Here is a 66,941-nt window from a genome sequence, read left to right on the forward strand (position 1 = left end):
TGGTATTTTAAATTAATTAATTATTTATTTTCCTAAATTAAGGGTTTTTAGGGTGTTATGATTAAGTAATTAGGTAGCCGACTTGTAGTTGGGCTGGACTTAGGGTTAGGATTACTGGATTTGGGATTAGGGTTTCAGAGGAGTCTATATATATATAACAATATATGCTGCAAGGGTTTTGGGAGAAAACCCTATTCACGTAATGGTTTATGAGAGGAAAAACAGAGAGGTTCCTTGAGAAGGAAAAACAGAGGGAAATTGAGAGAATCAATTAGGATTGCAGCCATGGATTGAAGGTAGGATCAAGGAAGAAAGAGTCGATGGCTTGTGGAATAAAGCTGGAACAGTGGGAGAGTTGCAGGTAGTTTACAGTTCGTTGCAGAATTTAGCAACGGCGATGAAGGTTTCAAACCAGAATCTTAAGGCAAGTTTCATTCTCTCCTTCCTGTAAACTTGTGTTCTGTGCATTCTAAATAGACTCCAGGAATTTAATTAAAACTTTTAAAACAAATTTTATGCATATTAGTTTAGTCTGAAATTTGGTTAACCGTATACTAACTGAAGATGGCTTCCCTTGCATAAATTGTTAGATTATGTATTAAACCTCTGTAAATTAATTCATAATGCGATGTGGGGTGTTGTTAGGATGGTTAGGAAGTTAGTTAACCATTATAATGGAATTTTGACACTGGTGATCAGACTTTAGATTGTTCATACGTTCGGTTAACTGTGAATGACGTTTTTGGATACGGTTTTGTTTTGTTTTAGATTTTTGTCAATTAATGCATGCTGGATGGTGAGAAGTTTCTAGGGCTTTAAGAATTTAAATTGAACCCTAGGAATGTTAAAATACTTGGGACAGGAACGTCGGACTTCGCCGGAAACGCAGAAAAATCATCGGACGAAGTAGAGACGATGCAGAGGGGCTCTCAGGGGTGAGAGCCGGCTCCTAAATGGTGGGAGCCGGCTCCCATGAAGAGAGAGCCGGCTCTCCATCCTAGGCTTCTAGAGCCGGCTCCCCATGAGGGGGAGCCGGCTCTAGAAGCCTAGGAGCTGGCTCCAATAAAGGGGAGCCGGCTCCCATGGGAAAAAACCCCTACGGGGTGTTTTCTGTAATTTTTTCGGAGTTCTGGGGTTAAACGCAAATACTGAAAATTAAAGGGGGTTTCAAATATGTTAAAATTAACCTATTAAGACCTTTAAATAGTTGGTTATGCTAGGGTGCTAATCTTAAGGGGCATCAGGAAACAGAAACGTGGAATAGGCATGCTGTCAAGGAAGGATGAATGTTTAAGTTAATAAGTTTGTTTTAATAACTTAAACTGACTGGTATCGAATTACTTTTGGGATATTATATAAATTATTTATATACTTTAATGGAGGCCAGAAAGTTCGGTGTGGGTTATGGGCATAGACAGTATTAACTTAAATATTAAATAGTATGCTGTCAGGAATGGTAGGAATTTTAGTTGCTAGTTTTGGTTTAGCAAACTAAATGGACTAGTGTGGGAATACTGTTGGGGTTTCATATAATGAGCAGTTTGGAATTCAGAGTGTCATATTATATCAGGCACAGGTTTTGGAGTGGAGGATCAAAGGGACGTCATGTGGTGTAAATGCTAACTTTTATGCTGTTAAGGATTTATGGAGGGTTTCATTACTTGTCTTTGTTTTGGCAATTTAAATAATATGGTATGAGAGGATGGTTTGGGATATCTAGTATAATGTATTTAGTTCATATTTCTAACTGATCATTATAACAGGTTATGGATGTTAATTGATGAACTGTTTAACTTCTGTTTTATCAATTGTATGGATGTGGATAATATAAATTGTTTATCAATACTTTAACAATTTGTTTGGAGGATTAATGATTATAATCATATACTGGATGCATAGTAGGATCTTAATAATATCTGTTTTCTATTGTGCTGGTTTCTGGATTTATTTGATGTTCTAATGAATGTGCATCGTTTATGGATCATTTGCATTATATGTACCGGTATGGGACGGTGACATATCAGGGATGGATTAGATCAAATAGCTAAGTCCTACCCCTTCTTACATACGGAATGGATTAACTAAAATAGTTAACTCCTACATGGATACATGTCTTGTCAACTAAAACAGTTGAACGACATAATGGATGCTTGTTTTATCTTTCGGCATTAGGAAAATTTATATATATATTTATGGTACTGTGATACGAGCTTGAGTCTCCTGATCACGGTTAGGGTGCGTATATTGCAAAGGTTGAGTAGCTAGATATAGCTAATGTTCCCTGGTGGGTCTAGGTACTTGGCCGCTGAAAAGCGTGTTTTATATGTTACCTTCTACCCAGGCTGAACTATGTTATAGGCTAGTGAGCATCCTATAGTGTGTATATAAATATCTATGGACTATTGTAGATATTGTCGAGCTATCTAGGATGTATCTGCGTATCGGGTTTATGTACGGATTGTAGTAGGATGGAACTTGCATGTGGGCCTGACCCACCTTTATTTTTCAGGTGTTCGTGAGTACCAGGCTTAGGGTTTGATCGTGGTGATGCAGATACAGCCACTCACTCTTCCGACTACATAGGATTTTCTTTCTTATTTTGGTTTTGGATTTTAATTCTGTAAATGTTTTACCAGTTGGAAATATTAGGGGTCCACTAGATGGATTCCCGAGTTGTACGGATTGGAAAGTTTATTTATATTAAAACTTTTATTTTGGAGGTTTTACAATTAGAATTCTTTTCAGCGTATCATTATTTTATTATTAATTCAGTTTTATTCTTGCTTGTTTATATATTAATTGTCTGATATCCCTCGGATCTGTGCTCGGACTTGATCACCCGTGGCTCTAGAATCGAGGGGTATCACACCTTTAGGCTATTTTATTGAAAAATAGAAAAATACAATGCTTTAACTCCATTACATTTGCATGGATGGTGGGAAGTGGGTTTTAATACTTCCACAGGTTCTCTTCAATCATGTATGAAGTGTGGCCAAGGGCCAAACGGTTATTTGAAACCATTTTGTAATTTTAAGCTTCAAATTTTCTTTTAAAAGTCCATTTTTAGGCATTTTTTAGTTTTGATAGGTCGTATTTTGCTTTAACCATTTTTAGGAGTTGCGGATCATTTCACAGCGCGTTTTAATTTTTTTCTTTCGACATGATCGGGTAGAAAAGTTGATTTTGAGGGGGGTTCCTTCTTTGTGTTTTTGCAAAAAAAAATCATTTAAGCCTCCAAAACAACTCTTAGTTCTGGGATTTTCAGAAAAATTCACACAGCAGCTTTTTAAGCTGCTGTCATGCCTTGCGTGCGCTCATCTCTAGCGCGTCCTCCTTGCGCGCGCTCGCGCAGTCCATGCGCGTGCGCGCATGAGGGGCTGCTTGTTGCCCCTTTGCCTCTTCAACATCAAATTTTCAAACGATTGTTTCTTCTTCATTCGGACTCCGTTTTTGATGATTTTTTGGCCTAACTTGACTGTTTTTTTGTCGTCTATCCAACGGTGTACTCGGTTAGGCTTGGATCTTTCTGAAAAATTATCAGTTTGCCCCTAGGGCTTTATTTGTCCGTTTTTCGTCGTTAGGCCATATCTTCTTCGTCCGGATTCCGAATCAAGCAATTTTTTTAGTCTAATTTGATTAATTTTTTGTTGTCTATCCATTGATGTACTCAGTTGCACTTGGATCTTTCTAAAAAATTACTAATTTGCCCTTAGGGCTAAACTTGTCTGGTTTTCCTTTTTATATTGCTTCCGCTATGCTTTCTTTTGAGTTCCGTGACTTTATGAGAAGTCACGGATGTATTTTGGGAATGATGTACATTTCTTGGGATGTTGCTTTCATGTAAAAAGATTATTTACCCTTGGGGGCTTCTTTTGGTCTTTTTCTGATCTTTTTATTTCGCGTCGGCTCTCGTGAAATTCCGTGACTTCATAAAAGATCACTTTGGCATCATAGGGACGTTGTATATTCCTAAAAACCATGTTTATGTTTTCACTACTGCATTTCGAATCTGTTATCGAATCAAATTTCGATTCATTACAGAATGCACTGACTTGAAAAATTAGGACCGTCACATTTATTGTAATGTTTATTTATTAGAATCTTATTAAAATATGAAACGATTCAAGGAATATGAAAATTTCATAAAATCTGTGCAATGGATTATTCTTCAAAATTAGAATTTGGTGTCGAGTAAGTTGTAACCCGCCCGATCCCCACCACTATGTTCAGCGGGTGATTTGACGCTACCCATGGGCCCAAATTTGGTTACGAGAAAAATGACATACCATGTGGGTATGAATTCGTTGACATTTCCACAGTTTCATAAGATGTAAACATGTTTAAAAGTACAATAATATTTTCCTTCCACACGCTGCTGGTCTTTAGAGAAATTATTATATGGTATCCAAGAATCCAATACAGGCACAAGTAATTGTATCAAAAATGTACAAATTTAATAAATATATATACATACATATTTTTTGACGTATCTAACGTTGATTGGCCGGCCAAGGCCACTTGCACAAGAAAGACAAGACTGTTATCATGCATTAATAATTCATCCCACACCAACCTGCTGCCTACAATCCAAGTGTTAGTATGTAAAGTTTTAATGATTAGACTTTAGTGATCCACATCTACTGAAATCGGGCTTCGGATACCCTACCAAAACAGTAGTTCGTGCAATTGGTACAGTAAAAGCTTTGAATTTCATAGTTGGCAAACAAAAAGTCTCATTTCACAGGTGTTACTTTTCCATCAATTTCACTGTGAAAACCTGTCATGAGGTCATCTGTTAACGAAAGACTAAAGGGTTTCGGGATCAATGGTACAACCTCCCATCTTCAAAGAGGAGGGAAGTAGTTCGAGCATGTCGTGTGAGTATTTATTAATCTGAAAAATAAAAAATTTGGAACAAGATCCTCTCCGAACAATTTTCCTTCCAAACTTTCCTCAGATGAAATACAAAATACCATGGTAAGCACAAAGCAAAGTGGGACTGATCTGAAAAAAAATGTGTATATTAAAAAGAAATAACATGGCACCGCGTACCTCAACTCCCATTGCTCCGATGGAGAGTTGATACAATTCATCACTGAATTTTGGGAACATGATTTGCTTTCAAAGACTCCGGAGTTTTGCTCTTGCCAAATATCGTAGAAAGAAGGGTGCAGGAATGAAGAGGGTTTTAAAGCTCTTGCAACTGAGTACAAAAATGTGGTTTGACCACCAAAAACAGCCAGCAGATAAAGCTAGTGATTGTCTTCACGGAATGGGCACCTAATCGACGCGTGACTGTAAAGAAATAAAGAACTGTTGGCCATTGTTCTGCACTACAGATGACCTACGAGCTTTCATGACATCATCGTCAATACAGAAATGGCCGTACAGGAATGAAGAAAGGGAAAGCAAAACATTAACCAGCCTGTGAAGCAGCCATTTAAGAGACACGGAGAGATAGAGAGAGAGAGAGGTGGCACAGGATGCAAAAACAGAACATGCACAAACTTTGAAAAATGCAGCCACAATCGCAAGCAAATAATGAACTTCACAAAAGAAATATTCTATTCTTCATTTTGAAACAACCCACTGTTTCATTCTTTGGTGTTACTTTCAGTTCAATGTAGTCCTTGTAATTCTGACCCGCAGGTGAATGGGAACAATATAAGTTAAAGACATTGATTCTATAGAATCCAATCAACCCTTCAGTGAGTATTTATTCCCCGAAAAAGGCTGGAACTTTGGCTCTTCTTTCTGTTGGGGCTGCTCCAGTTTAGTCTCTTTTGCAGCTTCCTGCGGGATTAAAGATATAACCAGTGTTTAAGATTATATCAAAGGGCAACTCAACTGTTAGCAAATTAATTTTGGACACGGGAAGATGAATAAATTTACCTTTTGTGTTTCCTTAGCACGGTTTACATTTGAGCCCCCGAACACAAGCTTTCCCTGAGACCGACGAGAGGTACCTTGTGAACTAGACCCGGCACCACCATTGGTGACTTCAGGTCGTTTGTCTTTGGACCCAGAGGAAGCTCCGGAGCCTCTTGACCTGCATGAAGAAAAAGAGAGTTATTTGCTTAAATGATATCATGAAACAAGCAGAAATTGCAAACATAAATCTCGTACTGGATTATTGCATCTTTAAGTTTTTTAAGCAAACGAGGTCTCCAAACAACAGCAAATGCATAAACCAAATATTGGGTATTTTTTAAATGCTCACACTATTTGAACTGGTACGTACTTATCATCACCATTGTAGTACAAATGATGTATCATAATACCACATGAAGGAGAAACAATTTGCATCATACAATTGCATGCATGAAGTCATGAACAGGATTATGACAATCATCTAAGAGGTTCCAATCTGTGATAAGAAGTCACATAAGTAAACCTCAACAATTTATAAAGCACGGTGCTATTATCTCCAAACCCAGTAATTTCAGCTTTTAAATTTCAAATACAGCAACCATGTAAGTCTCATCGAATCCTAATCAAATCCCAAAACAAAATGAATGGTTGCAGTTCCAGATGATAAAAAGGGATCCAACCCTTACCTTCCCCTGGGCCAGAGATAATCATGAAGGGAATTAATTAGCAAGCACTAGTCTACATGAAAATTATTTTGAAAAGGTACAAGATAGAGAAATGCTCTTATAAAACCACCAACTAACATGGTTTACAAGCACAAATTGTACTCCACATCATGCACAAAAGCTAACAAAAACGAAGTTCCAACAAATCAACCTCAAGATCAGCGTGATATTTAGACTTGCCTTTTTTTATAGGAGTGGAAAGATTTGACAAGTTACCATTTACCAACCTGGTATCAGAAGGCGTTAATGAAAATGGGACACAGGAGAGAAGCATTTCACTAAGTTAAAACCCAGGATCCGACCATAGTAATTTTGTTAAAAAGGAGAAAGTTATGTTTATGCAATAAAGAGTACATGCTGGACTTGCATGGTTATATACCTCGCTAAATTTTGTGAGAAGTGAGCACCAACTAAGAACAACGAAATAACCATGACAAGAATGGAAACAAAGAGACTGAAACTGATATATGGCAAATTAACAAATATTGCACCTTCTGCCAGTGCCTGGCTTGCAGAAGCAGATGCAAGTGGTTTTTCCGGTTCCTTGTAGTCAAGTGGAGGTGAAAAATCCACCTCGTAGTCTGTTTCAATGATACTTACTGCATTAGAAGGATTTGTTTCTATAATGTCTATGTAATATTTTGTGTTGTTGTATGCCACCATAATACTATCCCCTGTGGTTAAGCAAGAAAAGTTCCTCAGCGTTGTCTCCAAACTGAATGAGAAAAGAACAAAAAAGTCAAATTAGGAGATCTACTCAAAGAATATGACAGAAACAAAAAGGGACCAACATGTTATTCTTATACCAGATATTTTATACAGATATTGAAGGCCAGACCATAAAATTAATGTGTGAAAATATTTTTCTAATCCCCAAAAAAGCTTCCATATAATGTCCAATGTGCAATTTAACAGTAAATATTAAAAATAAAAAATTGAAAAAACAAACTATGCAATCTTAAGTCACCGCTGTAAATGATCTTCTAATATATAAAAAAAATAAAAATAAAAATAAAACTATTAAAAAATGATTATAAAATATATATATATATATATATATATATATATATATATATATATCTCCAATTAAAAGAATATTTATGTTATTCTAATGACAGCTCAACACCTCATTTAGGGAAAGGAAAAAAAAAAAACATATTTATGAATTCTGTTTTGCTGAAGGTTCCATTTTACAATCTCACAACTAACACGTCACAAGAAGTTTTGTTCATTGCAGGGTTGGTCATAACAATGAAAACAATAGGTAAAATGCTTTCCCAAGATTTTTATTAAGTCATTTTGTATTTTCATAGTACTCAAACATTGCATGACAGAATACTCAGTAACCAGTGTTGTTTGAAAAAATTAACATGTTTGAAAGTGCTTAATTCAAGTACTCTGACAATACAACCAATACTCAGTAAACCAGACATCTTTCTTGTTGATAATTATAGCGATGCATTGTTTTCACAGCAGTTCAATGGTAATGAGAATATTTACCGAAGTTATTTAGAAAGGAAAGAAAAGGAAGAGAGAGAGAGAGAGAGTAATCATTTTGAACTGTTCAAAATCAAACAGCAATACAACATCAAAAATTGAAACATAAATCACACAATCTGATTTCTGGAAATTTCGATATAGAATATAATCAACAAACAAAGAAGAAACAAAAAAGAAAGTGAAAACCCCAAAACATGATGGAACACACACACGACCAAATTTCCACTGAATGTACCTTCAAGAAGCCTCCAAACTAAAGCAACAAAAATTAATGGGCAAATAAATAGCACAACCTTCTACCAACTGAAAAAATAAATATAAGAATAATGAACTCACATGGCTTTTGGGTTGGAAATATCCTAGAAGTCCTTCGTATGGGGTTTGCAGTTTAACACACATTCCCTTTGGAAGAGTCACATTTTTCTTTTTCTTTTTTCTAAATTGAGAGTCATTTTTTTTTTTGTTTTTTTTTGACAAGTTAAATAATTTAATTAAATAGTTATTTACGAATACTGACTGATGGAGTGGGGATTCGAACCTGGGCCTTTGGCCACAAGCAACACTTGCCCTACCACCGGGCTATCACACCACATCCAAATTAAGAGTCAAATTTTTCACTCGCACAATGTCTCCTTCTTGTAAAAGTAAATTCTCCATCTTCTAAAAGGAAGCAATTGAAAGTAATTCACGGAAAATAAATGCTTTGAAGATGCCCTAACAGTTACAACCTAATAAAAAAACACATGGACACCAAACATTGCATACGACAACATTATTGACCACCTACCCAATAAGGCAAGTATATCATACCTTCTTCTGCAATGAACTCCAAAACCCCAGAGTGAGAAACCCGCTCAGCAGCAGCATTGCAGAGATCAAACAACATTGGATAATCAATATGAAGAGATGCTGCAAGATTAAGTTCTATTTTAACATTTGAGATCAAAATTTCAAAAGAATAAAGAGAGAGAAACAGCTTTATTTAACTAAAGTAGAACATATGCCTTGACAGGGGTAAAAAATAAAAACAAGACAACTACCCAAGGCGGTCAAGTGCAGAGGGAGGCATTATAACTGAATCAACACAATTAAACAAGATTAATACATTCCCGGGGCAAAAATAATTAAATTGAAAGAAAACAAATTCGATGCAGTGCAAATGGGATAGGATTTTCTTCAAACAGTTGAAGATTCTAAGAAGACTAGACTGAGATCACATTAATAGGGGCAGCATTGTTTACTGAGTTTAAGTCATTTAGTTAAGTCATAAATCTATCTTATTTTTATGTTTAATGTTTTCCTTTCTTTCGGATTGAGTTGTGGGTGTTTAAGTTATTCGTTAGCCTAATCTTGCTCTCTGTTCTTCCTTTCTTCAAATTTATTTGTTCTCTTTCATAGCTGATTGCATTAGTTGGTATCAGAGCAAGTTCTGGTCCGGTGGTTTCGTGTAAGGTTATTGGATATCTCTCTTAGGTTTTGCAACATGCCACCAAGAAGAAGAAACCGGCCTCGCAGACCAGCCGTTCGTCCTCATCAGAACGCAGCATTTGATCAACAACAAGTGCTTGCTGTGATAGAAAATCTAAGAAGGCAGATTGAAGCTTTTGCCTGCGTGTTGCGCAAAACCCGGCCACTTCTCAAGATGGCGTCAAATCTGAGGGGGAAGACAATCTGGAATAGGATTTTGTTAATCCTTTTTGCAGAAACGCAGCACCTAAACCAGCACCTATTCTATTTGAAGAAAGGTGTTGGGTTGGTAACTTTAACGAGGAAATTCCTGACTTTGGATGACATCTTAGTGGAGAAGAAAAGCAACTTTTGCTTGAGGAAGATGATGCAATCATGGTAGTCGAGCCAAACTATGATTACCCGGAGGAAGAAGATGACAGTATCCTATATGGTGATATAGGTGAATTCTTGGTAATGCAAAAGTCACTGCTGATTCTGAAACACGAGGATGATAGAGTAGAGAAATTCAACAGGACAAAGGAAGAGGATGATGACAAGAAATTTTGCTAATGAAGGTGAGCAACATGGATTAGTTGATGATCAATAAAAGACACAGGGTAACATCGATACGTTTGCTCAAATGATGTTCCATGGTATCCATTGTGAGATATATATTTTGGGAAGATTGTAAAAAATATATATTCTGTAATTGGCAACTTTCGGTGTCAAAACAAGTCCTAGCCAAGTTGTAAATTCAAGCTATTATATCGGGATCTACAGCGACTGCGAAATTGGAAGATTGTTCAAAGTTACCATAACTGAGATCATTCGAGAAAGGTAAGAACAACACTTTAGGGAGTTTAGAAGGTTGAAGAAAACCGAAATATTCAATTCTGCCTAGTGGGAATCGGTAGCAAACTTTGGTTCATAAAAGATTTGTTCACTGCCAACCTTGAACCGGTACCACAATTGGGAACCGGTAGCCAAAGTGCATCGGAAAGGCTTCTAACCTTCTTGAACCGGTACCAATTTTTTTTAAGGGTAAATGTTAGGAGTTAGTTGGTGCCAAAACTCGAACCCATGCGCTCCAAGAGCCAACGGGAGGCATCTTACCAGCTAGGTTAGGAGACTTTGGCGAACCGGTACCAAATTTGGGAACCGGTACCAGAAGTCCTTCTTGAACTAGTACCAAATTTGGGAACCGGTACCAAGAGTCCTGACAAGAGTCCTGACAGCATTAGAACTTCAATTTTCTTATCTGTTTGATTCCTTTTTGGACCAAACTTCCTTCCAAGTCCTATACACGAAATTTTCTATATTTTCAGAGGGACTAAAACATTCTAAATTCTATATAAACCTTGTCATACACATAGGTTTATTCACGGCTTTTGCATACAAAATTTAGATCTATTAGAGAGCCATCTTTGAGAGATATTTTTATTCAGAAAATCACATTTTCTGATTTTATTTTTGAGAGCACACATAAACACAAAAGTAATTTAGTAATGTTGTTCTCTATCTCATCGGAATTGGAGCATAATCAAAGATTCAAAAATTCCGGAAAAGCAGAATTCATTCATTCTTCATCAAATTCAGATCTAGAAGAAAAAGGGTGAAGCAATCATACTTTGAAGGGGTCAAAGCATTCGTGGAGTGTTGTCTAATCTACCTGCAACTCTTCTACAGTGATTGAGAGTAAGCCTGAGGTCGAAAGCTGTTGGACGGGGGAGTCGCAAAGTCAGGAATTGTCAGCAATTGATTTTTGGTAAAACGATAAGGTGTGAGACTGAGTCAAAATTCGGTATACTTTGCTTCAAACATAGTGGATCGTTTATCTCAGGACTGCTTAGTCCAACGAAGTTTTTTCTGTTACAATTGATTTATTCTACCAATTGAGGTTCCCTCGACAAAATCCTGGTGTCATCTCTCAAACTCTGTTTACTTTACTTGCACTTTATTTTTGCTTTGTGGTTTGATTTTAGTTTTATTTTGGTGAAATTAAAATAAGTAAAAATTGGATAAATGAGTAAGTTGAATCTATTTGCCATCTCTCTGAGTTATCTATTCATATTATATTCCACAACCATTCCGCTGCGCACACTCAACATCCATATCCATCAAAAAACTAAGTTTCACCACAATAACGTTAATCATGATGACAATTATGATAAAAACAATAATTTAACTATAATGTCACCACAACGAAGCAAATCGTGAGTTTGATACTGATAAAACAGAAATTTAGTGAAAATAATAATAAAAAAATACATATAATATTTTTTATAACAATCAAACCAATACAAAGAATCTATATAGATGACATAGTAAGCACAACCAGCACTCGGTTCCTTAATGACCAAGTGATGTATTGACAAAATAACGAAGTAAAAGAAAGGTGCAAACTGCAAGATAAATGATTACCAGCTATGAAATTAATCAGACACTTCATTTAAGAAAGCAACATAATTCACTGTCGTAGATTGCATGACCTGTGTTCTACAGTTACTGGTTTCTAGCTTGCCGGTTACCAATGGTCCAAAGCTTATGTTAAGAATGTAGAACTATGTTTAGAATCTGTACCCCAATAGAAAACAATATAGAGACGGTCACTCAACCCATTAAATATAAACCAACCTCTTGAATCAATAAGGTTTTAAAAAACTAGAACCAAAGTAAATGGAATAATTTTAGGGAACAAAAAAACATAGTATAATGCAGGTAACTAAAATATGTCCATTATTTGTGCTACAAGAAATACTAAGAAGAACCAAAAAAAAAAAAAAAACTAATAAATTCAAACTTGTAGGTAAACAAGTGTCAAAATGGAAAATGTAAGTAAGGACAATGCAAATATATAACATCTAATATAGAGACTACAAAGCCATATGACCGTGTGCAAAAGGAGGAAAGTGTAACTCTTTTTCCTGTGGGGAGCTGAGAAATGTTCATCTACGGGGTAAAAGTTCACTGTAGCTTGCCATATTTGCTACTACAGTTGGTTCTTGTAATTAAGGAAAACCCCACAATCTGTCTTCATATAAAATAGGTTTTCATTCCTCAAACAATATCAAGATTGTGGTAAATTCATTAGCACCTCCATAATAGCACACACAAAACCACAAATTCATTGATAAACATATATTTTCAGGGTAATACCAGAATCTCGAGTCAATTTATATAATGAATTAATGATCATCTCTGAAGTTAACCATGTTTTTCCACCTTTAAGCGAAATATATGGGCATGTTAAATTTGTGTATTCTATGGTCTCATTTTTCACTTCGATTTGATTTTAACTCTAGAGCTACACAAAGACCTTCCAAACTTGCAAGAAAATAAAACGTCAGTTTAATAGTGTTCCAATCCAACACAACCATTATCATCAAATTATGAAATATTCAGAAAAAAATATTTTGTTACACAAAATTTACGGACGGATTCTAGAGTTGTTGCTGTTATTAGATTCGGCTAGCAGAGGAAATGATATGAAAACAAAGAAGCATTGATTTATTTTCATCAATACAAAAAAGAAAAAACTTGTATATCAAAAATACTAACCAAACCATTCCAAACAAAAACTAAATTAATCAAAGGAGTAACTTACTTAGGACTGAAAAACCTGTAACCAAGTTTTTCTCCGGCATTTTGTCGAACAACTTGCGTGCATATTCAACGTCCTTCCGTTCATTAAATCCAATCACACATGTTGAAGAGAAAGTTCGGATTCGAACGCTTCGGCATCAATCGCCAACCAATCTACAACTTCGAGCGACCACCTTGCTCTCGTTCTGGTGGTGCTGCTCACAACAATTACGAATACACCGACCTAGACAACATTGAATACGATGATCGAGACGCTACCAACATGGCCGCCGTCGCCAATAACGCCGCGAAAATGTTGATGATATTGATTTCGGTAATATATCCAGCGAAAGAGAAGGTGGAGATGTGTAGGGACGATGATGAGGATGTTTCGGTATAGATTTTTCTGAGAAAGATGTGGGTTTCATGTTGGCGTCGGATGCACTTCGTGTTGGGTATGATTCCGACGAGGAGGTTATGCTGTTGTCAAGGCCATTCATGAGGGAATGTGGAGCACGATTTCGATGATAATCCAATTGTTGTTGAAAAGAAGAAGATTGATACACCACGGAAACAATTCTCGGATCAATCTTGAAGCACTTATTAACTTAACTGGTTGGCCACCCACATATTTTTCAAGCAAGAACGTAGATTTGACTTTGAACCTGAAAAAGAAAATTTATACCTCGGAGGGCATTATAGTCTCTACGGGCATGTTAGAAGTTACTCCCTTTTTAATACTATTATTAGTTATTGGAAGGGCAAATAAGGCAGTTAATCAGATGATAAAAATATTAAAATGTCATTTTTGTAATCAAATAAAAAAATACAAAATAACAATTTAATTAATGTAAAATTATTATATTTTTTATATTTGAGATATATATATATATATATTTAACTATAACAGTCCAAAAGTCCTTCTTTACAATATTTTTTTAATTTTTGAGGGATTTATATACACAAAGTAAATAAGAGTGATATTATTTACTCAAAAAATAAACATTATGGGTGCTTTAGATACAATATACTTTTAAGTGCAACATCTTTATTTGCACAAATTTATAACTTGAGGGGTAATTTTTGTCACAGAAACATTACCACTGTACTTAACCCTAATGATATTATATAAATATATAATTCAGAATGTAATATACTTAACAATATAAAAGTGATTAGTGAACTACGACTAAATCTGAAAAAATAAATAAATAAATACTACAACTAAATGAGGTAATAATCAATATCGATAGTTTAGATATAGATATAAGAGAGAAATTAGAATTCCAAACAGAGCTCCATTAGTATAATTTTTCTAACGGCCAAATATTCTTGGTAATAATTTATAATTATTTAATACAGGTTATTGATTCTCATTACTTATGATTAATGGATATTACCCACGTGTCCTATTTATTTACAATTTTTTTTTTTTTCAAAGAACTTATTTACCGTAGGCTTAGTTTAGTATGGAGAAATAAATGAAATAAAATGAAATGATCATTTTTATTTTATTATTTTGTTGCAAATATAAAATGATAATCACCATTTCAAGTAATGGTAATAAAAGGCAATGGCGGTGGTGGTGGCTGCGATGGAAGGTGGTGGCGGAAGGGGGTGGCAGTGGCAATAATGGTGGCAAAAGGCGGTGGTTGTGGTAGTGGTAATGAAAGATAGTGGTGGTGGCCAAAGTTTTTATTCATTTGAATGAATTTTCATTTCATTTCATTGGTTTATACGTGAAATGTACTTTCATTCCTTGAAATGGATTTTCATTTCAAGTGAATGGTCATTCCCACTTTTATATTAAATGTTATGTCTGCTGCATTTAGTGTGCATGAATTGAATGAAATGCAAGTGAAAATGGAATAAGAATGGAAATAATATGGAATGACCATTTTCATTTTATTGTTTGATTGTAAATATGAAATCTGTAGAAATGAAATGATAATAACCATTTTACTGTTTGGTTTGACCAATTTTAAATTTAGAATGAAATAAAAAAAAATTGAATTCTCCAAAATATCCCTCTTAATAACAAATAAATTAAATTAACAAAATGATATTATTTAATAATTTTTTTAAAAAATAAATGGTGGCGGTGGCAGATCGTGGTGGAGGAGGAAAGCGGTAGTGGTGTAGGTGGTAGTGTTGAAAGGCAACGACGGTCGCAATGGTGGAAGGTGGGGGTGGAAGGTGGCAGTGGTGTTGGTGAAAGGTGGTGGCAGTAGTGTGGTGTTTGTTGTCGAAGGAGATAGTGGTGTAAGTGGTGGTGATAGAAACCAATAGAGGTTATTATGATGGTGGGGGGAGGTAGTGAAGGTGGTGGTGGTCGTGGTGGAAGGCAATGGTGGCGGTGGTGGAAAGTGGCGGCCGTGGTGGCGATGAAAGGTAGTGGAAGGTGATGGAGGTTGTGGTGCTAGAAAGCGACTATAGCGATAGTGGTGGTGGTGGAAGGTGGTGGAGGTTATGGTGGTTGAAGGAGATGATGGTGGAAGGCAATAGCAGTAGTGGCAACTGCGACAGTAATGGTGGTGGCAGTAGTGGCGATGGTTGTGGTGGTGGAAAGTGATGACAGTTGTGGTGGTGGAAGGAGATGGCGGTGGTGGCGGCAGCGGTGATAGAAGGCGACTGCGGCGGTTGTAGTGATGGTGGTGGAAGATGGTGGCGGAAGCAGTGAAAGGTGGTTGTGGAAGGTGTTGGTGAAAGATAGTAATGGTGATGAAAAGTGGCGGCGGCGGTGAAAGATGGTTGTGGAAGGTGGTGGTGAAAGACAGTGACGGTGATGAAAAATGGCAGTGGTGGTAGAAGGCGGTGGCTATGGTGCAAGGTGGTGGCGGTGGTGAAAGGCGATGGTAACGTTGGCGGTGGTGTTGAAAGGCAATAGCGGTGGTGATGGTTGTGGCAAGGGAAGGTGGTGTTGGTGGTGAAATTCGGTGGCGACAGCGGTGGTGGAAAATGGTGTGCGATGGTGAAGGTCGATGGCGGTAGTGGTTGTGAAAGGCAGTGGTGGTGGTGAAAGGCGGATGTGGTTGTGGCTGAAGGTAGTGGTGGTTTTGGACTTGGAACATGATGGTTTTTTGAAAAGTTGATTTTTAAAAAAAAATTACTTAGGAATGAAATAGTCATTTCATAGGTTTAGTTGTGGAATGGATTTTTATTCTAATGAAATGACCATTCCCACTTTAAATTGTATACCAAACAAATAAAATGTTAGAATCAACATTTCATTCATACACACCAAACGTAACATAAGGGAATGGTTGGAATGGAATAAGTCTATTCATGAAATTAAAAATAAAATAAATAAATAAAATCTTAATGTAAAATAAAATATGTTAAATCTAAATAACCATGACAACAATATTTAAGCAGAAGAAATAAAATATGAAATAAATGGGAGAAATAAAATATTGTAAACAGCAAAATCATCTGTGTGTGTGTGTGTATATATATATATAAATAAAACTCCTCATTTCCTCCTTTATTTGAAAGGAATGCGGTGGGCATAGAGAGATAAAAGCCACCCTTTCTCATTTTTCCTTTTTTACCACCAATCATGAAGGGCATGTTCTTGACTCTTTGCATCCATTGGCACCCCTCTTTACCAAATGCAATCAAACAAACGAAACCACTTTATTCTTTCAAATATTTGCTTCCCATCAAAGTTTCATCTCTTTACGAAATGCAATGATTAATTTTTTTTAGATGAAAAAAATAAATTAAATTTTTTTTTATTTAAATAAAGCTCTATTTGATAAATAGTTTTAATAGTTAATTCTTAATAAATTACTTTGTTATTTAATAATTCAATATTAAGACTAATTATGAACCCTCACAATTCACTTTGAGAGATAAATGAAATATTACTGAACTACAACCTTTAATAATTATAGATAATAATTTTATGCTTCATAAATATTAATAACACCCGAATTATTTCAGTAGTTATGTATGTCCACTATGGTCACGGAGCACGAATGGGAGATAGGTTCTCTCCAATAGTAAATATTCGTGTACACATTAACTATAAGGCTCAAACTCCTTATTTGGTAAGAAAAAATTATACCAATTGGACTTAATTTCAGTATTCTGTTAATACCTTTTATCATATTTATGTTTAGAAAAATCCTATTTAAATACTATTTAAAAAATCCTATTTCAGTATTCTGTTAGGTTCTATATATATATATTGGAGGTAACTTTTATATGCTATTGACAAATGAAAGAATTCCCATTTTTCTTAATACGAAAAAAAAGAGAACAATTTATCATATACTATGTTATGATACTCTCGAATATCCAACACGTGCTTTGTCAAGGATTTTGCATCTTAATATGTTTAAATTATATTGATCTCGCATGAGATTTGTGAGAATATATTAACATTCCATTTTATTTGTTGAATTATATTAATTTTTTCTGTCAGATTTGTTGGGTTTATATTTATTTTATTATGATAAACATGCACTTAAATGGTATAATTGAAATTTAAAAGCTATAAAATTGTTGACATTGACAATTTTTTGTCATTAACCTTGTTGATCTAAGTGAAATTTAACAATTAAGGGAGAGGTGAGTGTTTATAATTTAGCCTATGTTTTACTTGCATTTACTTTGAAATTTGTTTTAATGCGGTGCAAAAATTTATCCCTCGGTGAAATTTTTATTCTAACCGCGCCACTCTCACATAAAATACAAGTAAATCTGTAACAGGATGATAAAGCTAAAATACTCAAACCGTCAGATTCCTGTGATGATGAATCGACGGTTGCGAATGTAAGTTTGACTGGAATACCGAACGAGGTTGGAATGATTGGCTACGACAATGACTTTGACCGGAGAAATTTTGAAAAGTGGAACATTTGGAGGCTTTTAGAGAGAAAAATTATGAAGAGAGAGAAAGGGAAAGAAAGAGGGGAGCTGAAGGGGTTGATTGTGTCCTTTTCGCAAATTCCCCACTTCTCTCTTCCTCTCTGTTGAACGCAGAGGAGAGAGAAAGGAAAACCCTCCCTCTCTCTTTCTCTCTTCTTGAAGACAATTTTTCTTAGAAATAAAGAAAAAAGTTAGGGTTTCATTTTCGGAACCACACAATGAATGTAATGCGTCGCCTCAAGAGCATTGCTTCCGGCCGCTCCTCCGTTTCGGATCCCGTAGGTTTCACTTTCTCTCTCTATCTCTGCATGTTTATTCAAATATATATATATATATATACAATTATAATTATATATCACCATCATTTAGCTATACGAAAAAAAAAACCAGGGAAAATGAAAGAGTTAAACAAAAAAAAAAAAAAAAAAAAAGGAGGAAAATGAAAGAAAGCCGAAGAAATTTTGAATCTCATGTTTTATACACATGTTCTATACCAAGTTTTTGTTTCTGAAATTTGACAATTTCGCCTCAGCTGGGTCATATAATTGATTTAGTTTAATTTATTTTGTTATTTTCTTTCCTCCATTTTCTCAGCAGCCAAATGGGACTTTTTCTTGTATATGCATCAGATATATACATTTATATTATTTATTTTGTAGTATATATAGTTTCTTTTTTTTTCCATCTTATGTTATAAATTTGTAAGTCTCAAATACATACCGTGTTAGTTACAATAGGGATGTGCAGGAAAATATTCCTCATGAAACAAAAACTTGATGCATAGAGCAAGTGCCCAATAAGTTATAAAAGTTCACTGCATTGTTTTAGTTCTGTTAGTTGATATATTTTCGAGAAACTTATGTCATGTTATTATTGTTTATTTGTAAAAGGCATTTAACTTCGTTTGTCCTTCTTTTATGCATCAAGTTTCGCATTCTAACATTTTTTATATTCCGTTCATATTAGTTCAATTTTTTATATTCCGTTCATATTAGTTCTGAGCTTATTAAGAGGATGTTTTCCTAAACATTTAGAGGTTTAAGTAGAACTTACATTACAGGCCCACCCATCACACATATGTATACATAATTAAAATAAAAGAACTTATAAATATGTAGATGTATGAATTAACAAGTATATATACGGTATCTGTTTAGATTTGTGGATTTGTAATATGTGTTGCTTGACTATTTGGTTGTAAATAGGTTTAGAGATTCACTCAACATTGTGATTGCAAATGGGGAAGGACTTGCAGTGTGGGAAGCTGAAAGAGGGGTTCATTAGTGCTACCATTTTTTTTATTGTACACATAACATAATATAATCATGCTTGCTGTAGATGTTGAGCACAGGTTCATTTTAAATACCTAATAATGAGTGTAATACTCCTTTTTGTGTTGTATGGAATAGGCCACCTTGTATTTATGAATGTGTGACTTATTTGTTGAAGATGGTAACATAGCATGTTTAATTTTTAGTGTTTTGATTGTTATAGATCTATACATTGTGATATCTTATGTTGTATTTATTCTTTATTTTTTTTGTTTGTGTATCACATATATCTTGATGACTTAAGAATAGAGTCCAGCATGACCAGCTGTCATGACTTACTTGAAAATAGAGAGCAGCTGAAGTAAGGGAACATATATATAATTCAATATGCACCTAGAATAGCCTGATTGAGGTCATGGCAGGGAGGGCGGAATAGATTTTTTTTTTCATGTAGCCGCCACATTTAGTTGGGAAAAGGTTTATTTGCATCTAGAATATTCTGTCCCTAAGAAGACTGAATTGATCATTCTTGCTGGAGGTCCTTCAAGCTTTCAAAATGGTATAGAGGATAATCCAATTTGTGAAGATAGTTGCTTGGTTTTTCCAGATAGAAGCAGTTATAAATGCATGTTGACTTGAAAGTTATATAGAGTAAGTGATGGACTAGTTGTCCTTGAGGCATGTGTCTTTCTACCTGAAATTTTTTCCGCATTGAGTACTTATGTAAATTTCGATGTGATAAAGGAAATCAATTATGTGATGAGCTGTGCAGTAATTTTGGTGAGCATGAGAAGATATGCAGGACTAAATGTGCCCATCATTTAACATAAGTTTGATTCTTTTCCCCCCTTTTTAGTTGTTATTAAAAAAATTCAATTTATCTTCTTTTAGGGTGGCGATTCTAGCTTAAAGAGGGTGAAGGTTGACCAAGGAGCAGATCAGATGGTCAATGATGAATCACAATCTGTGGAGAAATGTTCTACAGGCCCAGAGCAGAGTATGGCTTCTGCATCTGTGGAAACTGCTGCAAGCTCATCCCATGTATCTTCATTTGCTAGAACTGAAAAATGTGGTTATGATGAACTTCCCAAAGAAATTCATGAAATGAAAATTAGAGATGATAAACCTGATAAGCATGATGATAAGGTATGCATTCATTGTTGACTCTCTTTTTTTTTCTTCCAATATTTTTACTCTTTGGGCAGTAAGCTTACTGTTTTTGAGGTTGAAAACTTCCCTTAATAGTTACTTTGTCACTGACAATTAATTTGTGTCATGGAGGAAATGGAAGCTGCTGTTGTTAGTGGCAATGGAACAGAAACAGGTCAGATAATTGCGACTACAGTAGGTGGCCGCAATGGACAACCTAAACAGGTGATATGATTTTCCTGTTGTTTGTTGTGGATTCCTAGTCTCCTTGTTGCACACCACCCCCCCGTGGGGTCCTTTTCTTTTTCACAAGCATATCTATTAGGATTTTATTTATCTTAAAGTTGCCTGTGTTTATAAATGGCTTGTGTTTATAAATAGAAACACGGTGCATATGATTCTTACCGTTCTGTTGAGGGCTGATGTGAGCAGACATTGTCTTTTCCTTGTTTTTAGAAGTTGGCTTGGAGGGAGTTTGTCTTTATGTATTGCTGCAGTCAAAATTGAATTGAGCGTAATGTTAAAGAGAATAGCAAATTTTCTCTGCCTATTTACTGCTTGATTCATTTCCCTTTTGCCTTACAATTGATACATCTATAGCTAATATTTCTCATTAAGAAGTTACAATTTTACTAAAAAATAATCTAATTGAAGTCTTTTTCTTTTTCCCTTTCTTCTAATGTGATACCAGACAATTTCATACATGGCGGAGCGTGTGGTTGGCACTGGTTCATTTGGTGTTGTCTTTCAGGTACCAGTAATCATTTGGTGTGCGTACAGAAATTAGAGGCTCTTTTCAGTTTCCCAAGTATTGATGCTGGTGTATTTTCTTCTAAATTATATTTTGTATGCGTTTTAGGCCAAATGCCTGGAAACAGGTGAAGCTGTTGCAATAAAGAAGGTGCTGCAGGATAGGAGATACAAGAATAGAGAACTGCAGATTATCCGCTTACTTGACCATTCTAATGTCGTTCAATTGAAGCACTGTTTCTTTTCAACTACTGAAAAGGATGAGGTGTACCTTAATCTCGTCTTAGAATATGTACCTGAAACCATCTCCCGAGTCTTACGGCACTATAGCAAGATGAACCAGTATATGCCCATTATTTATGTCCAATTGTATACATACCAGGTGAAACTTGAAACTGAGTTTTATTTATATATTAGATTTGATTTGCAAGACTCTTTGGCTGTATGCACCATTTCCCCACCCCCCACCCCCCCCCCCCCCCCCCCCCCCCCCCCCCAAGCCATGTTTCTATATTGGCCCTATCTTTACTTTGTTTAAGTTATAAATTACAACTTAAGTTATCTGATTTCTCTTTTGTAGATTTGCCGAGCTCTCAATTACATTCACAGTGTTATTGGTGTATGTCACCGTGATATTAAACCACAGAATCTGTTGGTAAGATTTCTTGTCTCTGTGCTATTAGTTTATTGTAAATATGAATGGATATTTCAATACCAGTCATTCTATTTCCTTTATTGATTAAGTCCGTAGATTTGATACTCTGAAATTAGAGGGGATTGTACATGTTAGGGCAGAACAAACCTTATTTACCACTCTTCCTTTTGTAAGTGTCGTATTGTTTGCACTTTGTCCTGGAAAAGCACACATCGAGCATTTTGCGGAACATAAACTACACCTGTGTCCTACTCATAAAAAACAAAAAGAACCCTACACTTGCCTTCCAACTCTCCTGTACATGTGTATGTTTGCCAGGTGCATGTCCTGTTTGTATTATAACATATTATATTAGATAAAGCTAGTTTTATAGATCTGCATATACAATTTAAATATATTTATTGGAATTATTTTTATTAGATGCAGTTTTTATCTTCAAACATCTTTGGTATTTTTAATCTATGTGACTACTGCCAAGCTTCTGATATTAGTAAATGAAGTTTGGACCACTTGGCTTGAAGGAATTAATATTTCACCGTCTTTTATGCAAAGTCAGAAATTGATTATATTTGAGGTCTTTCATAGTTTCGACTTTCAACACAAAGCCATGGTTGCATGGAAATCAGGTGCAACCTTTGCCAGGGGTTAGTGTGACAATATTATTTTAAGAGGAATGCTAAGGACTGTTCTTATTGGTGAGTAGAATTGCAATTAATGCCTTCATTAATTAAATGTTTTCTACCTTTTTTAAGATAATAAAATATATATTTTTATCGAAAAAACTACCCTTATCCCTTTCATTTGCCTTTCTTCCCACTCCTCCCTCCATTCACATATGGGTTTGTTTATATATATATATATATATATATATATAAATAGCTAACAATATGTGAGTGAATTCTTTCTTCTCATTTATTTTTAATTGTCGTTTAACCTTTGTGTATATATATATATATATATATATATATATATATATATTATCTATATGAATTCATGGTTGAGAGGATTGCATATATATATATATATAAACTGGCATACGGATCTGACAAGGAAAAAAAGAAAAAGAAAAGAAAAGGAAAGTAACGCATACAGATCTAACAAGGGGAAAAAAAGGAAAAAAAAGAAGAGAAGTAACACTTTATATATATATATATATATATGTATACGTATATATACATATACTGGCATACGGATCGAACAATGAGAGGAAAAAAAGAGAGGAAAGTAATACTTTTTTTTTTCCTTAGTTGGTACTCACACACACATTCCTCCACTTAGGCTCAAAGTAATGCTTTATATATATATATATATATGCATATATACACTATATATGTAAACGCCATCAAGTGAGAACTGAGGAGACGGATGAAAGGCTTAAAAGGGCTGTTTTGTCCAAAAAAATAGTTTTAATATTCCATAAAAAGGTAAGAAACTTGTAATTAATGAAGGCATTAATTACAATTCTACTCACCAATGAGAACAACTACTGTGAATGGGTAGTTGCCTTAGCGACTGTCCTTAGCATTCCTCTTATTTTAATTTTTATAACATACTTGGTGCCAGTACTATTATTGAATCGGTGGGTATGTTGTGCATTAAACTTTCATGCGACTTCATATTTCTTTGCGAGGACAAAGTATCTCTTGGAAAGATTGTTAATGGAGAATGAAAAGACAAGAAATCCCCTTTTCTGTGACTGTAAATGTTTTGGGTGTTTACCAAAGACCTCGTGTTCTTGAAATTTAATTTTGAAAAGCATATAAAATGTTATTTTGAAAAGAGAAAAAATTTATAGAAAAAAAAGACGAACACACGTACATCCATATGTCTATTTTGGGTGTTGATTGTTTTAAACGCTTCATGTTTTGCATAACACTTGATGGTCATTTCCTTTCATGATCAAACAATTGAAGTGATTTGATATCTTTACAATAACTGCATTCAATCCCTTTGAGCATGGTTACGATTGTGATAAAATGGTACTAGTTTGATGCTCACATGACCTTGATCAGGGGCCAAGCCAGGAATTTTAATATATATTTTTTTGGGGGAGGGGGGAATTTGTATTCTGTACTATGTAATTAAAAATTGAAAGTATAACCAAGGAATTGTTTGCACCCAAGAGGATTCGAAACTTAGACCCGATGCTTCCTGAAACACCATTTTACAAAAATGTTTGACAAAATGGATTGATACACTTTTTATTAAACATAAGGGAACAATAGTGCTTTTTAATCCTTTTTTCTCTTGAATTTGTTGACATCTACTATAAAAGTATAAGCTGTTAGAGAGGGTGTAACTTATATATATAAATTCTTTAACTTGTCCCCTCACGTGTAACCTTTTATTGTGAGGTTTGAACTCGAGACCTTTGGCTCTGATACCATGTTAACAACCATGTACTCTAAAAGCTTAAGTTGTTATAGAGAGGGTGTAACTTAAATATATAAATCCTTCAATATAATTAATATAATACTATGTTTGGGAGCACCGAATCGGCTCCTTGGATTTGGAATTGGAGGAAATTCAGTTTAAACTTTGAACTGAATTTCCTCGGACTCCATATCTAAGGTGCTGATTCGGCGCTCCCAAATGTATGTTAGTAGATATTGTACATGTGTATATATAAATGAAATAACGATGTGTTGCGGTAAGTATAATAATAATGAACTTAAATTTTTGTTTCTCAATATTTGAGCTTTCAAAAGTATAACTAGAAGGATCGGAATTGAAAATTTCTATAAGTTTTCTATGAATTTTTTTTTTTTTTAAATTTGGGAGGGCCATGGCCCCCACCCGTAGCTGAGCCCCTGATCATGGTTTAGACTGCTGCTCTTTTTGCAGAAACCTAGTGATGATGTTACGACATGTACTGCATCAAGTCATTAACATGATACGTTATGTGCCCCCCAACACCCTCCCCTTTAAAAGAGAACTGTTTATATTTCCTTTAGGTGTTTTTATACTGAGATTTGATACTTGCTGCAGGTTAATACCCAGACTCATCAGCTCAAGCTATGCGATTTTGGGAGTGCAAAGATGTTGGTATGTCTGTTTTTAATGCGCAATTCAAGGTGCTTTAATAAAATAGCAAATCTTGAGATTATTTCCCCTATTGTAGGTGCCTGGTGAACCAAACATAGCATATATTTGCTCAAGGTATTACAGGGCTCCCGAGCTGATCTTTGGGGCTACAGAATACACAACTGCAATTGATATGTGGTCTGTTGGTTGTGTTTTGGCTGAGCTACTTATGGGGCAGGTGGGTGTATATTTGAGTTGCTTTTAGCAGTAATGTAATTGAATTTCCAACGTCAATAAAAATTGTAAGCATTTAGTTTATGGGAGGTATTCTATCTTACTTCTCAGGAAAAGGTTTGAACATGTGTTTTACAGTATTCATAATTGATGATGTTGCTTATTAATAATAACACGTCTTTTGTAACTGATTACTGATTTTTATACTCTTAGTTTTGGTATGTTAAATGTGTAGATGGAGTCTTCTGTTGGCATACCATATTTTCTTCTCTCATGTACTGTTTAGGATATTATCTTATGCATAAACTTGAAACTGCTTCCAAAATGTTGCCCTTATGCTTAGAACCAAAAAGGGTGGAGTAAACTGTAAAAGTATACTTTGATTACTATCTTTCAAAAGTGATTTCAGGGCATTTTTGGAATGGTGCATTCTTGTCAATTATAATTACTTCAACTCATTTGAAAGGATGCAATTGATCTTAACTTTTTTTCGAAAAAAAACAGTTCTACTTTTTGCTCTTTAAGTTTGAGATGGAGATTTGCTTGTAAAGGCAAGATTTGCTGGCCAATAGACCACGATCCTTGATCTTTCCTGAATGTTCTATTCTATTATGTTTGTCTATGTATTTTGTTTTCACCTTTCTCTCTACATTTAAAGTTTATTTTTTCCTAGTTGATACATTTAAAGCTTCTTTATATTTATACATGTAAAGAAGAGGTCATTCCTTTTTCATACACCTCTTTTTCTAGACACACCCTTAACTTTAAATTATTTTTTGGTAAAACTATTAAAATTATTGTTCAAAGTAAAATAAACATCTTTTTATATATTTGTGGATTTAAAATAAAATCCTGTTGAACTATTTATGCATGTTCTTATATAGTTATATGTATAGGTGATTTAAAAATAAACACCCCGTTTTCATGCATATATATATTTGTGTATATGAAGTTCATGTATGAGTAATTTTTTTTATTTTTTTGATAAGTCATATATGAGTAATTACAAGGGCAGATAGATGTGTACTATAGGTTCGTATAATAATGTGTAAATATTGTGCATAGGTACATATAAAATTGTGTAAATATTGTGCATAGGTATGTATAAATTGTGTAAAGAGCAAATATACACATGCAGCATATGTCGGTTTATATTGTCATGTTAGCATTATTGATGCATATATTGTGAAATTTGTAGGTGCATATGTATGCATGCTTGTGTATGTGTCCTTGTATAAACATATGTACAAATGCAGACTCATAGGCAATGTATGTCTAATGTGCTTGAATGGATATGATTTTGACAATAGAGATACTAAGGTGCTGATTGATAAAACTGAAAACTAAGCATTGAAATTTTAAGCGCTGAATTTTAAGTGCTGAATTTATTAATCTAAAACCTGTTTGATACTGTTAACTCAGCGATTAATTCAGACAGTATCAAATGGGGGTAATTAAAATTTTCAGTTTATCTAATACCACTAAGCTTAAACAAATAAGCCAAAGAAAGTTTTTTTAGAACATATTTTTAACCCTGATTATTCAAAAGTACTTTCTGGTGCAATTCTGGGTTGGGGTTAGAGTGGTTTCCTTCTTATATGATTTGATCAGCTTTTTTTATATTTAGCATTTTTGGCATGGAGGAATTAAATATTATATTTAGCTTTTCTTGATGGAATTAGCACATTTATCATTCGTATTCTTTTTAATCTTCATTTTCATTTGTACTTATTCTGATGTTTACTGGGTGGTGCATGATCTGCAGCTTATGTTTCCTGGTGAAAGTGGGGTTGATCAGCTGGTGGAAATCATTAAGGTTCAAGTGTTTTAGTTTATCTTCTTCTTCTTTTTATTATTATTATTTTTAATTTTTTATCCTAGCCTTTGTTTGGGGCATTCTCTTATTATTGTTTTTTTCTTTTTTGTTGTCATATATTAGATTCTGGGGACACCAACCAGAGAGGAAATTAAGTGCATGAATCCAAATTACACCGAATTCAAGTTTCCTCAGATCAAAGCTCACCCATGGCACAAGGTTTGTTGACAATTTTAGTAGAAGGGTCCATCTTTAGCTCATCTTGATTGATGTTAGGTACATTATTTCTATGACAGCCAAAATCTTAATGAAATAATGTTTTCTAGGTATTTCACAAACGAATGCCAGCTGAAGCAGTGGATCTTGTTTCAAGACTGCTCCAGTATTCACCAAAACTACGTTGCACTGCTGTAAGTTTTCCTTATTACATAGAACATTTAAGACTAATCATATAGATGAAATTATTCCATGGCAATTTGCTTAATGCCCGATCTATTGGCGAATGCTTGATTTGACTGAAGTAAAAAGCTTCTCAATTTTCTGATCATTCATCCTCTAGCTTTTGCTTTGTTCAAAAAATGCTGAGATGTAATATTCCTAGCATTCTTTTTCTTTTACTGCTTAAGCTACTAGTTATTACCATAGAATGAGTCAAATATTTGTTCATGCTACAATCAGAGACTTCAATGGAAACAAGTTGTAGTTCAAATTCATCATTAGTTAGAGCTTATAGATTTTGATTTTTACTGAATTTAAGGAAATTTTAGCTTGGGTTGAAAATTTCGTGTGGAGACATTTTGTCTAAAGATTAGTTTTCTTTCTTTTACTTCCAGCTCTACCAAGTGTTTTGTGTGCTCACACTCGGCATACCACTGGCTATTAGCTCAGTGGTAGAGCATGCCCTTGATAAATGTGTCATTATTCCTGGGCTGTGTGGGCTCTCAGCCACATGGATAGTTAGTAATTTTATTTATTTTTTAATTATCATAGAAAGTTATAAGTATAATATATACAAGCTGTTAAGACATCATAATTAAAAGAGCTTATTATTTTTTATTTATTTATAAATTTGTCTATTTTTATTCCCTGTGTATTAGTATGCATACTCTTGCATATCATGTTTTTCTGATTGTTTAAAAATTATGAAGTGCTGTTTGGAAAGATGTCTAACCTTACCTCCTTACTTTCAGTTGGAGGCATGCGCACACCCTTTCTTTGATGATTTGAGGGACCCAAATGTGAAATTGCCAAGTGGTCGGCCCCTCCCTCCTCTTTTCAATTTTACAGCTCAAGGTGAATACTATTTTCTTTCCTTGTGTTCTCTTTTTTGGTTGAAAATTCTTCTCTCGTCAGTCATGCCAAACCTCTTACAGAGCTGGCTGGTGCATATACCGAACTGCGTCAACGTCTCATTCCCGAGCATGTGAAGGAATGACTAAATCTCAGAACACGCAAAGGTAGGATCTGTATGCAATGTAAATGGGTTTTTGTATGCTTAGTTGCCAACACGAGGCAAGCTACAATGCACAAGCAAATGCAAGAGACGAGCTTACACAAAGAATAGTGCAATGTTTGGCTTATAAGAGGTTAGGAGGGGTGTTGAGGTTCCTGGTAAGGCAGTGTTCACAAAGGATAAGCCAGCAGAATTAGCAAGTGCATAGACTGGGAGCTGTTTGGCGAGGAGGTTATATCATTCTACATGTTTACAATGCGGTTATTGTGATATGACGACACATTTTTTAATTTTTAATGATGTAGTATATATCCAGTTCATTTTTTCTGTGAATGCAATGGATCTAAAAAGATGGTTGATGTTTAGACGATTAGAACACCCCCCAGTGTATACCATTTTGCCCTTTTTTTTTTTTTGGTTAAAAGAATACGAGTCTCCATTAAATCTGTGCCCAGTTCTCCTTTCTCATGGCGATCTCTTTGAAATTTTATGGATAAAAGAAAGTCAAAACCACAGTTTCAGTTTTCTATAGCCAGACCTAATGTGTTTCTTTATGGTTTTTAGATGGTGGGGTATTCTCTCTCTCTCACTTTACCCATATATATATCTTTAAGAACTCAATACTAAGGATCCGTTTGGTTTGATGGAAAAAATGAAGTGAATGAAAAAAACAAAAAAATTTATATAATTTTTTTGCAAAAAACTTGTGAGAATAATACTGTATATCATGTCATAGTTTGGGCAGCTTGAAAGTTAATAGAAAGTATTTTGATTTACATAAGTTGTCCATTTTTTTTTTTTTTTTTTTTTTTGTATTAAATACGACCATAGGTCTAAATAAATTTATATTTAATAAATAGTTTTATTTTATTTTTAAAAAAAGGTAATATAAGAATCTAAATGATAAAATTTTGTAAGATAAGTAAAGAGAGAGAGCTATTATAATATTCTTACAAAAAAAATCATGCATAAATACAATTTGTTTTAAAAAGGGGAAAGGGAGTATAATTGAAATTTCATATAGTTTTCTCAATAAAACAAAATTTTTCTTTGTTTTTTTTGTAGGAAAATTTTGTGAGAAAGTTGGGTGGTAATGGAAAGTTACATTCCCACAAAATTTTCTAATTTTGATCCACCATAAGTTTTGTATCTAAAAAAATATACGACAAAATTTTATAATCAAAAGTCATGCAATCCAATCATTTATAATTCACACCGTGTAACAAAACTTATATTTACACAATACAAATTGAACGAATAAATATTACACATTTATAAGCCTACTTCATAAGCCCATCAATTTGTCACGCCCCAAAAAAGCGAAGCCAAGTTCATAAGCCTATCAATTTGTCACGCCCCAAAAAAGCGAATACAGATACATCTCATATTAAAACTCAAACATGGATGTGATCCAACAAACCGTCTTTCTTCCAAATCTTTGGATTATAACCTTATATGGGCATACTATTCCTCGGTAAACAACTAAAATCCAATCAAATGTAAGGTGAAAATAACTTCTCTAGAATCTTACTACAAACTATCCAAGATACATATATAACCATATGTTAATCTATGAGAATCTATAACCTTTTAGATATCTAAAGTTTCTTTATATTCAAGTGACAATATAGAACATCACGCCCTACACACCTTACACTCCGACATCATTTACCCACTTCCACTGCGCACTCTGATCATATTAACATTCCACAACTAGTTTCAATAATCTCACAAAGGCAACGAATTTGTCACATTCTCCACCCCTTTAAGAAATTTCATCCTCAAAATTTATAATTCTCCCGTTTCCATATAAACACCGTTACTCCCAAGCGGTGTGGGATAGTGTGACATGTTTCCAAGTATGGTACCTCACCAGTGCTAGTTACTCGCCCACACACCTGAAAGCCGTTGTGGTAGTCTGCCAATGCGTATCACCCGCCCACGCACACCCGTCTACATGTAGTAGCTCGTCAGTGCACCTCACCCGCCCACTTACGCTATAACACGTTATAGTAGTTCGCCGGTAAATCTCATCCGCCAACTCACCCGTTTACATGTGGAAGCTTGCCGATACCTGTCACTCGCCCACACACACACTATCTACATCGTTACTATCACCACGCTTCCGGCTGGGTACTATCTTTGATACCAATCTGTAAGCAAGGGGGGTGGATTGTGATGACCCTGTGGGCGGGTGTGTTGTGGGAGGGTGCGAGACACTTACAGGCTATCACACTGGGCGAGTTACGAGTGTACAATCCCATATTACCTGAGTAAGGAAAATGTGAAGTGCTTATATGTGGTGATGTTATCTCCAATTGGTATGGGACCTTTTAGGGTAAAACCCAAGAGCAAAACCATGCGGGTTCAATCTCAAAGCAGACAACATTATACCATGTGATGGAGTGGGTCATTACAAAATATATAAAAAAATCAATAAATATATTAATAATTAAAAATTTAATCTATAAGCAAAAGTATAGTTATCAATTAATATACTTTATATAATAATCAGTTATCAATATATATTTATATATACTCTTGTTAATATACATATTATTTTTGTTACAAAGTAATTAATATACTTTAATAAGCGTGCTTAGTATTTAATAAATGAACTTATTTAAAATATTAATTAAATCAATGCTTAGGTTTAAGTTTACATTTTAGTATTCGTTTTTTTTTTTTAATTAATAAATAATTATTCTTTTTAAAATTAATTTGTTAAATAAATTTTATATTTAAGTTCTATTATGTAGTCATTCACGTTGTTTGTCTATTTGATGTAACTTTGGAATATATTTTATAATAAAATAAATATTTCATCTAACATTTAAACAAGGGCAAAAATGGTATAGTATTATCTTTATTCCAAATCCTATTTCAAATCCAACTTTAAATCCAATTTGTTCCAAACATAGAAATGGAATTTCATTTTAATTCCAATTCCTATTCCTATTCCTATTCCAATTCCAAATCCCAAAATAATTGGTTCCAAACAAAGCCTAAGGCTCCGTTTGGTTAGATGGAAATAGTAAGAAAAGAAAGGAAATGAAAAATGAAAAATGAAAAGAAAATTTAACTGAATGAAAAGAAAATTGATTTTCTAGTATGTATTTGGTTAAAATGAAAATTTATTTAAGAAAATTGTAGGAAAATATCATGTTATAGTTTAGATACCTAAATTGTCTTTATTTTATAAAAATGGTAAAAAAAAAAAAAGAAAAAAAAAAAAGAAAAGAAAAGAAAGTAGTATGTATATAAAAAAAATAATGAAGTTTTCAATTAATTTAGACCTTGTAAACTACTATTTATTTCTTTGAATCCCAGTAAAAAAAATACCATAAAGTTGTTGTGTAAAATAACTTTCCATAACCTTTTCTTTTCTATCTAACCAAACTCCTAAAAAACTTTAAAATTTTCTATTTCCTTTCTTTTCTCGTTGATTCTATCTAACCAAATGAAGCCATGAAATTTAAAAAATTTCCATTTCTTTTCCTTTCTTGCTATTTCCATCCAACCAAACTAAGCCTAAAGGAATCTGCTGAAAAATGTATGTTCCAAAAATGAAATGATATGACAGTAGGACCTATATGAACTCTAATATTGCAAATATGAGGAGCAAGCACTTGAGGCCCACGAGAAGTTTGCAGTTACTCGTACACATCTTTTGTTTTCAACAGTGAAGCTTTTCTGTTATCCAAGTTTAAGTATTATACAAAATTTTAGGAAGGAAATCAATTTCCTTCAAAGCTTATACTGAAATTACAACAAGTCATGATGAACAAATACAGACATGTTAACAGTGCGTGTCTGAGACCTGCAAAGCAAGCACCAGAAATAGAACAGTGCTGTGTATTTCAATTGATGTAGCTGGGTTGTGTGCTGTGTGTGGGCGTCTGTATTTATGTATGTGCCTATAAATGATAAGCGCACCTGACAGATCTTTTATCCCCAAATCATCATCATTGGAGTATTTTGGAAGATCAAATTTAACAATTTTCGTTGCAGCATCTCTATGAAAGCAAACTGAAAAGGAAGATGTGAGTACATGAAACTAGCATTTACAAAGAAGAAATTGAAAAACAAAAGTTCAGTCCATCTAAAACTGAAAAATAGAGTTCAAAATGATCACAAAATTTGACTCCCATATTGTTGGATCCTTGTGTCTTCTCCTTACAAGCCAAATAAACAGAAAGTATGGTGTTTCATCTGTTTAAAATGATTATATTCAAGTTTATTTTTCAATATTAGATGTAATAAATTTACTACTTTTACCTGGTTTACATTGTTCATTCAGCTCCATAAGATTAAGGCTTATTAGCTTTGCTGAATTCCAGCACCTTCAGATTTTGATCTGCATCAAACATCTAACCCTCAAGTTGTCTTCTCCAACAAACACCATATTTTCATATAAATTACAACAATACAGGGAAAAGCAAAAGGAGTGAGGTTGTTTAAACCTTTTTAAGTGGTATGGCTGCTGCAGAACCAATTCGACAGATTCCTCAAAGGAATTCAGAGAGTAAACAAATCAGAAGATAAAACATTCTACCAATAATCACTGCAGGAACAATTTCCATCTCTAAAATGATGGAAACAATTTGAATCCCTCAAAATGATATGCCGATGAAAAACTCTTGATATAAATTTCATGGCAGAATGACAATCCCCACAGACCCGGAGGTTCTTATAAATCCGAATTGGTGCTCCCAGTGGCAGAAAGAGAAGCCCAAATGCAACAGCCAACTTCTCGCTGTGATAAGTGAGACCGAGTTCCCTAATTTCTTCATCTACATCATGGAGTGCGAACTTCATATCTGCCACATACCCAGCTTCCTTAATCAATACCATAATCTCATCAATCTTCATATAGATCAAGTCAATCCTTGGATGGCTTCTATCTTCAGACATAAAGGTGTGCACTTTGCCATTCATCTCAATCCAACTACAACCGGGTTCCTTACTTATCCCCCTCAATTTCATCAATCTTCTTATTCTTGCAGCATCTTCCCATTTTCGAGCTGCAGAATAGATATTTGATAACATAACATAAGGCATGGCATTACGAGGTTCCAATTCAAAGAGGGTCATTGCTGCCCTCTCTGCCAGCTCTAAATTACCATGTACTCGACATGCAGACAGCAGTGCTTTCCACACAGTTGCATCAGGTTCCACAACCATTTGATTTATTAATTCCTTGGCTTCCTCCATTTTCCCCGAGCGCCCTAGAAGGTCGATCATACAGGCATAGTGATCGGGTCCCGGCTTTATTCCATATATTTTATCCATTGATTCAAAGTACCGGCGCCCATGTTCCACAAGACCAGCATGGCTGCAAGCAAATAGTACTCCAATAAAAGTAATAAAGTCAGGTTTTGTGCCACTTGCAATCATCTCCTCGTAAAATTTAATTGAGTCCTCCCCTTTACCATTTTGAGCATAACCAACTATAAGAGCAGTCCATGTAATCACGTCCCGAACTCTCATTGAGTTAAAAACTTTGTTAGCATCTTCTATGCACCCACATTTGGCATACATTGTTACAAGGGAATTATTGACTGACGAGGATGACTGAAGGCCAGATTTAATAAAATTTGCATGAACTTGTTGTCCAAATTCCAGAATTGTCAGTTCTGCACAGGCACTTAAAACGCTGGCAGTGACAATTTGGTCAGGATCGATCCCTTCAATTCTCATTTCACAAAACAACTTTAGAGCTTCTATATAGGACTCATTGTGTGCATAACCAGTGACCAGAGAGGTCCATGAAATCACATCCCTGTCTAGCATACTATTGAACACCTGAAAAGCAGAACCCAAGTCTCCCAACTTTGCATACATGTCCACAAGGGCATTACTAACAAGTTTGTAATCCTCAAATCCAGTTTTGACAATTAAAGAATGGACAGATTTCGCATTTTTCATGTCCTTTAGGAAAGCAAAACAATTTAGAACAGAAGGGTATGTGAAATCATCAATCATCATACCTCTCACATGCATTTTTCTGAATAACAGTAATGCTTCCTCTTCGAAATCCTGCCTCACATACCCAACTATCATGGAATTCCAAGAGATTGCATCTTCAACATCCATAGTCTCTAATGCCCTCTTAGCACTCTTCAAGTCTCCGCATTTTGCATACATATCAACTAAAGCACTTTCAACAAACACATTAGCCGCAAAACCAGTCCGAATTATGCAACAATGCACCTGCGCCCCAAAACCACTTGCTGAAATTGCAGCACAAGCTGTCAACACACTTGGAAAAGTAAACTGATTCAACTCAACCCCTTCAGCTCGCATAGCACGAAAACACTTAATCGCTCTGGCACCATCGCGATTTTGAGAGTACCCAGTAACCATGGCACTCCACATAACATGATTTTTCTTATCTGGCGTCATTTCAAAGAGATACTCAGCTTCTGAAATGCACTTACACTTTGCATACATGTCAACAAGAGCAGTATTAACAAAAACATCTGAATCCAAACGGGTCTTTATCGCATGAGCATGAATTTGCTCCCCTCTCAAGAGCAACCCATTAGCCGAGCACATTCTAAGAACACTGCTCAATGTGTACTGACTTGGCTTTTGCCCCTCGAACTGCATTTGGTAAAACAAACTCAATGCTTCGACTTCACACCCACGTCGACAATACCCAGAAACGAGTGATGACCAAGTGATAGAATCCCTCTTCGGGGTCTCATCAAAAAGCTTTCTAGCTTCAGGTAATCTTCCTGAATTTGCATAAGCAGCAATCATTGTATTCCACGTAAACTCATCCCTGTTGAGCATTTTGTCAAACAGTTGGCGGGCTTCATCAGTTCGGGCCGATTTCGATAAGGCGTTCAGATGCTGATTCAATACAAAGTTCGGAAGTGCAATATCAATAGAATTCGCAGTGCTATGAACATTATGAATCAATTCTATGTGCTTGTATCGATTAAAGGTTTTATGCACAAAATCCAACTGTTGTAAGTTAAATTTGAACATAACCACCCTTTTTGCCGACTTTGTTTCTTTAAAGATATAATTAAGTTACGAAAAACATTTTATATAGAACTCTAGAGAGAAAGTGAAGGCAAAGAAATGTAACAGACACTGGTGGGAAAAAATAAAATAAAATAAAATAAAGGTACTTCTTTAATAAAAAAGAAAAGAGAAGAAATTTTAATGGTACAATATACTATCATATATAATATAAGGGAAAAAATCACATAAACACCATATATTATTATTTTCATTCAAAAAAATTTCACTAAAACTAAACAGCCCCTGAATTATATATATTTATATAACTATATACTTCTATATGGTAGCAACGACTCGCTACCGTATGTATAAAGTTCAGTGTGTGCAATTAATTAAAGAAATTATTACATATAAATAGTGTTAATGACTTATATTTATCATTTAATAAAATCAAAGTCTCGTAGTTTAGAAAATATAAAAACATTAGAAAATACTATTTATCCTTAATGAGGTACCACTTTTTGTCATCAGGTACCACTTTTTATATTGCACAAAAAGTAGTACCTCTATATCTAAAATAAAAGTGATATCTGATGCACAAAAAATGATAGATATGTGTTTAAAAGTGGTACTTCAACGAGAGTAAACAGTGTTTTTTATGTTCACGTTAACATTTTGGTCAACTACATTCTTTTAAAATGATAAGATATTGACTCTATTAAATCTATACTATTATTAAATGTGCAAAGTGTTTCAGTATTTCAATATTTATTTATTAATTGATATAAATTATATAAAACTTAAAATTACCTAATAAAATTAAAATTAATTCAAATTAACAAAATATAAAAAGAGTTTAATTCAAATTACAAAGTCCTACATTGATTTTAAGTAAAAAAGATTACATGAAAACCTCTGAGGAGGCCCAGGACGACATGGGCCGGATATGACTTGCAAACACGACATCCGGTCCGTATAGCTGGGTCGGCCCATAAAAAGACACTGCCATATGGGCCGAACGCGAATAAGCCCATCAAAGGTGACCAGGACTTATGGAGGAACAGGCCCAGATCCAGCAATCTGTCAACATTTGTAAATATCTATAAATAGGAGAAGGAATGAAAAGAAAAGGGGAGGAGATTTTTTGTTGAAATGTAAGAATTCTAGAGAGAGAAAGAGAGTATGAATTTCTTGCATCTTCAATTGGCGCCGTCTGTGGGAAGCGTTAAAGATTGATTGATCAACTGATCAATATTGTGTGAATTCAGACCAATTCGTGGAAACGAAACTCAATCTTTGGGAGTTGGATCCAGATCTGAGCGATTGTGACCTACTCTGGAAGAATCTTAGTTCCTGCTGCTTTGGCGGAAGTGGCTTCGGAACAACGCAACAACGAGTTGCTCGATTGTGGCAGGATCTGACAGATTTAGTATTCGGACAATTCAGATCTCGTCAACCGTAAGCATAATTCGGAGAATTCGAAACCAGATCTGAAAAATTCGCACTCACGAAGCTCAGATCTACTCACGAATCTGAGATTAATGCCTTTACTCCGTTCAGGAATAATGATAGGTGAAAGCTCCAATCCGATGGAGGCTATCCAGCAAACGAAGCTTGAGGAGTTGATGAACTTGATCAAAGCTCTCAAAAAAGAGAATGCAGAATTGAAAGCTGGAATGCAACATCAGCAAATACCTGCGGTTTCGCATCCACTTCCGGTCGGTGAAGGAGGTGTTCAATCTAATATCGCGCATCAGGGCGAGCAGGACGAGAACAATCAGTCAGCTCACCACCGTGATGAAAGGATGATGGACAATTTGCCGCCAAATGTTCGTTGAGTTGAAGATCACGAAGGATCGACTTACGTTGATCCGCGACATGAGCAGATCAGACAGAATGAAGCCATGACCTTAGATCCACATCGGGAAAAGTTCAACCGAGAGGAGGTGATAGAGGTTGATCGCCGCCGAGTTGCGTCGCCGTGGCAAAGAGAGCTCATAGAGGAACGGTCATTCGATCTGTCCTACCGGCCTTCCATGGCTACAATCACTCATCGCGGTTCGGAGAGCAGAACCGTAGCCCACAGAGCTACCACTGGGCGCCAAAGAGAGAATGAAGCGCTCCGATCCGCAGCTCAAACGGTTGATTCACCATTCACTGACGAGATCCTGAATGCCCCTCATCCAAGGAAGTTTGCTATGCCAGTGTTTATTCTGTTTGACGGAACAACCGATCCGATCGATCATGTGTACCATATCCAGTTGAAGATGGCCCTGAATACGGAAAACGATGCTTTAATGTGCAAATGTTTCCCTACAAGCCTAGCTGGACCGGCGCTCAGCTGGTTCAAGAACTTGCCTAAGAGCTCCATTGGTAGCTTCCGAGATCTGTGCGATCGGTTCATAAGTCAGTACTATGGGAACAAGCGCCCGCCAAAGGACATCTCAAGCCTATTCACAATGAGACAGCACAAAGATGAACGTCTCCAGGCTTTTCTCACCAGGTTTAATCTCACTAAGAGTATGGTGATCGAATGCCACCCTTCTACAGCGGTTCAAGCCTTCAAGTTGGCCATGACACTTGGCACTCCGTTCCATACCAGTCTGGTAGTGAACACGCCGACGACTATGGATGAACTTAATGAAAGAGCCGACGGCTTTGTGCGCCTAGAAGAAGAGGAGGCAGCCAATGCTCGGACAGCGTCGCTCGTGTCGACCGAGGAGAAGTCCAAGGCAAAGATCAGGCAGAAGCAAACTCAGCCGCAGCGTCAGACCTCCTGGAAGGCAGAAAAGAGGTCCAGGGAGGAAGAGATGATTACTCCACTGAAGGTCACTCTGGCGAGGCTATATCAGGAGAACAAAGATAAGTTTCATCCACCACTGCCAATTAGGCAACCCCTCGAACAGAGGGATCAGACTAAACATTGTGCTTTCCATTCCAATTTCGGTCATCAGACTAACGAATGCAGGAATTTGAGAAGGCAAGTGGAGATGTTGATAGCTAGAGGGGAGTTCGCGAGTTATGTTCAAGGCTCGGCGATAGAGCAGAATCGACCGGCGGAACAAATAAAAAGGGGTCATAAATAAAGCTCCCACAATTCACAACCAGTTCGTATAATCAATGCTATCCACGGTCGACCCGAGCCTAGCGAAGAGTCAGATGAGCTACTCCGAGCGCGCCTACGGTAGGCGCAGATGAAGAAAAGGGTCAGCAGTGTGAATACTCTACACCAGCAGATCACGTCGATGCAGATAAAGTTCGACAGGACAGACCTGCAGCGTGTTCAAGTCCCCCATGAAGACCCGCTGGTAGTCAGTTTAACAGTGGCAGACTGCTTGGTGCGCAGAGTTCTGATCGATCCCGGGAGCAGTGCGAATGTCATGCCGAGGGACACATTTAATCGGCTCGAGATTAAACCAGAGAGGCTCAAGCCCACTGGAAATCCCCTGTTAGGGTTCGATGGAAAGAGGGTGGAGCCCGTCGGGATGGTGGAAGTAGAAGTTCAAGCTGCAGAACGAGCTCTTATGGAAACTTTTGTGGTTGTAGAAATTCACCCCTCGTATAATCTCCTGATGGGAAGAGGATGGATTCACAGAGTCCAAGGTGTACCCTCAACTCTGCATCAGGTCATGAGGTGCCTCGGACCCAATAGAGATAAAGTGATAGACATTCGGGGGGATCAGGTTGCAGCCAAAGAGTGTTATTCCGTCACACTAAAGTATGCTGGGAAAAGGAAGGCGTCCGTCCGATCGGCAAGCCCCAGATAGCAATTACAGGAACCTCCGCCCGAGCAGAACAGGGTGGAGGAGTCAGTTGACTTGACCGAAGAGCCCCTTCTGGATGTGCAGATCGATCAGTCCAGGCCAGAACGAACTACCAGAGTAGGTATAAGACTGACCAGAGAAGAGCAGCAAGAGCTAGTGGACTTCTTGTCCCACAATGCCGACGTATTTGCATGGAGTCACCTAGACATGCCTGGAATTAATCCCTCCGTATCCTGTCATTCCCTGAATGTCAATCCCAATTTCAAACCAGTGAAACAGAAGCAACGAAGATTTGCTCCAGAACGCAATCAAATCATAGCGGAAGAAGTTGATAGGTTGCTTAATGCGGGATTTATCAGAGAAGTGCACTACCCCGATTGGTTGTCCAACGTCGTTGTCGTGCAGAAGAAGAATGGGAGATGGCGAGTATGCATTGATTTCACCAATTTGAACAAAGCCTGTCCAAAGGACAGCTTCCCGCTGCCTAAGATTGATCAAATGGTGGATGCCACCACCGGGTATGAGCGTTTAACCTTTCTGGACGCTTATTCAGGTTATAATCAGATCCCTATGGACCCCGCAGATGAAGAAAAAACTTCTTTTGTAACCGAGCGAGGAACATACTGCTACAAAGTTATGCCTTTCGGACTAAAGAATGCGGGAGCAACTTATCAAAGACTTGTTAGCAAAATTTTCAAGAATCAAATGGGAAAGATTGTGGAAGCCTATATTGATGATATGGTGGTAAAGAGTAGGAAGAAGGATGATCATCTGAAGCATCTGCAAGATGTATTTGATGTACTGAAGCGATATGGGATGAGGCTCAATCCAACCAAGTGCTCGTTCGGTGTGAGTTCCGGTCAGTTTTTGGGACACGTGGTCAACCGTAGAGGCATCGAAGTTAGCCCCGCTCAAGCAGAGGCTTTGATTAAGAATGCCGAGCCAAAGACGATCAGAGAGGTGCAAGCCCTCACAGGACGAATGGCTGCATTAAGTCGATTCATTTCAAAATTGTCAGATCACTGTAAGCCGTTCTTTGACACGATTCGGAGCCATGGAAGGCAGGTCTGGGGGGATGAGCAACGACAAGCATTGACTCATTTGAAGGAATATATGCAGAATCCACCAGTCCTGTCAGCCCCGGATCCAGAAGAAAAGTTATTTCTATATCTTGGAGTATCTGGTGTCGCGACAAGTGCCGTTCTGATTCGTTGCAAGGAAGGGGTGCAATACCCGGTATTTTATGTAAGCAAAACAATGACAGAGGCAGAACAAAGGTACTCAAAGGCCGAACGGGTGATACTTGCACTTGTAAATGCAAAAAGAAAGTTGAGGCATTATTTCGAATCCCACCCTATAGCTGTTCTAACAACTTTTCCAATCAGAACGCTTATGCACAAGCCAGAGCTCTCGGGCAGAATGACAAAGTGGGCCATAGAGTTGAGTTCATTTGACATAACGTATGAGCCGAGAACAGCTGTCAAAGGGCAAGCGGTAGCCGATTTCCTGCTAGAATGTGATTCCGAGGATACGGAAGAAGACCTTAGATGCGGCTCTTGGAAACTTTTTGTGGATGGCTCCTCTAACCAGATGGGGGCTGGAATTGGGGTCAAACTGCAAACCCCAGAGGGTACTTCTTTGAGTCAAGCACTCAGACTTGAGTTCCGAGCCACCAATAATGAAGCGGAATACGAGGCGTTGCTAAATGGGTTAAAGTTGGCCAGAGAGCTACAGGTCAAAAGTTTGACTGTGTATAGTGACTCGCAGTTGATTGTTCGGCAGGTAAATGGTGAGTACGCGACCAAGGATGACACGATGGGGGCATATCGTTCTGCCGTTCTGTATAAAGCCAAGGACTTTGCAAAGATTGAATTCATACAGCTACCGAGGGAACAGAATGCAGATGCGGACCGGTTAGCATGTAGTGCTTCGAGTTCCGGTGAAACATTGGCGAGGGTGATTCCAGTAGGAATATTGACCCAGCCATCTATTTTCGAAGAACCCTTGGACTCTGACCCTTGGCAAGTCAACGTCATACCATATGAACCGAGTTGGATTGACCCCATCATTACTTATATTCGAGATGGCGTTTTGCCTATGCAAAGGGATGAAGCTAGGAAACTCAAAAAGAATGCTGCAAAGTACGCCATCGTGCGTAACCAGCTGTACAAAAGATCCTACTCTGGCCCATACTTGAAGTGTGTCACCCCCGCGGAGTCGCAGCAGGTATTGCGAGCTATTCATGAGGGTGTGTGTGGCAATCATTCTGGGGGAAGATCGTTAGCGCATAAAGCAATGACACAAGGGTATTTCTGGCCAAACATGTCAAGAGATGCGGAAGGAGTTCTCTCGAAGGTGCGATAAATGCCAACGATATGGACCATTGATCCACCAACCACCTGAGGAATTGCACGTAATGGCCTCGCCATGGCCTTTCGCGCAATGGGGGATGGATGTGGTCGGTCCTCTGCCAACTGCAAGAGCTCAGAACAAGTATGTGTTACTGGCCACGGATTATTTCACTAAGTGGGTGGAAGCAGAACCATATCCTAGCGTGACTCAGACTCATGTGAGACGATTTATTTGGAACAATATTATCTGCCATTTCGGCGTTCCAAGATCAATAGTCATGGATAATGGCACGAACCTCGACAGCAGGCAAGTAAGAGAGCTGCTGGAGGAGTATGGAATCAACCAGAAGTTGGCTGCAGTAAGTCATCCTCAGGCCAACGGACAAGCAGAAATCACAAACAGAACCATTTTCGCCTGCATTGAGAAGAAGCTGGAAGACCATAAAGGGAAGTGGTTGGATGAGCTCCCGAACGTTCTATGGGCTTACAGAACCACCCCAAGGCGGCCGACTGGGGAGAGCCCGTTTGCAATGGCATATGGTACCGAGGCAGTTATACCGGTTGAGCACTTGGTCCCCACTATCAGAAGCTTAGCATGGAGTCGAGATCAGAACGACAAGATGTTAAGATTGAACCTCGATATGATAGACGAAAGGAGGGACGCTGCAGCTATAAGGTTAGCATCATATCAGCAAGTATTGGCGAATAGTCACAACAAAAGAGTGAAACACAGGGATTTTGCCCCTGGCGATCTGGTTCTGAAAAGAAAGGTGGGGATAGTCAAAAAAATGATGCCACCCTGGGAAGGCCCATACAGATCGCAGAAGTCATAGGCAAGGGAGCATATACGTTGGAAACCATGGCGGGAAGGTTGGTCAGCAAGCCCTGGAACGCCACGTCTCTGAAGAGGTACTACCAATAAAAGCTAAGTTTCGGCTTTAGTTGGATGTTGTTTGTTGTCAATCAAGTACGTATGAATGTGCAAATTACTGAAGTTTACAAAAAAAACTTTCCACTTCAATGGGTTGCTAAAAAATAAAAAATAAAATATAAAAAATAAAAATTAAAGCCAAGTGGCAAGTGGCATTCTAGCCGAGCGCCAGACACTTGCTAAAAATTTAAAGCCAAGTGGCAAGTGGCATTCTAGCCGAGCGCCAGGCACTTAAGCAAGACAAGTGGCAGCTGACACCATAAGCCGAACGCCAGACACTTACTAAAAATTTAAAGCCAAGTGGTAAGTGGCATTCTAGCCGAGCGCCAGGCACTTAAGCAAGATAAGTGGCAGCTGGCACCATAAGCCGAACGCCAGACACTTGCTAAAAATTTAAAGCCAAGTGGCAAGTGGCATTCTAGCCGAGCGCCAGGCACTTAAGCAAGATAAGTGGCAGCTGGCACCATAAGCCGAACGCCAGACACTTGCTAAAAATTTAAAGCCAAGTGGCAAGTGGCATTCTAGCCGAGCGCCAGGCACTTAAGCAAGACAAGTGGCAGCAGGCACCATAAGCCGAACGCCAGACACTTGCCATAAACAAGCACACGACAGAGTTAATATAAAAGAAAAGAAAGAAAAGGTATATATGTATTGAAAATAGGTTGAACAGAGCACAACACAAAGGGAAAAAGAGTTCTGTCATTTCATTCATAATAAGCATTGAGTTTACAAAAAATGAGATATTCAAGTCACATTGTTACAAAAAAAAAAAGTATGGAATCGAAGAGTCCGGAGGAGTCCTAGCTAGCTGCCTCCGTACCGACAGCATCCTGGTTGTGCCGAACCGCCTCCTCGGTCCCACCAGCCGTCTCAGCCTCACGAGGTGGGGAATCAAGATGAATGACAGAATCATTCTGCTGGGGGTCAACGTCAGCAGTGGCTATGGGAGGTACCACAGTTGACGATTGAGGAGCGGTTAGAGACAGAGCGGTAGAAGGAGCTGTAATGATCCTTGAGGAAGCAATGTCCTGGCACTTATCAAATATGCGCTCCGCTTCGGTGGGTTCTGGGTCAACATAGACCCCCAGAGGGTCGATCCCTAAATCCTTGTCGACCTCATCTGGAGTGGAGCTGGTCTGACCCTCATCCGGAACTCGGTCGGAGAAACCTTCTCGGAATCCTTGAGCATATCTAAGAGCGCCGACCCTTGAGAACCGAGCATGAAGAGCCAGCATCCCACCGTTCACTCTGCTGATTGTATCAATCAGAGCGGTACGCTCGTCCAGAGCTCTCTTCTCAAAAGCCATCCGAGCAGACTGTTCATCAGCCAGAAGGCGCTGGAGCTCTGCTTTTTCGTCTCTGATTGAATCACGCTCAGTCTGCCAGACGCTCTTTTCCAGCTGGAGGGCATCCTTCTCATCCTGAAGAGAGTCGTTCTCCTTCTTCAGGACATCTCTTTCTTGTTCGGTTTTTTCAAGCCGAGCCAGTACCTCGGTATTCTTGCTGGCGAGAAGGTCGTTTTCTTTATTGGCCACCTCCAGGCTATCAGAAAACTTACGAGCCCTAGCGTTCCCCATCTCTACCTGCTTCTGCATAGCCATCATTCCGAACAAAGTCTGCATAGATGTACATTAATAACGGTTAAGCCAATAGTCGGGTCGGGCGAAGGCAAGACCAAATAATATGAGAGAATTCATGAGTTGGAAAATAAAAGTCACCTCCATGGCAGATTGGGGAAAGCGGCTGAACACATCCTTCTGGGATAGGCCTTTCGCCGCCTCAAGGTCTTTCGGAGTCCACATGCTCCTATAGTACGCCATGGCGGTCTGGCCATCCTTCAGCATGGTCTCGTTCGGTTTCACGAACGTCCAATCCGTTCGGGTGTACCGAGGGGCCCATGGTGGTAAAGTGGGCAGAGAAGGGGAGCCTGAAGCAGAAGCAGAGGCACCAGCTGCAATAGGCCCGAAGGGGGCAGGAGCTCTGACCGGGCGATGCAAGAGAGCACCTGGCCCGGAGACCCGGGTCCTTCTTATGAGAGGTTCCTCCTCAGGATCGACTCCACTGTCAGGATGAGGCCTTTTGCCTCGTTCTTTGTCCCGAGCGCCCCCCGCGGCAGCAGGGGCTGTGGTAATTTGGGGAGACGCGCTCGAGTTGGCAGCAGGGGTGCTGACAACAGAGTCAGTAGCCACCGTGCTCGGGATAGTGTCAGAGATGGTGGCTGAGGAAGAGGCTGATGCAGGAGAGGAGGTTGCCCCAGCAGCAGGAGTGGCTGGGGGAGTATTTTTCTTCCTGCCAAAAGAAGGAATCTGAAGCCTGCTCATGTTGTAGCCGAGGGATGAGAGCGCTAGGAGGTTGTCTGAAGTGAGGAGGTCTGAGCAGGAAGGAATATCATTCAGAACGTATTTCTTCAAGTAATTACTCCTATCCCTGCAAACACTGTAGCTCAAGTCATCACAAGGTATTCCTAAGGAGCGGCATAAGAAAATACAAAAGCGGGGAACGCATGTTTCGCAGGGGCAATCATGTTTGTGAGATTTGAATTTCTTATATGAGGAAACAGAACAGACGCCAAAGGCGCTCGGGATTAGGTAACCCTCTGCAGCCGGCGAAGACCAAGCCCCACTAATGCCCACGATGTTATCCCTCCAACCCTTTTCAGATTTTATTGTGTCCGTACATATGGACATCTTCTCGAACGGGTAGAGGTGGTAGAAGGGCTCGTTAGTTTGGATCTTACTGACCTTATAACACAGAAGAAGATCTATGAGGTCAAGGTCCAGACTTCTGTCACGAATCAACAGAAGCATAGCAGATATGATTCTAAAGATATTGGGGTTTACCTGCAGGGGTGATATCCCCAGTCTATTGAAGACATAACTAAAGAAGGGGTGCAGAGGGAACCTAACGACATTCAGTTAAAGGTTGTAAATAAAACTTCGCCGGGCAGGAGGCCGGCACCGGTCATAATATTAACATCCTTAGGGCAAACCCTAACTTCGATGTTGTCAGGAAGTCTAAGTCTCATACGAAGAACATCTAGATCTACAACCATGGTGGAAGTGTTTGAAGGATCTAAAAGGGGTAAAAAGAAGCCTGCCGAAAGTAAAAAGGAACAAAACTAACCTCTGAGGTAGAAAGCAACAAAGAGCACTGTAAGATCGCTGGAAGAATGACTCTTGAAGGATTTCACCAGAAAAAGCTTAGCACTGTTCTAAAAAGAGAGAGATTTGACTGATGATGGAGACGGTAAAAAGGCATGAAGTGGTATTCTAGAGCCTTATAAAGGCGAGGGGGACCCGAGGGCCGAAGCGTCAGGAAGGCGAGAAATTCATTGAGCCCAGGAACATTGATTCTGGATCTGACCGTCCGTTCCCCCACGTGGGTTTCTCGAGCCGTCAACGTCATGATGAGACGCCATCAATAATTACCCCCTTATTAAATAAGGGGCAATTATGGGGGCAGTTGAGGAGGCCCAGGACGACATGGGCCGGATATGACTTGCAAACACGACATCCGGTCCGTATAGCTGGGTCGGCCCATAAAAAGACACTGCCATATGGGCCGAACGCGAATAAGCCCATCAAAGGTGACCAGGACTTATGGAGGAACAGGCCCAGATCCAGCAATCCGTCAACATTTGTAAATATCTATAAATAGGAGAATGAATGAAAAGAAAAGGGGAGGAGATTTTTTGTTGAAATGTAAGAATTATAGAGAAAGAAAGAGAGTATGAATTTCTTGCATCTTCAACCTCTTATAAAATTATAAAACTAAAGAAATAATAATCATGCCTTCTAGACCTCTTATAGAAAATTAATTATTAATTAATATAAAAAAAATATTTTCAAAGAGGTTTTATAAAACTCTAACATAAATTACCAATTTATCTATTTATTATGAGTTTTTTTAATAAAAGAAATCTAATTAGACTAGAATTATTAGAATAAAAAATATTTATTAATTGATATAAAATGAGTTTTTAAAAGAGTTTATATTAAACTCTAACACAAATTACCTATTTATTTATTTATTATAAAATATTTATTAATTGATATAAAGAAAGAAATTCAGAGAGGCATAGACCCAGAATTAAAGAAGCTTCGCTAAAGAGTTTCAGTATTTATTTATTTATATATAAAATACAGAATATAAAAACTCTGCCAAATAATTTCAATATTTATTTATATAAACAAATTTTATTAAACATGCAAGGAGTTTCAGTATTTCAGTACTTATTTATTTATATAAAAAATATTAATTAAATGATATGAAAAGAGTTTTTATAAATAAATAAATAAATAAATAAATTTGTAAAACTCTAAAATCTACCTAATAAAATTAAAATTAACCTATTTATCTATTTATTATTATGAACTTTTTAATAAAAGAAAATCTAAAGTTTCAGTATTTATTTATTTATATAAAAAATATTTATTAAATGTGCAAAGAGTTTCAATATTTATTTATTTATATAAAAAAATATTTATTAAATGATATGAAAAGAGTTTTCATAAAAAAAAAAACTCTAGAAAACTCTAAAATCTATCTAATAAAATTTAAATTAACCTATTTATCTATTTATTATTATGATTTTTTTAATAAAAGAAAATCTAATTTTCAGAAAAAAATACAAAAGCTCTGTCAAAGTATTTATTATTAAAAAATTCATAATAATAAAAGATAATCTAAAGTGTTTCAATATTTATTTATTTATATAAAAAAATATTTATTAATTGATATAAAAAGAGTTTTTATTAATACTATTATTAAATGTGCAAAGAGTTTCAGTATTTAAGTATCTATTTATATAAAAAAAATATTTATTAATTGATATGAAAAGAGTTTTTTTAAAATAAAAAAAAAACTCTATCAAACTCTAAAATCTATCTAATGAAATTTAAATTAACCTATTTATCTATTTATTATTATGAATTTTTTAATAATAGAAAATCTAATTAGACCATAATTATTAATATTATAAATATTTATTAATTGATATATAAAATAAAATAATTTTTCTAAAACTCTATCACAAATTAACTTTTATTATGAGTTTCTTAATAAAATAAAATCTAATTAGACAATGATATATTTAAAGAAAGTAAAATAGTTTCTATAAAACTCTATCACAAATTACATATTTTATTTTCAATAAAACTTTATCACACTAGACAAAAATATAATATTTAAAGAGTTTCTATAAAATTCTAACACATATTACCTATTTATATATTTATTAAGAGTTTTTAATAAAAGGAAATCTAATTAGACAAGTATTATTAATATAAAAAATTATTTATTAATTGATCTAAAAAGAGGTTTTAAAAGAGTTTATATAAAACTCTAGCACAGATTACCTATTTATCTATTTATTATGAGTTTTTTAATAAAAAGAAATTTAATTAGACAAGAATTATTAATATAAAAATATTTATTAATTGATATAAAAACATTTTTTTTAAAAAGTTTCTATTAAACTTTAAAAAAATTACCTATTTATTTATTTATTATAAGTTTTTAATAAAAGAAAATCTAATTAGACTAGAAAAACTCTACTACAAATTACATATTTATCTATTTATTTTGAGTATTTTAATAAAAAAAATCTTATTAGGCAACTATTGTTAATTTTAAAAATTATTTATTAATTGATATAAAAAGATATTTTAAAAGAGTTTATATAAAACTGTAACACAAATTAGTTATTTATTTATTTATTGAAATCCAATTAGGTAAGAATTATTAATGTAAAAAAATATTTATTAATTGACATAAAAAGAGTTTTTAGAAGAATTTATAGAAAATTATAACACATATTACCTATTTATTTATTTATTATGAGTTTTTTTAATAAAAGAAAATATAATAAAAAAAATAAAATAATTTTTATAAAACCTATCACAAATTGACTGTTTTATTTTCTATAAAATTTTATTACTTTACTTACAAAAATATTCAACACATGCATCGCATATGCTTTTTCCTAGTAATAAATATAAGTAATTAGCATTATTTATATATAATAATTCATATATATATAATATATTCGTATACTATTATTCAGTACTAATATATATTTATATAATAACGAGTATATATCATGCTTTGGCGGGAAATAAATACCGCCAATTAGTTCGTAACTTTTTTTTGGAATTTAAAAAAAAAAAAAAAAATTGGAATTTAATTAGTTCGTAACTTCGTCGTATACGTGTTTGGTTGCTTTTTGTGTAGATCACTGGAGTCCCGCCATCATCATCAATTCTTGTAACTAAGGGGCTACGTGGGCCCTCTTTTGCTTTCAAAACCCGTTTTGGCCTTTTCCTTTCCTTACATCACACCTGTCCAACTGACTCCAACGCTTTCGATCTTTATCTGTATACCCGCGAGTGCAACCAAAGTTCTGTACTCGCTCGCATGGTCTTTTGTTGTTTTCTCTTTTTTCTTTCAACTTCGTCTATTTTTAATTATAAGATAATTTAAAGTCGAGTTATTTACTTGTTACTAATGATTTAAATCTCTTGATACTTAAATGTCCATAAAGATCCTGTAGGTATAGAAAACCTCCTTTTCTTTTTTGAATGGACAATACTAATATTTAGAGCATATCTAACAATATGTTAATATATATATATATATATATATATATATATATATATATATATATATTTTAAAATATACATGATTATTTATAATGTGTAAATTTTGACACATCACCAATGTGTAAAAAGATTACACTGCAAAATTAACATATTTGTTTTCTCATTTCTCATTCTCATTGCATTAAAGAATTAGCCATATATTAAGTAGAAGTTATGCAGGATCTGACATGACACATGGTTAATTGTTATTAGGAGATATATTTTTACACAAAAGTATAAAATAACGGTTAAAACTAACATTAAATAATTTAACATTTGTGTGTAAATTCATCATGACCCATCAGATTTATATATATAAAAAATATAGACAAAGGTTAGAGGTGATGCTCTTAGGTATCCATAAAATGACATGTAATTTTTAATTATTAAATTAAAAATAATGAATAGATATTTACCTATTAAATTAAAAATAGTAGTTTGACTACCCTTATGTCTGAGAGCTGAGTATTGTCGATTTTGAATATACGCTCCTTCTCACATGCCATAAATGTCCATAAACCCTTGGAACGGTAGCAATATTCACATTTGAAACATTGACGCCGACAAAACACAAAACAGTGAAATCATCGACAACAGTAACAGTCCAATCCAAACCATCCAATTCAAAACCTCTTACAATCCGTCCGATCAAAGCTAGGGTTCATTTCAAAAGATGCGCCAAATCAATTCAATCTTCTCAACTCCCACTTGAATCGATCCACACCAATTCTAGTAATTATATATACAGTTTCCGACGATGTCGACGGCGAGACCACCTCGTTCTCCGGCCGATGACAACCCCGTCGACACGACGCCGTTGCTCGGGAGCTCAGTCTCTGACCAGATCTTCCGAAGCCGCCGCTTCGTCCGCCGCCCGCCGAGCCTCCGCGGCGCCGCGCGGTTCCTCCGCCGCGCCAGCAGCCGACGGATGATGCGCGAGCCGTCGATGCGGGTGAGGGAGGCGGCGGCGGAGCAAATTGAGGAGCGGCAGAGCGATTGGGCGTACTCGCGGCCGATCGTGATCCTAGACCTCGTTTGGAACTTCGCGTTCATCATCGTCGCGGTGATTGTGCTGATTATGAGTCGGTATGAGACACCGCTGATGCCGTTGAGGCTCTGGATCTTTGGATATGCGTTTCAGTGTGTGCTTCATATGGTCTGCGTAGACCTGGAGTACAAGCGAAGGCTGAGTGATTCACCTGATGGTTCGTTCCTTGAACAAAGCGGCGGCGGCGGCGGCGGCGGTGGGTGGAATAGTGGGAATTCAGATTCGAGTTTGGGAAGTGATGGAGGGGAGCCTGGGGACTATGTTCAGCATCAAAATGAAGATGAAACCAGGTATTGTAAAAAGTGATTTGCGTCTTTTTCCTCATTTTCCTAATTTTTTCTCATGTGTATGCTAAACTCCAATTATTTGCTTTATTGTTTTGAATTGTTACAAAAAGATTAACTTTTTTTTATTTTTATTTTATAAATGTGAATACTGTCTTAAGAGTCTTTTTCTTTGCTGTGTAATATGCCCGGAAAGATGGTTATTTCATATATAAGGTTAGTAATTAATTCAATAATTGAAGTTGTAGACTCCTTTATGGAAATATGTGTGGAATTATCATGCATGAACGTGATCATGTGGACAAGGTAAAATCTTACCAAAATAGGACATGGTGAGCACCCAGCATCCGGCAAAGTGGGTGTGTGAGTTGTGGGTGTGTTTCTTGTCAATGAAAAGAAAAAAAATATATGTATATGTACACGGAATCACATAAGCATGATGATTTTTCTCCTCCTCTAATACCCAATCCTCCAAGAGAACAATTATACATGGGAGGCCAAGCCAAGCCAGTAGCGCAACACAACGTGTGAGGGCCTAAGCAGCTACTGTGGTAGGTTCATCCCCTAAAAGAATTAACGTATTTTACTTATCAAAAACAAAAAAATGTGGGCTTACATATTATGTATTGTACTATAACAACTGATGTCAGATGTTATATTAATAATTTTATTTTAATGTGTGTAACCTTTAATTTGTTCTTCTTTGCCATCATAGCCTTTTGCTATACTAAAGAAAGCCTTGTCTTGACAGAATGGTTTAGCTGTCATCTATGCAATGTTAAGTATATGCTAACTGGCTAGATGGAAAAAGTATTTTAAAATGTCTTAACCATGAAAGAGATGTCAAGGAGTGCTCAAGAAGTGTTTGGGTGTTGGACAAGTGCGTTACATGTAAACAGATAGACAAACAAGAAGCGTCCATGCCATCAAGATAGATGAAGAAAACTTATGACGTTGGATTTTTTTTTTTTCTTGGTTCTGTGTGTGGCTAGACTCGATAAGCTAATTTATATAAATTCTTATTTTTTTTAAATATGATAATAATCTTCAGATTGGTGCATGCATGTAGATTATGGATGCACATGTTGTTTGTGGGTGGGTGAAAGTGATTGGTACTGATACTTATACTGAACATTTAGCATATTGGACAGTAGAGAAAGTTCATAGTTTAGAGCCCCCCTTCCCTTTTTTTATTTTTGAAAGTGGAACATTTTCTTCGAACATGTGATGATGAATTGCTGCATGTTTAGTCTTATTACATTAGCAGCAGGTGGGCTGCTTATTGAAGTAACCTTGTAGGTCTCTAAGTTGTAATTGCCAAATCATGTCGGAAATAGCAAACCATGTCAATCACATCATATCAACATGTTGATTGAACTACCAATAAGAAATGCATTTAATCATGGCTGCTAGGTCATGGGCACACTTTGCAATTGGTTCAATAGCTAAGGAGTTTAGATGAATTTGAGGAAGAACTGTATTAAGGATTTCCATTTATTTTTTTGCTATTTTCTTGGACTAGAATATAAGGATTTTTCAATTTATGCACGAACCTGCTAAATATATCTGGATGTGATTTGGTTGAATTCATACTAAGCCTAGGAATCTCTAGTATAGAAATGGGTTAGAAAAGTGCAGAGTCTTTGCCCACAATTTTTTCTGTCCCAATTAAACATGGAGGCATTGCAACTAAATGCATTCCTAAAGAAATGTACCCAACCAACAATGCCTAGTTGTCTTTGAGACATTATTGAACGAAAGCGAAAACGAGGAGACTTTATTATCTGTAAATGCCATAACTGTTACCTTGTTTTGGCGGCGAGTGAAAGCCTTCATTTCCTATCAATCTGTAGTTGATGTATTGTATAAACTTCCCAAACAAGTTGGTCGCAAGCTGCTCCACTTTGATATCAACAAAATCTCAAAAATTTATTTATCACTTTTACAAATACTCAGTCACTGTCAAAGGCCTTAAATTTTACTTAATCAACAGTTCATAGGGAATCAGGAAAGGTGCTATTAGACCAGATTCAAGTTTTCAAATGCATTAGAGTCGTGTTTAATCACGGAAAAATATAGAAGCAAGGCTTTTTTCTAATTTTTTGCTTATCAATGCTTGTGCAAAGTAGTCTCACTTGTATGCTGACGTGTCCAGTTTTTGGAGTTGGCACATAGGACGCTCCGAATGCTAATGGTCTAGAAAATTTTTGTTGCCAGTTGCCTTGTGCTACATCTTCTCTCTCCTCCAATGCTGCTTTTCTACTTAAGTCTTCTATATTAAACTGCTTTTAAGTCACTGTTATGTGAGTAATTGCTGCCTCTTATCTTTTCTTTTTGTATCTTAATTTTTTTTTTCCCACTCAAATATTTTGAGAGTAATTTTAGAATGTTGTAAAATATGGTACTTTGGACTTCTCAGAAATGAACGAGTATTGGACAAATTATTTGGGATGGAGTAGTTTATAAATTGGCCAGTGAATTGATGCCAATATTCCGTTACTATCAGGGCATTACATTGGTGGTGTACTAGGTTGTATCTAATCAGTTTAATCTTGAGTTTTTTGATATTTATTTCTCGCAAAAGAAGTTCCTAATCAGTTTAATCTGGATTTACTGTGGCAGTGTTGCTAAGCATCTCGAGTCTGCAAATACGATGTTTTCATTTATTTGGTGGATCATCGGATTCTATTGGATATCTGCTGGTGGCGAAAGTTTGACACGTGATTCACCTCAACTTTACTGGTTCGCATGAACATATTCTTCTCTAGTGAGGCTTTAACTTCAAAATTTGGTTTTTAGTGTGTTGAAAAATTTATTAAATGGTTCTCTTTTGCAGGCTTTGTATTACATTTTTGGCATTTGATGTGTTCTTTGTTGTTATTTGTGTTGCTGCGGCATGTGTAATTGGTGTTGCTGTTTGCTGTTGTCTGCCCTGTATTATTGCACTCTTATATGCGGTGGCAGATCAGGTAATTTACCATGAATATATTCCTCCTCTCTTTATATATATATATATATATTTGGCTTCAGTAGACTGATGTAGAAGACTTAGGTGCTCTCTGATTAAATTGAAAATTAAGCTATAGAAATTTAAAGTTGAATTTAATTGTGAATTTGGATATTTTTTAGAAACTTGTTTGGCATTGTTAATTTTTGAGTAATGAATTTATTAAAATTGTTTGATGAGTATGAAAACTGAATCCTGGTGGTGGTTTATGGGGTGCTTTAAGAGGCCTGACACAACCACTATTGAAAAAAATATGTTTGCTTTATGATTATTCGTTCAAGGGTCGTATAGTAACATTCTTAAAGGGTAACATCTACAGAATATGAAAAAACAATTATATGACAACAAATGCCACTCTACAGTAATCTGTCAGTTTAACAAGGGACCTTAATGTCATAATTGGCCATCAAAAATATTAATTATAGCTGAATAATGGGAACTACTAAATTTAGCAATAAATGTCTTGAATTTATTGAAGTAGGATAAAGAAAAAAAAAAAGAAAAAAGAAAAAAAAAAAATATTTGAAGCCAAGAACTTGACAATTTGTTACAATTGTTTGTGCAAAGTAATATCAAGGTTTGATCAGATCGCCTCCCTCTAGCTTATTTTGAGGATGCTAAAGGGTTAATTCCAGTGATCATATATCTCGCAAAACATGACAATATGTCATGACTTGTTGACAAAAGATTGGAATTTGACTGTAGAGGATGTAACTATCTTTATGAAGTTAACATGATTGTATATCTGTCTGTTGTAAATTTTCCTTTTTAAAACCCTTCAACTTTTCACATTTTGGGATAAGTGATAATTAGGTCCCATTTACTTACTTTTAAGCTGTTTTTAGAAGTACTGATCGAATATTTGTTATCAAATAAACATGTTTAATGAAATTATGTGTTGCAAATACAGCACTTAATACCGAATAGTACCGTAAATTATCCATTCTCGAGCTTAGGCTTTCCAACTTAAGTCGGGAAATCTGAGTTTTCTACCCATAGCTGTTTCTATGGGCATAGATTTGAGTTCACTAATAAGAACAACTTTTTATTGAGAAGCAAATGAGTAAACTTCTGATGTAACTGACACGTGATCTTTGCATGGATTGGCACAACATGTTTATGGTAGTTTGGGGATGATTTTCAAATTGGACATCTTTTATATGAAGCATGCTAATAATTGCTATTTATAATGAACCAATTTTATTGTGAGTAGAACTGAAGATTGGATTGAAAGGAGCTGTATTCTTTTTGTCAATGGATTAAAGCTCTGGAGTGAATTTTGTGCACCATAAATGTAAAAACTTTCTAAGTTGAAATATAATAATTCTAATGTTAAAAGCAGGGGGTCCTTTTGAAATTTGATTGAACAATCATTATTTTGATGATCCATGGAGCAATGTCATGATAACATTTCTATCATAAAGTTCATGCCTAGTATTTAACTACTCACTTCTTTTGCAACTCAAATCTCAATAACCATTTCTGGTTGGGTGAATGATTTTATGGAGTTGAATGACACATTATCTATGAGAAAATATGGATTGAGTGACACATAAAAGAGTACAAAAATCATTTGTATGACCATACTGTTGACAACTTGCTAGAAAACATGAGTTCACTGATTAAATAGTTGCATTATCTTAAGGATGTCTGGATTTTATATTCTCAAGATTTGTTTTAAAGTGGAGAACAAGGGAAGGATGAGATTGAAGAACTGTGACTTACCTAGAAAAGGGGTGGATGAAAATTGAGAAGTATGAAAAAAAAAAAAAATAAGGAAGAAAGAAATCGGTGAATATTTTTGAGAATGGTGATGTTAGTTTGGGACCTTGGGTTTTCAGTTTTTCATCAATACTAGTTTGTCGTTTTACACGCCACACATATGGAGGATTCGACCAACCAAAAAGAGTAATGGAGGCTCGGAGGGATATATAGAAGCTCAATTATCAGTTTTTACAACAGTTCATGTTTTATTTTATTTTATATATATTTTTAATCTTGTATGGATGCTAAATGTTCTGTATTTATTGTATTATGTAGAAACTTCAGTAATTTGACAGCATAGGAATGACATTCATAGCGAAGGTCCTTATGGACTAAGGGAAAAACATTGTACTTAACATGAATGAGGATTCTTTTATTTTATTTTATTTGTTTATTTATTTTTAAACCAACTAGTACATCTCTAATAGATCTTTCCCGATGATAAGAAAGTAAAACAGAAGAAGGATATAGCAATGTTTTTAGTCAGTTAAGATACAAGGAAAATTGCATCCTGCCTCTTAGATCTGTGTTACAAATTGAGGTCCCTTATCATAGATATATAGATTTTAATAATTTTTCATTTTCATATTCTCTGTGATATGGATGCCAGTTAAGCCTCATGGCCATTTTCTCCATTCTCAACATCTTAACATTGAAGGTGTGAGGAAGAAAGTATGGTTCTTACTTCTTACTGCAAATTCCCATTTATGTTGTTTTCCATTTTTTACTTTTGAGATAAGCACTTAATTTTTTTTAGAAAATGAAGTGATACAATTACTCCTTAAAGGTGAAATGTATGAGTATCTTCTGATATAATTATAGATCTTTAGTACAATAAATACATTTAGGATAAATGCCGTATTTAATTGAATAGATTTATCTATTTCTTGTAGCTTTTTTGGTGTCACTGTTTGGGTTATCTTCTAAATTATCTTCTCTGGCACAAAAATCTACCTTTCAGTAGGAATGTGTTAGGGTTTCTTTCTTGGCTTAGCATTGGCTCTGTATGATGCAGGAAGGAGCAAATAAGGAAGATATTGAACGTCTGCCCAAATACAAATTCCGGAGAATTGGTGAATTTGATAAACAAAATGGGGAGATTCAAGAATCGTTTGGAGGAATAATGACAGAATGTGATACTGATACACCCATTGAGCATGTTCTTCCTCTGGAGGATGCTGTAAGTTTTCGAATTCAATTGTATATTTTCTTTTACATCTCCCAGAAAGTTGAGGCTAACATTCTTACGACTTTATCCAATTCTTCTATATAACTGCTTTATAAATTTCAAAATAATTATGACTTGCATCCAACCCCCAAACCTGGAGATTGGTTCCTGAAACAGCATAACAGGATGCAATAGTGTAGACCTCAATGCAAGATTGGTCATAAAAAATAACTGTCAATACCCCGAACTTCCTAATTGTTGATAGGCTTTATTTTTTCATTTTTTCGATTACTTATGAAAAATTTGTAGCTTGTTTGGTATTTATATGGCCTTAATTACATGATACCAGATCACTTCATCACAAAAGAGATGTTCACAAAAGAAATTGCACTCTTGACATGAATTTTGCTGTGAATTATAGGAATGTTGCATATGTCTTTGTGGCTATGACGATGGAATTGAACTGCGTGAACTCCCTTGTCGTCATCATTTTCACTGCACGTGCATAGACAAGTGGTTATACATCAATGCTACCTGTCCACTCTGCAAATTCAATATACTAAAGAACGGAAATCAAAGTAGTGGTGAAGACGTATAGGAATGCGAGTTTTTAACGATAAGTTAGGATCTTCTCGTGTATATTGTACGTATTGGACATTCTGCTGGCACGTTAACCTTTCCTGCTCAAGACTCAAAAGTGAAGCTGCTCCAGGGCATTAAGTTGTTTTAGTGTGTATCCTTGGCGTCGTAGCAATTGTTGTTCGACCTTGTTATCTTCTAGTTCTTAATGTATATGGTAACTTTTCTTTGTGCTATGGCCTTAAGTTTGTTGAAAGCTAAAATGCTATAATGCTTATAATGATGGTGCAAGACCAGCCAGTTCAGCTTTTCTTTTCTTCTTCCTTTTCCGTTTTTTGTTTTTTTGTTTTTTTTTTGTTTTTTTGTTTTTGTTTTTTTAAATAAATAAATTAGATACATGAATGAATATGGTTTAGGAGCATAGATATGTCACACACATTTTCTTCTCAACATCTTGAGTAGGAATGCATAATGATTTTGTAGAAGTTTTGAGTATTTTTTCAAACTATTATCAAGTTTAGGTGGTTGATGGTGATATTATAGGGGAACATTGAAAAACTCTTAGAACTATTTAGCCTTTAAATAAGCCTGTAAAGGACCCGATTTCGATCACGGGGGTGGTCATAATTTGATTTGTTAACCATTAATTGCGCTCTGCTCTTATTTGAGGATCTAATGATTTGGCTTTGTCCCATATTAGTTGTCCATTTCAAAAATTTTGATTCAATGCTGCTTTTTATTTTTGAGTCATTTTTAGTTATATATATATATATATATATTTTTATATACTACCTATTGTTGATAATTGCGCCACGCTAGCGGTCCAAGTGGCGTCACCTCTGAAAATAGGCGCACCTGGCCGATACCTATTTGGCATGCCTCTGCCCCTGAAGGGACTAAGTGTTCGTCCGGCAATCATCAGTGCCAAGCGCTCGTTTGAAGCATTGAGCGCTCACCTGGCAATCATCAGTGTCGAGCGCTCGTCCGAAGTTCGTTACTCTTCCTCCCTTTCTTTCCGAGGTTGCCTCCTGCAAGTGTAACCTAGGGCATTTTTCTCTTCTCGAGCTCCCTTTTAACTGTAGGGACCTCGAGGCGCAGATCTAAGGATAGAGCTCGCGGGGCCAAGAAGGCGGAACCCCGGGGGAGGCTCTTTCCCTATCTTTGATTGCGGGAATCTGAGTATTAGTGGTTAGGTGGCTGAGTTCTAAGGAATCGTCTCACTTCGAGGTCTACACAAGGGGGAGAGAATATTAAATACCCAATAGCTGAGCTCGAGTAATATAGACCACATAATATGTATTAAATATATATCTCAAAGAATGACCATTGGATAAAGAAAGAGCTACCATTGTAACCAGTGGTCCTTACCTAGGTAGAGTGACCACTGGATAAAGAGAGAGTTAGCTCCATAACCAAGGGTCTTTACCCAAATGAAAGTAGTATAAATAGGGCTTAACTCTAACCATTTAGTGGGGTGGAAAAATACGAAGGCGCAAGCAACCATAACCATAAAGAATGGTCTTCTAGAGCTCGAGCTACCATAGGGTGTTAAGCAAATATGCCTTCTCTCTCTTAATCTCTTTTATGGAGAATCCCTTGTGCTAGCTTGGAGCTCCATTCAGTCTCTGATCTCAGCACCCCCGACAGACGTGGAATGATCTCCTCATATCATCACGAACTATCATCAACATTTTGGCGACTTCACTGGGGAGGAGCATTCCATCAATGTCGAGCTTGCAAGAGATTGGCCTCTATGGATATGGAAGAAGTCTTCTATGACCGGTGATTTTACTCCTAACTCATTTTCTTGTTGCTTGCTCTAGTCTCAAACTGACACACTCAGTCTTAAAATTTTTACTTCATCTATAATGATATACCATGTTATGTCATTTACATTCAACAATATGATACTGTTGTACTCTACTGTATCTCTGAAAGTCATTTGCTTTTTTATTTTATTGTTTGTTCATGCCGATTCACCAACTATTTCAGGCACACTATCTGATTAAATATATATAATAATAATAATAATAATAATAATAAATAAAATTCTTTTACTTCATCTCTGGGCAGATTGGTTCCTCGAGCTCTTGAGCGTTTCATCATATATATTGACTTCACTCGGTGTAGGAGCTCTGTCTGTACCTTTGTTTTTTTTTTTTTTTTTTTTTTTATCATATCTGATACATTTATCATTAACCCATCACTCCTATCTTCTGGTGAATGCCTCCCTCGTGAGATGATTCTTGCCTGACAGTATCTCAAATGAAATCTTGTACCTTTTCTGTCATTATTATATTCGTGATTAAAATAAAAGCTGATATAGTTCCACCATTAAGTGATCAGAACAAGTTAATACCTCATGTGCTGGCTATATCAAATATTATCAAATATTGTGCACATCTCATCTTTGTTTCTTATATAGCCTTATAGTTATGACTCATATAGTTAATAAATATATATATAATAGTAAATAAAAATAATTTTGAAAATAAATTTTTATTCTTTTATTATTATTCTACAGCTTTTGCTAGTTGATGAACTATTTAATTTTTTATTTATTATTTTTTTCCTTTCACCATTTATCCACCTGACTCTATTTATTTTTTAATTTAAGCTTTCTGTTACTGTATTGGTAATATATATATATATATAGATACACAATATACATAATGATTGACCTGACTTTACACAGCAACAGTGCATGTCACGTATGTCTACAAAAGGATGACGTTGCAATCTTGAGCTCATAAAAGTTAACTCTCAATTTCTTTATTTTTGTCAAATCTTGTCCCAGTTTACTCTCTCCAAAGCACCATCATTTTTGTTACTATTACTAATGAGTTGTCAAATCTTTACCTCTTCTCAACTCTTTTTCACCGACATTGTTTACTTTTACTATGAAAACTTATTCTAACTTCATGTTCTTTAAGTCTATACCCTATACTAAAGTGCGATGAGATACTATCACAATATATAATCCTATTTAAATAATAACAATAAAATTCTAGTGTTCCAGGATCACCGTCCTTCGTAGCAGTTTTACACCTGGCTCGAGATTGCTTTGGGCCAACACTTTGTCATGGCTTAAGCACAGTTATCAGTCGTTTCAACAAAAGTACTAATAAATGATAGTTAGTTTTGCCAACGTTGTCACTTGTCAATGACTTGAGGACTCGCAAGTCCTCCCTATTTTATTTATTTTTTATCCTTCTCCCGCCCTCGCTCGGGTCCCTTTGTGTCACACTTTAGTTTCTCACACAAGTCTTTCCTCTTGCTCAAGCCTGTCATCGTACTTATTGAAAATTCCCTGCGATGCCAAGTGAGCTTCCATTTTCTTGGGCAACATCGTCTGACCTCCCTCGAACTCGAACTTGGTATGCTTATGAACTCTCGAAGAATGTCGTCCAACTCCCTTCGAATCCGAGCCCAAACTCTAACCTAAAACTTGCCTCGTCTTTGAGGTTCCCATTCCCTTTGAACTCAACATTGGTATGTCTTCGAACACTAAAGAACGCCGGTCAAACTCTTTCAAACACTAGCTTTGTACCTCTTCGTACCCTCAAACATCACCACCCACCTATATCGACCTCCACCTATTTTTTAAATTTTTTTGGGTAGCGGTATTTCACTTCTTCATCTTTGAATTTTCGAGCAATCACAACTTTTGGTAATCTTTTGCCTTTCGAAAAAAAAAACCTTTTGATTATCTTTTTTCCAGAGCACTCAACAACTATCCTCTCTATATATGCATTCCATGTTGTCGCGGGAAACGTCGTAACAAATCAAAAATACAAGAGACCCCTCAAGAGTCGAGTCTTAAAATGTTGGTCCATCCTCACTAGAACTGGATCACTTTATGCTTTCACCTATATATTAACCCCTCTTTCGACCCATCAATCTCTGGAGACCTCTGCACGAGGTTGCTTGACCTAAAAAGAAATCTCTTCCTATAAAGGCTCGAGCAATGCTTCTGATTAACATTTTGTCGTAGCTCAAGTGCTATTTCTGGTCAACTCGTGCTGCTCGAGCACCGCGACTAGCACTTCCTGGAGCACCGTTTCAAAAAAATAGTGGTATTTTTCTTTCATAAAATAATCCTGGGAGCGTTTACGGACTTTTTTTTTTATTTATTTTAAGTATATATATATATATATATATATGTAAAATTTCACCTTTGTACGATCTCACCACAAACAACTTTATTTATTTATTTTGATTTTTATTTGTTTTGGGTCACTTGAGATATGGATATTCCCTTTGAAATAGCCACAGTCCTTTGGCTTCATGGTCCTCTCATCGCGCTCGAGATCTCCTCCGCATTCAAGCTCGTCCATCCCTTGTACCTAGGATATTTTCTTGTGCATATATAGTTCACTTCGATCACTACGGTTAGAGCATCCACTGATGGAGTAGTATATCTGAAGTTGGAAGTGGCATGTGATGTGCCTGTAAAGTTTGAAATTTATTGCTTCATTACGGTGATCTTGTTCTAAACTCACCTCTTATTATTTGTTTGCGTCTCCTTCTTTTTAGACGCACCTTTTAACTTGACATGGAATATTAACTTGTTTTTGGTGACACTAGCAGCATGATTTTGTTTTTTTTTATAACATCGTTTTGTTCTGTATTTTCTTTACTCTATATGATTCCACTACTACAAGCTCTCTTCCATGAGTTCACGAAGATTACCCCTTCGGATGAACTAGTTTTCATAAACTCATCTTTGCAAAGCTAATATTTCTTAATGAGCTTACCACGAGGAGCTCATGCACTTTCGCAAAAATTTATCGGCTTTGCAAAATTGATTTTTCTCACTAGGTTCCCTCGAGGAGAACATCTTTCTCACCATTATTAATTGTGCATATTTTTATAATAATGTACACAGGTATAACACAATTTTGCATTAGCACATGATTGTCAAACTCAAAAGGGAATAGCCTTTTTCTTCACTGACATCTCTATAATGGTTGACTTGGACTCTATATTTTGCATATGCAAGTATATTTCCTACTGCACCTTCCCAAAAAAAAAAAAAAAAAAAAAAAAAAAAAAAAAAAAAGAAGGTATATATCCTACTATATATATATATATAAAATGTGCTATTATTGCACCCAGGTAGCCTGTTTTTCTACTAGCCAACGAGTAGAACATCTTTCTATAGAACAGCCTTCTATGGTACTTAATTGAGAAGACCCACGTGCTATAGTCTACCTATTGCTACAACATAAAAAAAAAAAAAAAAAGTGCATGTACTGACAGTGGTTTTGTGGGCTAACTCTTGTAAGAGTATTATTGTTTTTTTTTCCTTTCCCATCTTATGAGCCACGAAGCATGTATATGTAAGTACATACATAACACATCCGTTGCATACCTCGACACATCTAACTTGGTAGCTCGACTTTAACTTGAGGACTACCAACTTGCAAGGACTCTCAAACATGAATTTCTACACATCCTCGAGTCCCCAGTGGCCCTATTCAATTAAATCAGTACATGTATCCTACTTACAGTTCTATGCAATCATTGTATTCATATAATATAACGAATCACAACGAAGTCATTGGATCATTATATGTACTCACATCTTACTTTCACAAAATTGCATAATTTTACTATTTACTATATGTATCACAACATACAAGAAGAAATATTTGATTTATGTACGTAACAATGCATTAGTTTTATTGTACTCCGTATCATAATTTATTAACAGGTAATAACGTCATAACACTTTTGGTAAGCAACCGGCTCGAGTAACTGTAATTTTATAATCCCTATTGACGTATTTATGTATGAGTTGGTTTATTGCATTTATTACTTAACTTTCTAAGTATATATATATATATATATATATATATATATATATATATATATATTAGGTGACTCTCCTTGTTATAATTTTTTTAAGTGGTGTAACGGGTGGGCGCTTGCCCATTTACCCAAAAGCTCGAACTATTAGGTAAGGCTGCATACCCACCCATTTATACCCAATCTCTTTCCCATCCGATTCCGATGTGGGACAAAATGACCCTTGTTACATTCTCCCCCACCCGAACTCATAACGCCCTCGTTGCGGTCGGGCCACTCTGCCTACCCGGGGTGGCACACCCGGACGCCTTCCGGGCCAGGCGCCTGGCGTGGCACCGGATCAAGGATTGGGTCTGGCTCTGATACCAACTGTAACGGGTGGGCGCTTGCCCATTTACCCAAAAGCTCGAACTATTAGGTAAGGTTGCATACCCACCCATTTATACCCAATCTCTTTCCCATCCGATTCCGATATGGGACAAAATGACCCTTGTTACATCTAGTCACTCACTATCAACCTTTTTTTTTTTTTTTGGTCACTTAAACTTGGAACCTTCTATGTAACACTTCGCGAATTAGAGTCATGCCTCGTGCTATGCTCTCTTTGTTCTCGGTCCTGGGTCCTTCATGCTCAAAATTTCCAAATCTTAGGGTTCCTCAGTGCAATCATTTATTACAAATTTCAATTCCTTGCCACAACTTCGGGGTTATCTAAAGAGTGATCCCCTCCATGAGGTTCACAAATTTAATCTTCTGATAAGCTTCCTCCCCCTAAGCTCACTTCCACAAAAGTTGACCTCTTTAATGGGCTCCCCTCATTTAGCTTGCGTACTTTCATTTTCTCTTAGGATAATTTTATCTTTTTTGGCACAACGACTTCTACCAGACAGGGGTCAGGGGAGTAAGTCATATTTTGTATTGTCTTAGACTATATATATATATATATATATATATATATATATATATATATTTATTTATGTATCTCCTCGAGGGACTTGTTAAAAAAAATTATTATTATTTTATTATTAAGAGATCAAAATTTTTCCTTCGAGTAGGGTGTTTGATTACCCTTGTTTTCCTTTTCCACGCTCGATCTTCACCATCAACATTTTTTGCCAAAGTTTGATCAGGACTAGCATGCACCTCTTAAAATACATCTCTCACTCGAGTACGCCTTATAACTCGAATGCAACTTCAAAGCGACACCTTCTCTCTCGATGCCTCTGCATCTTAGGACAACATCTCTCACAACTTCCCTACCTTGGGTCAGCATTGCACGGCATATCTAATGCGTCTCAATATTTATACTCAATCCCTTTTATTTTATTTATTTCGACTAACTGATAGGTTTTTTTTTTTTTTTTTTTTTTTCTTTTATTATTTTTATTATTATTATTATTATTATTATTATTATTACTACTACTGGTGTTGTAGTTGTTCGTTATGTCATATTTCTATTATTATATCATAATGCTTTTATCCTTGATAAATCGATCTCTTCACTGTTGAGTTGAAATTAAGAGGTACAATTATCAATTCATTTTGTTTATATATATATATATATATATATACACACATTCTAGTTACCATTACTGTTATAAAAAATTGCATCTCGCACTATTTCATGACTTTACTAGGCGATGCAAATTACACCACATAGCCTGAATTGGAATCAAGATAGAATTATTTTATTAATTATTACATTCTATTACAACCTGTTTTCTAACAATATGATTTTGTTGTGCGAGGAATATCTCAACTTGGATAAAATGTACTTAGTACATTGACTTGGGGTGCACATTTCTATAACAAAGGCTGAAACTCCATGGGATCCCCACGCTATCAAGAGGGAACTTTAAACACACATAAGTCTCCATGGGGTGCACCTATTTATGTATATAAATAATAATTGATAACTGAGCACTGATAAGTCTCGGTCTCCATGGGGTGCACCTATTTATGTATATAAATAATAATTGATAACTGAGTACTGATAAGTCTCGGTTCTGGCTAAAAAGAAAAAGAAAAAGAAAAAGAATGAGGAGTTCCTCTCTACGGATAAACCTCAATAAGTTGTCTGAGATCCTTTCTACGAATATTTTCCTTTTACTTCCAGTCTTTTGCTCGAGCTCCCTCCTCGCGACCTCGAGCAGGGGGTAAAATGTTGATAATCACACCATGCTAGCTATCCAAGTGGCGCCATCTCTGAAAATAAGCGTACCTGGCCAGCACTTATCTGGCGTGCTCAAAATGTTGATTGTTGATATACGTGCCACGACGTTTACTGGAGTGGCACCATCTCTTAAAATAAGTACACCTGGTCAGTACTTATCTGGCGTGCTCCTGAAAAATGTTGATTGTTGATATACGTGCCACGACGTTTGCTGGAGTGACACCATCTCTGAAAAAGAAGCACACCTGGCCAGTTCTTATCTGGCGTGCTCCTGAAAGGACTAAGTATCCTCGAGCTACTCGTCCTATAATTGAACTTACTGGCCAAGGAAGGGGTCGCTACCCTTCCTCCCCTGTGGACGCGTCCCGCTCCATTCGGATGGGCCCCTCCTCCCCTCTTTTCCGATGTTACTTCCTGCAGGCGTAACCTCGGGTTTTTTTTTTCGAGAGAGCTCTCTTTAACTGTGAAGACCTCGAGACGCAGAGCTAGGTTAGCTCACATTTATGAAGCTGACTTTTCTATTAAGCTCCCCTCAGTCTTTTGCTCGAGCTCCTTCATCGCGACCTCGAGCAGGGGGGCAAAATGTTGATAATCGTGCTACGCTAGTTGTCCAAGTGGCGTCACCTCTGAAAATAGGCGCACCTGGTCAATACTTATTTGGCATGCCTCTGCCCCTGAAGGGACTAAGCGTTCGTCCGGCAATCATCAGTGCCGAGCACTCGTCCGAAGCATCGAGCGCTTACCCGGCAATTATCAGTGCCGAGCGCTCGTCCGAAGCTCGCTACTCTTCTTCCCTTTCTTTCCGAGGTTGCTTCCTGCAAGCATAACCTAGGGCATTTTTCTCTTCTCGAGCTCCCTTTTAACTGTAGGGACCTCGAGGCGCAGTATAGGATAGAGCTCGCGGGGCCGAGAAGGCGGAACCCCGAGGGAGGCTCTTTCCCTATCTTCGATTGCGGGAATCTGAGTATCAATGGTTAGGTGGCTGAGTTCTAAGGAATCGCCTCACTTCGAGGTCTACACAAGGAGGAGAGAATATTTAATACCCAATAGCTGAGCTCGAGTAATAAAGACCACATAATATGTATTAAATATATATCTCACAGAATGACCATTGGATAAAGAAAGAGCTACCATTGTAACCAGGGGTCCTTACCTAGGCAGAGTGATCACTGGATAAAGAGAGAGTTAGCTCTCATAACCAAGGGTCTTTACCCAAATGAAAGTAGTATAAATAGGGCTTAACTCTCACCATTTAGTGGGGTGGAAAAATACAAAGGCACAACCATAACCATAAAGAATGGTCTTCTAGAGCTCGAGCTACCATAGGGTGTTAAACAAATCTGCCTTCTCCCTCTTAATCTCTTTTATGGAGAATCCCTTGTGATAGCTTGGAGCTCCATTCAGCCTCAGATCTCAGCACCCCCGACAGACGTGGAATGATCTCCTCATATCATCACTAACTATCATCAACACCTATATTCTAAAATTGTGAGTTAAATTTTTTGAAGTGGACAATTAATATGGGACGGAGATAGCATATGTTTAGCCTTGAACTTGCAATCCGGTGATTAAAGCGGATCCAATGGCATTGTGACTAGGGATGGAAAAATTTCCATACTCGGTGGATCTCCGCCCCACCCTGCCCTGTTTATGTCGGGTTTGGGGACCCATTTATGTAAATGGGGAGGGGATGTGGACTGTATTTGAAACCCCGACGAGGGATGGGGTGGGAACCCTGCCCCGTTTATAGTGTATTTTTATAAAATTGCCCTTACATGTTATAAAATATTATTAAATTATATAACTATATATGTAATATATTCACTTCTGAAAGTGAAACCCTAGATCTATTCTCTCGCAGCATAGAGAAAAAATATAGTTGTTGTGCATCAAACATCTGATTATGTTTTAAATTGTTATAATTGTGTTGAAGCTTTATTAAATTATTAGATTGAAAAATATTATGGCTGTGTTGATTTTGTTGAAGGTGAATTGGAATTTAAAAAATGTTATGCGGAGCGGGAAGGGGGCTATTGTGGCGCGGCGGAGTGGGGCAGGGATGGGAGAGGGGGTTGAAAATTAAACGGGTATGGG

General features: G+C 36.4%; 4 protein-coding genes across 10 annotated transcripts; 2 read left to right on the forward strand and 2 right to left on the reverse strand.

The window, feature by feature from the left end:
* Positions 1–4,392: 4,392 nt before the first annotated feature.
* On the reverse strand, positions 4,393–13,759 carry LOC132276622 (uncharacterized). Of its 5 annotated transcripts, XR_009470906.1 has the most exons (5): positions 13,150–13,759; positions 8,907–9,005; positions 7,088–7,311; positions 5,893–6,049; positions 4,394–5,793 (listed from the first exon to the last, which is right to left on the reverse strand). XR_009470906.1 is itself a non-coding variant. In XM_059778138.1 (3 exons), the coding sequence occupies exons 1-3, from the start codon at positions 6,307–6,309 to the stop codon at positions 5,698–5,700; spliced, it is 342 nt and encodes a 113-aa protein (XP_059634121.1). In that variant the 5' UTR covers positions 6,310–6,547; the 3' UTR covers positions 4,393–5,697. The 5 variants fall into 5 exon arrangements, 2 of the variants coding, with proteins under 2 accessions (XP_059634121.1, XP_059634122.1); XR_009470907.1 differs by lacking the exons at positions 7,088–7,311; positions 8,907–9,005; positions 13,150–13,759 and adding an exon at positions 6,558–7,066 and having other exon boundaries at positions 4,393–5,793; XR_009470908.1 differs by lacking the exons at positions 7,088–7,311; positions 8,907–9,005; positions 13,150–13,759 and adding an exon at positions 6,127–6,207 and having other exon boundaries at positions 4,393–5,793.
* Positions 13,760–18,010: 4,251 nt separating this feature from the next.
* Positions 18,011–28,732, forward strand: LOC132276623 (shaggy-related protein kinase epsilon). 2 transcript variants are annotated; one of them, XM_059778141.1, is made up of 14 exons: positions 18,011–18,280; positions 19,208–19,353; positions 20,165–20,419; positions 20,555–20,647; positions 21,114–21,173; positions 21,282–21,554; positions 21,753–21,827; positions 24,816–24,872; positions 24,949–25,089; positions 26,851–26,901; positions 27,025–27,120; positions 27,228–27,311; positions 28,092–28,194; positions 28,275–28,732. In XM_059778141.1, the coding sequence occupies exons 3-14, from the start codon at positions 20,216–20,218 to the stop codon at positions 28,334–28,336; spliced, it is 1,299 nt and encodes a 432-aa protein (XP_059634124.1). In that variant the 5' UTR covers positions 18,011–18,280; positions 19,208–19,353; positions 20,165–20,215; the 3' UTR covers positions 28,337–28,732. The 2 variants fall into 2 exon arrangements, with proteins under 2 accessions (XP_059634124.1, XP_059634123.1); XM_059778140.1 differs by lacking the exon at positions 19,208–19,353.
* A 3,226-nt stretch (positions 28,733–31,958) lies between these two features.
* On the reverse strand, positions 31,959–35,598 carry LOC132276625 (pentatricopeptide repeat-containing protein At2g03880, mitochondrial). 2 transcript variants are annotated; one of them, XM_059778143.1, is made up of 3 exons: positions 32,818–35,598; positions 32,633–32,711; positions 31,959–32,383 (listed from the first exon to the last, which is right to left on the reverse strand). In XM_059778143.1, the coding sequence occupies exon 1, from the start codon at positions 35,348–35,350 to the stop codon at positions 32,906–32,908; it is 2,445 nt and encodes an 814-aa protein (XP_059634126.1). In that variant the 5' UTR covers positions 35,351–35,598; the 3' UTR covers positions 31,959–32,383; positions 32,633–32,711; positions 32,818–32,905. The 2 variants fall into 2 exon arrangements, with proteins under 2 accessions (XP_059634126.1, XP_059634125.1); XM_059778142.1 differs by lacking the exon at positions 31,959–32,383 and having other exon boundaries at positions 32,385–32,711.
* Positions 35,599–49,534: 13,936 nt separating this feature from the next.
* LOC132276626 (E3 ubiquitin-protein ligase At1g63170-like) lies at positions 49,535–57,179 on the forward strand. Its single transcript, XM_059778144.1, has 5 exons — positions 49,535–50,351; positions 52,968–53,087; positions 53,182–53,314; positions 56,132–56,296; positions 56,706–57,179. The coding sequence occupies exons 1-5, from the start codon at positions 49,771–49,773 to the stop codon at positions 56,880–56,882; spliced, it is 1,176 nt and encodes a 391-aa protein (XP_059634127.1). The 5' UTR covers positions 49,535–49,770; the 3' UTR covers positions 56,883–57,179.
* The last annotated feature ends 9,762 nt before the right edge of the window (positions 57,180–66,941 follow it).

This window comes from Cornus florida, unplaced genomic scaffold (assembly GCF_030987335.1).
Source record: "Cornus florida cultivar Cherokee Brave unplaced genomic scaffold, ASM3098733v1 CherokeeBrave_3.0.0_Hap2_Chr10, whole genome shotgun sequence".
NCBI classification, from domain to species: Eukaryota; Viridiplantae; Streptophyta; class Magnoliopsida; order Cornales; family Cornaceae; genus Cornus; species Cornus florida.

What these genes read in the sequence shown, in the direction of transcription:
- LOC132276622 (XM_059778138.1), bottom strand. Translation starts at nt 6,309, where the DNA reads ATGATGCAAATTGTTTCTCCTTCATGTGGTATTATGATACATCATTTG. An exon ending in TACGTACCAGTTCAAATAGT is followed by an intron (nt 6,050 to 6,220) that starts GTGAGCATTTAA and finishes TTCTTCATGCAG; the next exon opens with GTCAAGAGGCTCCGGAGCTT. An exon ending in GTGCTAAGGAAACACAAAAG is followed by an intron (nt 5,794 to 5,892) that starts GTAAATTTATTC and finishes TTAATCCCGCAG; the next exon opens with GAAGCTGCAAAAGAGACTAA.
- LOC132276623 (XM_059778140.1), top strand. Translation starts at nt 18,221, where the DNA reads ATGAATGTAATGCGTCGCCTCAAGAGCATTGCTTCCGGCCGCTCCTCC. An exon ending in TTGGGAGTGCAAAGATGTTG is followed by an intron (nt 24,873 to 24,948) that starts GTATGTCTGTTT and finishes CCCCTATTGTAG; the next exon opens with GTGCCTGGTGAACCAAACAT. An exon ending in CAAAACTACGTTGCACTGCT is followed by an intron (nt 27,312 to 28,091) that starts GTAAGTTTTCCT and finishes CCTTACTTTCAG; the next exon opens with TTGGAGGCATGCGCACACCC.
- LOC132276625 (XM_059778143.1), bottom strand. Translation starts at nt 35,350, where the DNA reads ATGTTCAAATTTAACTTACAACAGTTGGATTTTGTGCATAAAACCTTT.
- LOC132276626 (XM_059778144.1), top strand. Translation starts at nt 49,771, where the DNA reads ATGTCGACGGCGAGACCACCTCGTTCTCCGGCCGATGACAACCCCGTC. An exon ending in GATTCACCTCAACTTTACTG is followed by an intron (nt 53,088 to 53,181) that starts GTTCGCATGAAC and finishes TCTCTTTTGCAG; the next exon opens with GCTTTGTATTACATTTTTGG. An exon ending in TATATGCGGTGGCAGATCAG is followed by an intron (nt 53,315 to 56,131) that starts GTAATTTACCAT and finishes TGTATGATGCAG; the next exon opens with GAAGGAGCAAATAAGGAAGA.